The sequence below is a fragment of the Calonectris borealis genome, chromosome 1 (genome assembly GCF_964195595.1).
Source record: "Calonectris borealis chromosome 1, bCalBor7.hap1.2, whole genome shotgun sequence".
NCBI lineage: Eukaryota > Metazoa > Chordata > Aves > Procellariiformes > Procellariidae > Calonectris > Calonectris borealis.
The window spans coordinates 131,741,216-131,812,874 of NC_134312.1; the positions used below are offsets into that span (position 1 = coordinate 131,741,216).

Consider the following 71,659-nt stretch of genomic DNA (forward strand, 5'->3'; position numbering starts at 1 on the left):
CGGTGTATATGACATTCTCCATTCTGAAAAAGCTAAAGAAGGCATTTGATGGAGCTGGACGCATTAAACGTCTAATACAGTGGGTCTTGCTATCAAGTGCTGCTTGTAACACAAATATTTCATAGTGTTCAGTTACTGAACCCCTTAATTTTCTCCACTGAAGTCACAGGGAAATTTATAGAACTACCTCCGTGTAATGCGATCATCAAAAATCTGAGTACATCTGGAAAAACAACCGTAGTCTGGGTTAAGCTTTCCTTCCTCTTCAAAATTTCCTTGCTGAAGGTTCTCTGCCATCGTTTGGCATCCTCAGTGTGTGACACAACAGAAACAATGCCTGCTGTGTTAGCTGGTCTGTCTGGCATCCCTAAATTTCACGACAGAGGTGAATTGAAAGTTCTCCACACAAGCATTTAATTCTTTGTTCCAAGGAGCAGGAGAGTTCGTCCTGTTGGTCCGTGTACTGGACGCTACCATCCTCTTTGTCCTGAAGCAGGGGAGACTTCCAGTATGGTGGTAGTTCCCTTTGGGTAGGGACTATTAAAATGAGATTTGAGACTAAGGTCATAATTCTTTTCCTACCACTTGTGTGCAAACCAAGGGTAAGCATAGACATAATACACGATTGGACTCAATGATCTTAAAGGTCTTTTCCAGCCTAAATGATTCTATGATTCTATGAAAATGGTGAATGAGAAAAGCTCAGCCAAAACTATGGAAGATATGGGGGACATAAGTGGCAGAAATGGGATGCCCAGAGGAGTGCTTCTTCTGTTTCCCCGGTTAATCTTGCTTCTCTTCAGCCAGCTAATTTGGAAAGTAGGAGTCCAAGAGGGTCCCTAGTTTGGCACCAGCAATAATTCCCACTGGCCAACTTAATCCAGACGCCCGCATCTGATTCAGATGCTCAGGCTAGGAGGTTAGCCCCCTCCACTGCATCAGTGGAGAGAGAGATCCTGCAGAGCCTGTTGAAAGCAGGACCTTAATTCAGCTTGAAGGAATCTTTGCGTTGAGGTTAAAAGGAATCTGGTGGGACATTTGCCTCAGGTAGATGGTATGAATACTCAATTGTGGAGCAAAGCAACTGCAGCGAAAATGCACTCACCTAAAGCTGTGCTAACATAATTTTGAATAATGAATATGTGAGAGGAAACCAATTTGCTTTTAGATAGCCCACAAACAGGAAAAAATCATGAGGTAAATTATTCATTGTGAATTATTTGCATAGGCTGATAGGAACTCATTAAACACCGAAAGACTGATTTGCAAGAAAGAAATGGAGAAAGTCTTTAGTCTGGTATTTCTCTTCTCCTAAACTTCCAATAATTGTCTATCCAACAAATTGAATTTGTCTCTTTCTCCTGCTGTTATTCTGTACTTCCTGGACCATCCTTACTGAATGTTTTATGGCAGAGTTTTTCTGTGAGCCAAGGAGCTTGAATTTCACAGCTACATATTAAAGTGCATCAGAAAACAGTAGAAGACATCACATTTTCTCTACTTACTTGTGGCTGAATTGCTACAAATTTTTAAATTAAAAGTATTAGCTACAGATACATAAATCTCCCATTTTTTTAAACACATCCCAGCCTCTACAGGCCAAGGATCCAGCTTTTACATTAAGTAATATGAGAAGCAATTCTAGGTGCCTCTGTTTCTGAATACCCAATCTGAGCCAATTTAAAGGGACATAGCTTGGGGCAACCTAAATTGCTATACCATACTCGAGTTGGAAAATACTGGATTCCTGTAGAAAAAGGGCTGAATCAGTATCTAGGTTGTTTCAAGCAGCTTTTTTTGTAACCTGTTCTTTAAACCCTGCTAAAGATGATTCCACAGCCAGCTAGGCAGCATATTCCCAGTGCATGCCTATTCTTGGAATTAGGATATGCAAATTGAATTATATTTTCTGCAAATTAAGCTGATTTTGTCTTGTCCCACCTTCAGGGGACACGAGAAACATTTGATACCTGTCCTTCTTCTATATCCTTTTCATACAGAAAAGTGTTACTGTGGTTCTCCTCAAATTCATCTCTCCTAGACTAAGTAGGCTTTCCTGCAGAAGGTGTATTTTCCTGACTCCTCATTCTCATGCAGTTCTGTACTCTTCCAAGTGTCATGCCCACAGTGTTCAGCTGAAGACTCATCAGCTCCAAGAAGAACAGAAAAAAAAGGTCTTCCCGGTCTTCTGCATGTTATTCTTTTAATAAATTGGGTAAGGATTAGATGTGGTGGCTTTGTAGCATTGCCATAGTTTTTACTCATGGTGAAGCAGTGACCAAGTGCAACCTCAGACACTCTTCTGCAGAACTGCTGTTTAACCAGTTTTTCCACATCTTGTGTTTGCACCACTAATTTCTCTTTCCCCTGTGGATCTGCCTTTTCTGAATTTCTTCCCATTCTTCCAATGGGTCAAGTGCATTTTGACTTCTGTTCTCAACCTTTGAACTTCTGCAATCCTTCCTGACTTAGACAGACAATATTTTATTAATATACTCTCCTTTTCACTAGCCAGGCTGGTAGTAGTGAAAATGTTGATAGAGCTGGCCTTGGCAGCCCATGTGGGATCTCCCTTTCTCGTGCCTGCTAAGGGTAACTTGAGTGCGCAAAATATATGCATACAGACACATACAGTGCAAATATGTAGCAATAGAGTACAGAGATGGAGTTGAAATTTGACATGGTAATTCCTGTTGTGCCACAATAACTCTGGGGTTTGAACACAATTAAATTTCAGTCACTTTTTTTCCCAAATAGTGCCATTTGACACTGTAATTGCTTTGTATTCAAAGCACAGATCAAAACTGCTACCACAAAAATTTCTTCACCGCAAGGGTTGTCAAGCATTGGAAGAGGCTGCCCAGGGAAGTGGTTGAGTCACCATCCCTGGAGGTATTTAAAAGACGTGTAGATGTGGTGCTTAGGGACATGGTTTAGTAGTAGACTTGGCGGTGCTAGGTTAATGGTTGGACTTGATGATCTTAAAGGTCTTTTCCGACCTAAACAATTCTACGATTCTATGATTCCGTAACCATTGAAAAAAATAATGATATGGCCTCCCCACGTATGATTTAATTCTAGCATTCATTGTACTTACAGTAGACTCACAGTAAATTTTTTGTAAAAATTAGTAGCATGCTTGCCCCTTGCTCCCTGAGCCGTATTTTAGATATCAGTTGTTAGATCATCTTTCTCTGTTTCTGTGGTTTAGTGAGGAAAGCAGAAAGTTGTTCATTTTGCCAGAATTATAGATTGCTTTCCTTTGCCAGTGGAAGTTGTGTTGGCTTAAGCTGGAGGGGAATGGGCTGAGATCACCCTTTTGCATTGGAATATCTTATGTGCGTGTAGTGAGATAAATGAGGATGAGAATAAATGAGAGAGGAGGATGGCAGTGCGGGAGGGCAAGGTGCCAGGAAAATCTTTCTCTAAAGAAAGACAGAGCTGTCTGGAAATGTGCATTGTCACTCCCAGAGGAGAGGGGGACAGTCCTGCCGGAGGTCTGCGAAGCAGTGCCTTTGCACCTCATGGAGACTTGGTGGGACAATCCATGGATCCTTGGGCAAACTGGGAGGAGCCCGGCTTTCTGCAGAGCTGCGCGTCACCTCCCCGTTTTTAGGGCATGCCGGAGATTTACCTGTTCTCCAACCACACGTGGAAGACTTTCTTCCCCTTTCCTTTTCCCACGGGCTTTATGGCCGAGGAGAGAGCCCAGGCATTAGAAACCCTTCGGTGTTTCGTCCCTGGCACAATGGGTCGTAAACACGTTGCTGGAAAAATGCAATCCTTTAGGAAGTGACCTAGTTAAGGCTCCTACGTCTGCAGAAATTTGGTTTTCCCACCTAGGCAGCTCCTGGCTAACCCCTGGTAAGCTGTTCCTTTTCTCTCCCACGCTCTCTGGAAGGCTGTAGCTCTCTTTTTGCAGGTGTAATTCAATCAAACAGGCATTGCATATTCCTCGCTAGTCATTGCCTAGTCCCCCAGGCACTGACCGAGTCATTGCCTACCCATCGGCCTCGCCGGGAAGTTGCATAATGCTGCAGAGACACAATGGAGAAAGACGTATTTTTAAATGTGTGCTTTATTTTTTCTTTTAAACCTGTATAAATAAATACAAAATGACAAAGAGGTTCATGTTTACTAAACATTGCATTTGATTGTATGACATTACACAGTGTGTGTCACAATAGTTCACCTTGTAATTGTGTCCTTTTAGCTGTTGGTGCATAATTCTATAACTCATAGGATACAATTAGTCCTGAAGCTGCATCCAGCCACCCTTTTAGTGGAACCCCTGAGTGCTTACAATTGCAAGAGTGTATTAGGGGAGCGCTTGAGCCAATTGGCCGAAATTGGGGAATTTCATAAGAGAGGTCTGGCATAGCAAAAGAAGAAGCTAATGGGAGGGGTAGGATAGATTCTTGAGAAAAGAAAAAGTATTAAAGCTTTGGAGCATTTTTATTTCTGATTTTCTTCCCCTTAGCGGTTAACAGAAATATATCTGAAGTAATCAAAGTCAGCAGAGATCACAGGTTCATTTAGGAACATGATTTTTTTCACGCTCACTGAGAGCAGGCAAATGGACAAATCTTGCATGATCAGTTTTTACCTGAAGAGCTGGTCCATATTTTGATAAGGGTAGAAATATACTCAACCACTTGATGAAATGCTAATTCTCCAAACCGCTTACCATCCTCACCCAGTGAAGGTCAACTGCCAAGGTTTTATAGACATCCTCTGGTCATGATTTGCTTGCTTGCTTCTTTAAATTGCACTCCATGTGCTTTTTCACATTCAATTCTCTCTAATTCTCCTCAGAAGGCTTGAATAGAGCTACTTTACCTTCCCATTTAGAGCTTATAAAAGTATTTGCTGCAAACAGTTTTTGCATTCTGCTTGGCCTGTTTAATGCAAATTGTTGTTTTCAGGTAGATTAGAATTTTGTATAGACTTTTCCCATTATTCTGTGAAATACATATATTTCATATGTATTTTAGGAATGGGGGTAGCTGTAAAGGATGACCCTTCACTACTTGAGATATATGATTGGCGACCTAAGTATGGTTTATATTTGTTCACTGGCTGACTTAATGAATATCAATGGGAACTGTGTCTAAAGAAACAATTATGGATTTGAATGGTGTGTGGGCACCAGGGAACTGGTGACATTACGCATAAGCCATAACAAGAAGTTAAAAATTGTAGAGAGGCTTTGGACTTTGACGATCTTTTCCTGACCTTATTTTTCCTGGATCAGGGGATTTTTGGTAACATTCAGCCGATTCTGCATTCAAATCTGTGTTTCCGTATGAGTACCATGTTTGCTATTGTTTGCATTTGCTATTGCCTTCCTGTGAAGTGCTGCTCGCTTGCGGTTCATCTGCCCCATCTTCCCCGGCCGGTGGAGTTAGAGCTCAATACCTTCCTTCCCTTCGGCAGCGTTTTGAAATAAGCTTGGTGGGTATCATCTGCCTTACCGGGGAACTATTTACCACTTTACTGTTCCATAAAACGATTGTTCCCAAACACAGGTACCCCGCTGCTTTGATACTGGACATACTGCTGTTGCCTGGGTCTGTGACAAGGCTGAGGCATTACAGAAGTAAATCAGAAAAGAAATGTTGTTTCTCAGCTCACCTTCTGCCTCTCGCCTCCTGCATGGAAGTTTTTGTAAATGATTTTATATGCTTCGAATTTGTCAGACTCAGTGAGACTTTCCTATCCGAACAAAGGGAAAAATGTGAACTTTTTTTTAAAAAAGAAAAACCAGTATTTTCTGCTGAAGATCTCAAATCCAGCAACTCTACCCTCCTCCCCTCCCCTTTCCAATGTTTTATTTCCACTGGGCAACATGTTTTGAAGCCAGCTGTTATACTCTGCTTGGAGTATACTGAAAACCCATAGTCCTTCCTGGCTTAGGAGTGGAACATTGAGCACCTTTTGAAAATTTGGTAGTAGAAAATGAGGCTCACAAAATCACTGGTAATTGAGCCTCATAAAATCAGCTAGCAAAAATAATGGGACTTTTACTTGCTTTCCAATTCTCTCCTTCCCGCTGTGGCCACCTTCATTTCCAAATGTACTAACAGAGGATAGAGATGGCAGGTGCGGAAAACCTTCTGGGGTGGATACAACAGTTCATATTTAAAAAGATTTGTTTGATCTAAACAAAGTCTCTTTCACCAAACAGTTATCTCAATAAAACCGGCGATATGAATCTCAGATGGGCCATGTGGCACGAAGCCAAAGGCTGAGGGCTACCAAGCACTGGAGAAGCACAAGCATAAGTATGCCTGGATGGCATCCATAGCACATCTACGTCTTAGCACATCTACAGAGTACCACAGAGGCCAATTTTTCTTACAAGCTTTTAAAGAACATTAAAAATACGAATGCCCTCTTTTGTACGTCTCTCTGATGAAGGAATAATAAAGCTTTGCCCTGCAGTGGCTCGGGTATGGGTTGTTTCCCATTACACCTGTGCTGGTCCGTGCTCGCCTCTGTGTCCCAGGTCCTCGGTCACTCGGGCAGTGTCAGAGGGACCGTCTGCCTCAGAAAGTGGACTGACAAAATGAAACTCAGGCTTTGGCTTCAAGGGGAAGAGGAAAACAGTTGTCCCGAACATGATGGACCGTGCTTTAAATAAGTATTATCAGCTATAACTCCCGTGAAGTCTGTGGAGAGGTGCTGATGTACACAAAGAGTACATCATTAAAGTATTTTTCTCATATTTTTTTCCGTTTCTGCCTCACTCAGCCTCCACAGTTCAAAGCTCTGTTGGCTGCAGTTGTCAATAATTTAAAACTCTTACCTTATTTTCAGCCTGGTGCTGGAACAGACCACCTGAAGAGCTCTCCAGGGCTGTGAGTACATTTGGGAGTTTTTCTGTGTAGGTTTTTATGGAGTTCTCTACAATAAATTTAGGCATTTCTCATCTCAGTCGACTTTTTGTCTCCCTTGACTTTCCCGTTTCCAATATGTGTCTGTCATTTCTACCTATGAAACCTTCTCCGTAAACTTCTTATTTGCTTCTCACTTCAAACATTCTGTATTCTGAGATCTTGACTTTGAAGCACACGCTGAGCAAAAAAAGGAACTCACTGATGTTAGCAATCCTTTCCGTAAGTCTGAAGTCACGTATCTCAGCTCCAAATTTCCCCTTCCTAAGCCAAATTCTTTTAACCTTTTCCTGTAAATTAGATTCTTCAGGCTTGGTGTCACCACTGACTGCGAGGCAATAACTCTTCCTTTGATGGAGAGGTTTGGAGAGTGCCAAATGAATAGTTTAAATGGTGTTCTCTCTCTCTCTCTCTCTCCCCCCTCTCCCCATTTCTGCAACTTCCATATTATAAATCTGCTGTATAGCATCCACACAGACAGTGATATTAAATATAATATGATGTTCTGACACTGATCTTTGAATGTTTCTCCTTTCTAGATCTAATAATATATGTTATGTCATTTGTATATATCAGAGGTATGTCAGAGCAGCAAAATGTTGGCTTTCCTGTGATAGCTGCTGTAGCCACCCTTCCAGTAAGATCCAATGTATTGACAGAAAAGGCTCCCATCAGAAGGGCTAAGGAGCAGGAATAATCCTGAAACTGTAATGTGGCCACTGCCTCTGGGGCCAACACCAGGGGAGGCTCAGCAGAATCCCACCTCTCTTGCAGCCGGGGGTACGGCATACTGATGGGTAAGACTGTCAGTAGGCAAGTCTGGAACGGCTTGCAATAGCACGCTGAGAGGAGACGAAAGAGAGAAACTCAGTTGCAGATGTTCTTGACTCAGGAATCACCTGAAGAGAGCCGGTATTTCCCACTTCCCGCTATAGTGATGTGCCTGGGCACACTTTGTCCAGAAAGAAAATTGATCGCATCTTCAAAAGGAAAGAAAAAAAAATCCCTCCAATACATGAGTATTTTATCAGGAAGGTATGGCTATGGCTATCTCAGACACGTTAAAAGTCAGCTGCTCTTCTCTAAGAATTGTAGTAAAAAAGAGTGAGGGTCCATTTGTTATTTTTCAGTAAGTTATGAGCCAGAATCTATTTGACTGCTCTCTTTTTCTGTATGACATTATATATATATCATGGTAAAGTCTCCAGCTCTGGGCTCCAGATCAGATTGTGAATGATATCTACCTTTTATTCCAAAGCAATGAGGTACTGAATCTATATTTGAATTCATATAATTAGGCAGCTGTGAATTTTTATTTTCCATACATGGACAGACCCTGTCTTTTATTAGACAGCCTAAACATATGTTACAGCTGCAAACCTTACATACGCTCATATACTTTTGCTCACTCCTCATTCTAACTCAGACCTTCCTCCCCTTTTCTAACTCAGTTTTTATATCAGTTCTCTCCCATCCACCTGACAAAATAAATCCTGAGTATTTTCCTTTCTCAACAGCTCTCCATTTCTGCAGCTAGTTTCTTTGTTCTTAAACTCCATACCAACTTCTCTGTTGCTCCCACCCTGCTGATTCATTACTAATTTCAGGACAGCTAAACCATTCTTCCAGCTTTCAACTACGTTTCTGGGTTGGCTTTTCCTCCTCTTTATACGGAGCCAACTTGAGTTGGGCGTATAAAAATACATAATTGGTATGGGGGTGTATGCACTCTCTCTCTCTATATATATTAGTGGGGCATCTCATTTTTCTGAATATAGCTGACAAATATAAAATCATTTTTACTTCTAGCATCAGTGAACAGATTGCTTATTATCAAATTTAATCAGTATGTGAAGACATATTTTTTTGCAAATTTTGTTTTCTGGCATCAATTTGTTTGTATACATTTAAAATTTTGTTTCCAGCAAACTTCACCTGCGCAACTCAGTAATTTCTAGAAAGATAAGTGTCAGTCTTGCTCGAAAGTATGTCTGTCCACACAATAGATCATATTTAAGGGGGTTGAATGTGGCCGAAGACAATCAGAATAGAATATTCTGCATTCATTTATAACATACTCTATTGTATATAGTCCGGATACCCAGCTGCTAGGGTCTTTAACAGGATTCTAACATTTCCCACATCTATAAATTTTCAAGTGGACTTTTATTTCCGCTGATGGACTGTTAGATGTCTTATTCCCTGGTTCTTTCTAGCTAGGTGCTTGGCATATATTTCAGTTATTCTCTGCCAGTAAATGGAAATCAGCAAAACAAATCCAGTTCTCCTCAGTAAGTTCTATATTGCCATTAACCTTTACATGTTTAAGTGATGTTTACAGGATGAATGTAAATGTGAGCACACTTCACTGTTTTGAGTCCATAATCCTGCCCAGTTCTGTCTGCAAATTAGTTGTACAAATAAGGAAATGTGGTATTTTGGAATGACGATATTCTGATTTGTATGCCGCGGTGCAAGAATTGCACGTGGAATTGACGTGCCGTTTGTGAACATTGTTGGGCTCAACTGTATTCCTTGATAACCTAAAAATCAGCCTTAACATGCCTCTATTCTGAAGGTATATGTACAGATGAATTTTCAGAATAAAACATACTGATTACACATTTGGAAACCCTGATTTTTGTAAATTAGGCCTATGGAGAGTTGCATGAACAGCTCTTGCTAACGTAGACAAATGAGGCACACCAGCCTCGTACAGGAGTTTTGCTCTTTGAGTTCCTGTGCGATGCTTAGACATAGCCTCTCTTACATTAGATTAGCAATTAGAAAATGGATATAATTTGATTTTCTGTTTCAGCCAGAATTTCTGCCAACAGCACTTATGGATCCTGAATTTAAGGCAATGCAAGAAAGAACGACTGGAAGGGACAAGGCCAGGAGCCGTAACAGGTGACAGAAGTCACCTTTAAATTGCAGACCCAAACTTCCCATTAAACTAAAGTGGCTGAAAACCCTTGGCAGCCGAAAGCCCACCAGCTCTCAGCCTGCTGCTGTTTGCAGTGACTTGGGCTTGGGTCTGGCTCACCTGCTTTTTAGAGTAAATTGATTTCTATCTCATTGCTGCAGCCAGGTGTGACGGAGCAGCCGTAACTATCACCCTTGTCACTCGGTGCGGTGGTTTGCTTCTCCATTGAAGCAGTTGGTGCAGGTGGGCCTATAGGGGTGCTGCTCTCCTTCCCCAAAACATTGGGAAAAAGTGTAAATGGGTGGTCTACCTGGGTGTGGGAAGAGGAGGATGGACCACAGTCATTGGAAGATCCTGGGGCAGCGGCTGCGGTTCTGCTGGGGAGCAGGAGAGGTGGGTCTTTCAGTGATGATGGGGCTTCCTAACTTTGTGGATGCTAAGGAGTTGGTAAGAAAATTTTTAATAATAATAATTCTGTTCAATAGTAATACTTCAGGTCTACCGACCAGATCTCGGTAGGTCTAGCTCTTGTCTGAGCAGATAACACTAGCTTTTGGTCAAATAAGTTAGAGATTTTTACCTTAGCTGTTGCTTTGCCTGCTTGGGCTGGGGTTCTGCTGCTGGATTAGCTAGGAACCCCCCAAAAAAAGGACTTGGATCTCAATAATGTGGAAACGAATAGATGTGAAGCAAATGCATTTTCCCTGTCCTTGCCGCTGAGCAGTGTGCAGCCCGGGACAAGAGGGGCTACTGGAGAAGCAGTGTGCCCTTCGTCTTTGGGACGTCGCCGGCTCCGTGCTGCAGCAAGCGCCCCTGCAGGGCTCCACCACTCCTCTCTGATGGGAGTCAGAGAGGACGCACAGCCTGGTTATTTGGGTTAGGCCAGGTAAATCGGTTTGTTAGGTTGGTGATGGCATGGGACTTCTGTAGCATTTTGGGAGCACAGGAAGCAAAGAGAGAGACAGCCATTTTATTTTAGGCTTATGCTATACATTGAGATTCTTTATACAATTTTTTTTCCCTAAATTAATACAAAAATAGTAAAAATAGGTTAAAAAAAGCCCAAACGAAAACCCCTGACATCTTGCAAGCCATTTATTTGATGCACAGATTAAGACTTCTTGGAGCTTAAATAACCTAGAATTATTTATGCTGATTTTTTTTTCTTTTCCCAAATTAAAAAAAGGTGATAACTTGTAGAATGCCAACTACATCAGACCAATTCGTGCCTGAGAAGCGGCTGCCCCAGGCAGCCGCAGGTGATGCTGAGGTGCCCTTTCTCCAAGCAGGAAACTGTGTCAGGACCACGATGGGGCGAGTGGTGGCACCTTGGGGCATGCCGCTCTGTCCCAACTTATGTGCCAAGGGCAGGAACAGGTCTTTGAATTCCCTCCTGGGATGCTTTTGCCATGTTTTTCTCAAAAAAAAACCCCAAACCCCAGAAGTTCTCCCTTGTGCTTTCCTGGCAGTGGATAGGTTTCACAAGGGCTCCCTGGGGCTCCATCCCCCTCACAATTTGGAGTTAAATCTCCCCCCTGTTCTCTAATGAGATTGGGGAGGGGCTGAGGCAGGATAAGGTTTCCCCTGCCCCTGCCCTGGGTTGGGGTCCCTGGAGGTGCCCTGTGGCGGTAGTGTGGTGCCTGGCCGTGGGTGGAGGATGCTGCCTACCTTTGGGGAGGGAAAGGGGCTCTCTCCCCTCCACACCCCCTTCTTATCAGAGCTCTGTACAGTACCCTGGGAAGGCTTACTTATTTCAAAATATTTGTAAGTATCTATATGACAAGTAGTTTTAGTGATAAATGTAGGGATAAAACCATGGAAGAAATACTTTTCCCCTACGTAGCTAATTGTACAACTTGATTTGTATGGATCGGGGCTTTAACACCCACGAAGGCAGGGGAGGAAAAGGCTCTGGGTAATCCTTTCTGACCAGGGTCTTCCCAAAAGTGGCTTCCCACAGGGCTCGTGCCTTACCACATGAGCTCTGGTTCAGCAAAACCCAGCAGCGCTGTCACAACGTGAGGCACGTGAGGAGCAGGCTGCGGGCGCACGGGAGCTCGTGCATGCCCTCGGGAGACCCCGGGCTGGGCCGCGGGACGGTGACATGGGAAGCGTCCCCGCCGCAGTGCCTGGTCTGGCATCCCCAGCGCCCAGGCGGCAAAGCCACCCCTGCCCCTCCTGCGCTCCCGCCCCGCCGCCAGCTCCCCACCGTGCGGGAGTAGGTACCACAATGGGGGTCCACAGCGAACCCAAGGCTAACTCCCGTTAACTCTGCTTCCATTCCCCGCATCTCCCTGAACACGCTATCAGCTTCCAAAGTTAAGAGCAGAAACACCAGTTTGCTAAGTTTTGAATTAACCAGTTCTTCTCCCACAGAAGCCACTTGCTGAAGAGCTGTTTCTGGCTTTCTCCCTGTTTTTAAGAGAAGTCACGGTCTTCCTTCTGACTCTCCTGAACCCTGCCCAGCGATGCCGCAACTCTCTTTTGTTTTCTCTTTGAATAAAAATCAACAAGGTGTTGGCTGAGGTGGGATTTGGTGGCTCACAGGAGGACAGTCAGCCTAGAGAAAAGCATTTAAAAGTACACCTTTCGATTTACAGTACACGTTTTACCTGAATTCAGCGCTGGCTCAGAAAGCTTCTGAGAGCAGGTGCGAATCCTCACGTGGCTCAACGTAACCTCAGGCCAATTTGGTACTGTTTTCCCTCCAGGTTCATGCAGTTGACCACGATAAGTGTGTTTGCTTGTCTTTGGAAAAGAAGCTCTTTTTATTTGCCAGACAGGTTTTTCTGAGCCCTCATGGCTCTAATTTTAATCTAACTAGAACGTTTTCACTTAAACCTTTGGGCAGAAAATTCTGGCTTCATCAATTAATTTTTATAGCATAGTTATTCCAGCTATACCAACTTTTCTCTCTTCATTTTTCCCTCCAATTAGAGTACTTGTAAATTGAAAATGAACTTGTGCTGAGACAACATTAGGTTACGTTACAAGAAAACTGGACTGATCTTGATGGTCATATGCACTTAGGTTGGTTCTTTTTCCCCATGCTTACCCCATAGTAAAAATATACTGTACACCATACCTTACTGTATGGAAATTTTAATGTTTGTAGAAGATATATGTGCTCAGCGAGCCACAGTCCTATATAGTCTTGTTAGCCTTAGTTAAAATTTTTGCTGTTAGATTTTAGTCAGTGCCTGACAGTGTATAATACTCTGTTATACTCACTGAATTTATACAAAAATTGGGTCATCTATATTGCAAACAAAACCACAGTGATACCTGGGCTAAAAAGCCACTTAAGAGTATGACAAAAAACTGCTTAAGCCTAGGTAGTCTTCCAAAACGGAGGTTCACCAGTAAGGGTAAAATCTTACGCACAGTTAGCCACTGGGAGTGCTTTGGACTGAGAACAGAGCACAGCATCCGCACCTATTGATCCATCGGCGCAGTGAGGACCAATTGACTGTGGTGAAGATAATTGCTCCAGAGGAAAAAGTCAGAGAGGAGGAAGGCCAAAGTGGGTTAGCATAGTCTGAAACCTTGAGAACGTGCCGTTTCTGGTTCATGTTGAGGTATTCAAGCTACCTGTAGAGAAGGAGTATTTGGTGCATCTCTCAGACACATCAGGATTCAGGCAGAAACCTCACGGACCTGGGCTGAGTACACCTTGGACATTTTCATGGCTTTACCTCACCAAGCCTGGAATTGGGGAGCGGAGTGGCGGCTTGAGGTGAAACATGGTGAAAAATGTACGTAAGTTGGTTTTGGCTCTGTTTTGGGTTTCCTCTGTCTTGGGGATGCTTCAGAGATTGTCTCCTGCCTGGCCTTTCCTTCCCTGTGCGGAGAGGGGCCCGGCTCCTCTTCCCCCTCCCAGTCCTGGTCGGCCAGCAGGAGTTACTAGTTACTGGTGGGGTAACACTGCACTGGGAGGAACTGCTAGGGGAGGAATCTGCCCTTAAAAAGATTTGGAAGAATGGGCTGGACAAACACCTTTCAGAAATGATTTAAATGTCATTGGCTCTGCCTTGGGGTAAGGTGGTGGGCTGCAGGACTTCTCACCCTGTCTTCTGTGGACACCCAAGCACGTCCTGCGGCATTTTGCCATAGGAGTGCCTCCACATCCTTCTTCTGACAGGTTTGGAGATAGAGGAGTATTTTTATCACTGGTTTTATCACCTTCCTTGAAGATCTCTGAAGGCCTCACATGCTGAGATTTAATGAGATCTGTGAAACTACAAGCTTGTCTTTGGACATCTCTTTAAAGACACTCCTATCTATGCATTTCAATTAGATGTGAAGAGGTTTATGGTAGCCATCTCTGCATCTTGTGTTTTGCAAGTGATAGCATCAGGGACAGCAGAGGTGTAAAACCAGTGTTTGCCATGTATTCCTCTCTGCAGCGTACAAACAACCTCTTTCGCACATCTCCCATTTCCAGGTGTCCCACAAGCCAGTAGATTGCTGCTGCCAAAAGGGTTTGCAATTCCTCTGTAACTCTCAACTAATTTGCTAATGCCCTCGGAAGTTAAAAGCCACTGCAGCTGCCTGTTGAACAGCCTGGAGACAGGACGACTGTTATTTAAATGGCACAATGACCATCACAGAAAATCTACAGTGAAGTATATTTAAGGAATGATTTTTGGCTGGAAAACAGAGCCCCAAGCCTGAGTCTAAAGAAAACAGGGGAAACGGATCTTTCCCCCAGCCTCACATTCATTTGGCTGTCTTCAAGGTGTCCGCCTGATCTCTGCCAAGGCTGGAGTTGTTGTTACAGCTTCCCAGCTGCTACCGCAGCAAATGTTGTTTGTTCAAGCAAAGAGCCTGTGCATTCCTGGACACAGATTCCTTTCCTTCTGGTCAGAGAAGGGACTTATCCAGGGGAAAGCAGACGTTGCCAGCTGCACTGCCGACTCGTTTTGCTAGTCAGTATGTAACATTTTGCTTCAGGGCAAAATATCTGGTTATCTTATTTTCTGCTAGGGAGGAAGCTTTGGACGTATCTCTTTGCTTGAAAATTAATATTCACCGGGCGGCATCTGCCGGTTTTGCACAGGGCATTTGGGGGGTCACTGGGTTTGGATGCTAAAGAGAAGTTTCACGCAATGAAGCGTACCCTGGGTTTGTGACCACAGATGCGCTAATCACCGTATGGGCAACACAGGCAGCCTCCCGAGGCGCAGCGCTCCCAGTGGTCCAAGCCCCATGGCTCCTGCAATACCCCCTTGCCCTCCAGAAACTGTGACTGCGGCAAACACTGTGCCAACTGCTGAAAACTCTTCAAGTACTCTTACTTTCTGGACGAGCTGTAAAACGGAGTCCGGTTGCAATACATTCACCTTGCACCACAAAGCAACAGTCCATATGTTCATGAGACCACCCGACACGCCAGCCAGCTTCCTGCAACTGGGTTTTCACAGGCGATGTATAGTCGGAATAGTCTCAGCAAAACCTACAGAATTGGCTTAAGTATCCCCACCGGGCTTGAACCGCACGATAAAACCTTACAGTAATGAGCCTGTCGCTCTTAAGGGTGGAGGGGGTGGAGGAGGAAAGAGATGCTGCTTTATCTGTATTACTCCACATCACAGATGCTGACAGAATTATTGATTTAGAACTCACAGCTCCAAAAAGACTCAGTAATGTAATCTTTTCAAGGTTTTTTCCCCTTCCCTCAGATGTGGTGTTTTCAATAGGCCCCTTAGATACGGGCTCTTTGGGGACGTTGTTAAACCTGCCGCTGCTAAACCACAGTCCCACCCTTCGGTTTGTTCCATACAACCCTCACGGTCTACTGTCTCTTGGAAGAGCCCATAGCTGCAAGGCCTATTGCTTTACGGGTACTCTAGGAAGACTGAGGGATTAAGTTATACATTACGCAAAACTACCCACTAATCCTCTTAGTGTGCACTACCAGTGAATGGCCTGAAATAGGCTCTCACTAAAAGAGCCCTAACATTCACTTTCTTGATGACATTTTAGTATTTGAGGTTTGTGTCATGGATTTTGGTGCTGAAATATTCAGTACACCATCTTCTGTCTGCTGCTAGATCCACTTGCACGTGTTAGTAGAGTGCTAGCAAAATTACAGTTGGTAAAGCAGATTACGTGTTTAACTAGTAGCGAGACATGTATAAAATAGAATTATATATTTTCTAGAGTGACAGAGTCACTGGGATTTTTTTGTTCTTTTTTTTTGTTCTTTTTTGTTTTTATAAGAAAAAGAAACAGCTATAAAACCATGATTAAAAATGTTACAAGGGATGATTTACATTTTAAAATGATATTTTTAGAAAAAAAAGTTATTTATAACATAAAAGTGTTTGGAAAGCATTTGGTTGCTGTGCACTGCCTTCTTTCCCAGTACAGTTTGCTATCTGTTATACAGTCTTGCATAAATGTTTAGATTAGGGGAGAAAAGAAAAATTAGATGTGATGGCTAAGACCTATAAGAGCTGACTCACTGACTTGAGTTATTGCTGTGCAGAAAGTTTGTAAAGCCTTTACATCCAGCGAACATTTAGTGCTATTTCAGCCTTGACAGTTGACCTTTCAATCTGATTGGGTTTAGCCACAATAATTGCAGCATCTGCAGAACAGGCGACGCAGACGGCTGCTTAGGAACCCGACTTCTCTCATTAGATCTTACTTCATGTGTCTAAAATTCAACTCCTCTTTGCATGTGTGTGCAAATTCTCTCGTAATACCTGTTATAGGAGCCGAGCAAGGTAAAATTCCCCAGCTCTTTTTTAAAATTTAATTTTAATTTCTCCCACCATTTCGAATATTCCTGGATTTAGATTAGAGGGGGGAGGGAAAACCTCCAAACCCTTTCCTCTCCCCAGATATTTAGCCAGCCCTGGTTTCTTTTTTTTTTTCTCAGTAAGACCTAGTGTAAAAAAGCAACAAACAAACAAGTTAGACTGTTGTAATTTGGTCAACCACTCGGGTGCTATCCATATCCACCATTTCAACACACTCTATTTCCTCCCGGTTTTCAGGATTCTTCTTCTCTTTCCTCTTCTTCTTGGACGGTGGCAGGAAAGTCAGTATCACAGGTAAAATGGCAAAGCAGTGAAAGAAGGTGACTAATGCTATTAAAAACAAGCACCTGAACAGTGTACGGGTCAGATTTGAAGGCACAGCTGCAAGAGGAATCAGACCAACAATATAGCAGAGGTAGCTCTGCAAAATAGCTACCCCATGCACTTCCAGGGCATTTTTCACCCATTTAGTTCTTGTGAACTCTTTGCCCAGGACAAAGGTTGATAACAGTGGAGCACAATTGTCAATTGTATAATTAATTCCGTAAATTAAGCACAACACAGAAATACAATCTAGTTCCACTTTCCACAAGGTCATAAAACCTATAACTCCAAACTCAACCGAGGCAACAGTTAGAGTGAGCCAGACATTGATCAGAGAGTCTGCCACCAGGAATGCAGAGAAGAAGAGCAGAAATAAAGCACTAATGCAAGAGTTTTGTAAGGGGGCTCCCACTGAAGAGGCATAACGATCCATGTACACAAACGATGGATTGAAAACGATGAATTTCACCTTGGAGGTGAGAGAGAGCTTCCTCAGGGTCTCCAGGAGGTCATAAAGTTCTTCCCTCTTAGTTTCCATTGTCTTGGCCACCAAGAACATCCTGGAGGCCACGACATCGACTTCGTTGTTGTATTTCTTGGAAAAGATGATATCCTCTGAAAAATGGGCAAACTGAGGGGCCTTCAGGAAGGAGTTCCTCAACATATCAGTGAAGTTTTTCTTGGGCAATCCGGTAGAGATGTTGAGTTTCCTAAGGTAATTCAAGTAGCTTTCAAACCAAGATATCCTCACAAAGCCCTTGGTATACTCCAGCACGTCCTCCTGGACACTGGTGTTCCAGTACTCGATCGACTCGTAGATGTAGAACCCAATCACCGGGCTGTAGTTACTGAAATACTTCTGCTGGGCAGTCGTATACTCAATGGTCCGTGTCGCGGTCGCTACGATGTTGCTCAGGTCTGACCCTTCACTGACCTGCAGGTAGCCCATTAAGGCAAAGGAAATATAAACAAGGTAAAAGAGAACTACAAAAGGCTTGACGTAAGTGTTTGTTATCCAGTCACAATAATAGCGTTTAAGGAACCACACCAAAAGATGACTCTCGTAAGTGTTCGTTTCCTCTGAATCCGCTGTGTCCTCGCTGAATTTGGCTGTCAGAAGAAACCTATACCATGCAGGCTTCTCTTGCAATACCTCTGGCTTTGGTACCTTTCTGCAGAAGATACTATGCTGGTAGTTGTTTTCTATGTAGCCAGTAAACACCAGGCTGGAACCATAAAAGGAGAGTACATAGAGGTAGTTGAAGAAAATTGCAATACAGGAATTGCAGCAGAAAATCCTGGCTGCTTCAATGTTAGTGAAGGGACTGGCACCTATTCCAAAAGTGACCAGGTACATGGCAGTGGTGAGAGAAAACGAGAGCATGGAGTCTGCAAATACGGCTGCAGTCCTCTCTTTAACGTGTTGGTCTTCTCTAGTTTTCCTCCAGGAGGACAACATTTCAAAAGTCCCATATAACCCATGACCTACAATAGAAAACAAAGCGAGTATTTAAAGTACTCGAATCAACATGCGGGAAAATGTAACGTGGACATGCTAAAAGTCTCAAAGGAGACACAGCTTGCCGTTATCAATGCTTGAAGTAAACGTCCTGCAGGAGAGAGAAATTATTACGGTGGTCGAAGCCACAGAAGCACATTCGCTACCTGACTAGCAAACCTCACTGCCAGAGCTTGCGGAGAGTTCTGCGTCGCTGGCGCTGGGCTGATGGGTTAAAGAAAAAGGATTTTTTTCTGATTGGCTGTTTCGTTTCATTATTTCGGAGTGCCTGTGACGGAAGATGCTTTGAAATTAGTTTTTCCCGGTGATGGGATCTGACCTGTGGTGAAAACAAAGAAATATGACCTTGAAGTGCCTATGCTGGAAGCAGAGCATTGGTTGGTTGCTTTGTAGAACATCTGTAAAAAAATGAAACCTTCATATAAGCTGAACATTGTCAAGTAAATCAGTCACTGATTTCTCCACTTCCTATACAAATTTTTCCATCAGGAAAAAGAAATCCTAGAATCGGAGCAAACAAAAAAAGCACAAATAAATTTTAGAGATGCAGAATGGTAGAACTGATATGGAACTGCTTAAGGCATTGGTCTTCTTACTTTAATACATCTAAGGGCTTGTAAAACCAAATACAGCTCTATTTTTCTTGGCAGTTTCTACATTTGGTAATGTATTTAATTCATTTAGTAATGTATTTAATTAGCTCTTAAAATGGATATAGCATTCATGAAAGGCGATAAAGACCTGCACACCTAAAACCCTGTGTTTAACCCCCGAGTGCAGGTAAATTGGGAAAAGTGCATGGTTTTATCTTAATCCCTAGCTGGCCATCTTCCTCTTATGGTTTCTTTTTCGTGATTGATAACCAAGGCGCATTTGGAGGACACAGACCTCTGCTCTCTTGTAGTGGACCTGAGCTGGGAACGCAGCCATCAACCAGCTATCAGATGAGAGCGGCTGAGATAAAAGTAGGTTGGTGTTTTACACAGAGATGAACGTAAAAATATAGTCTTTGTATCACACCTAAAATGTCAGACTTTAATATTTTCTCATAATAATTCATATCATGTTCACCTTTACTTAATAGATCCTTTCCATCTAATCCCACCCTCTTTGCTGCCTTTTGATTACTCCTCCTCCTTATTCTTTTGCTGTTTTTTCCTGTCCCCTGTCTACCTCTCTGGTCTGCTCTTGCATTATCTCTAGAAATTCCCCAAAGCCAGTCCACAGTGTTTTGCTCTTACCCGTTCCCTCATAACATTAGATAAAACGATCAGTGCTGAATTAGTTGCTGATGACACTGAAGTGCAATCACTGGATTCTTGAAGCTGATGCTCCAGTCAGGCAGGTCAAGGTAATTCAGAGATCTTTGTTAGAATTTCAGGCTGGCTGCAGAGTACCAAAATTGCTGTATCGGCTCTGTTCCCTTCACCTGTAGATGATTATCACTTTTGCCACAAGGGCTATGAATATCGGTCAAGAAACCCCCAAACAAATGAGGTATTCTGAAGAACCAGAAAACCAGAAAGCTTATTAGGGGGCTTGGAATTAGGTGATCTTTAAGGTCCCTTCCAACCCAAACCATTCTGTGATTCTATGATTCTATGATCAATTTTATTCTTAAATGCCTCATGTAGGCTAAATATTTAATTAACTTGACCAAATAACCCTCTTGTGGTCAGTACCTTTTACTGTAGGGGCAGCTGTAGTTGATTCACTCCACCCTTCCTGCAAGGAATATCCTACCTATGTTTTAACAGATGGCAGAGCTGATCACTCTGTTAATGCTGAAAAGAATATGTATGGGGTATTTTATAAAGAATTCAAAATATAGAGCTCATAAGATGAGATAATAGGACAGCTGGTGTATCTCCTTATCACGGTCACCTGGTATTTAGAGTAACGAAGTCCGTGCTGTCATGTATATCAGATATCTTACCTACATTGTTATTTGGAGTCACGGCATGGACTACGACTGTCCAATTTGTAGCAATATTACGCTCCTGGTTTTGGTATGGCATTTGGCATTCATCTTAATTTTCCCAAACAATGTTTTACAGCTGCTTTCAGAGGCCAGGTCAAGACTGTCAATTTGATAACTAGCACCGTGCCCCCTCTTAAAGCTAATGGGGAATACTGGAACTCCCCAGACGTAAAATCAAGCAAAAAGCACAATCAGTGACTGGCACGCCGTTGCTAATTATGCTTCAAATAGTTATGTCCTAGGCTCAGTAGGGAAAGCTATCAAGCTTGCTTTCAGTGCGTTCTTTGTAAAGACAGACTGACCTTTATTTAAATGTAACTGATCATTTGCCAAAGCAGGGAGTGAGAGGTTTAATCCATTTATGGCTCCCATAAGTCCTGCAGACAGGCTCGTCTGAGAATTTCACATGGCATCATATGCATTAGTTTCAAATGAGCAAAACAGTATAAAATGAGGTCATTGAATATTACAAATTACTTCCATCGTGAGCTTTAGCTATAGCATGTTTTTGTAAAAACATTTTAGCGTTAATGGGCTCTTGCCTAAAAATACTCAAATAGCTGCATTAATTTGGAAAGCCTTTGACTTTGCAATGAATAAAAGAACTTAGAGCTAATTAAATATGATGCTGAGCATGACTTTTTAACAGGTATAAGATTTCGGATAATGTCTGATAACATGACTCCTGATACCACATATTTTCTTTAAGTAGGAAACATAAAAACACAATTTGCTCTTACATAATCTTCGAGACTACCCTCAAATGGAATCTGATTTAGAGAACTGCTCAAGTAAACCCACGAAGAGGCGTCACCGCATGTGCTCCACAAAGCCAACAGAAAAACATTTAGATACTCTTCTATTTTTGGATAGGTTCCTTTCGTTGTTTGCTACACAATCTGCGTGCTAGGAATTGGTATTTTCCTTCAACTGTACAATTTGTGATTCTTCTCTCCATTTGTATAATAGCTACAAAATTCTCATTTACCTTTAGGAAGACAAGCCTAAATGGCAAACTTACACAGTTTTTGCATTAGTGGCACTACTGACCTGATCGAGTATCCCCTCAGAAAAAGATTAAGCCCAAACTTGTGCACAAATTAGGCCTGGCAGTTCAAAGATTAGCCGTATTTAGCTAGAATGGGAATTACCTAACCTAATTTACTCCTATGAATACTGACTGCAAGCACAACTTGGGGTGACAATCTCCAACGTTGTCTAACTTGCTAATGCTTGTATAAGTCTAACCCACAGAGATTAGGGCAGATGATAGCTCCATAGAAGCGTTTTGTGAGAATTTCTTTCACTATTCTGTCATTTCAGAGTTTCCATTTTTTGCATCCCTTACTGATTGGCACCGATTACCTCTATTTCTCTTGCTGGTGCTATGTCTTCCCTATATAATATTAATGAGAAGAAGGCAAATTTTTCCTTGCAAATAAATTCTGTAATTGCTTTAATTGATTTCCCCTTTTTACTAGAGATTTAGCCACAAATCTGTAATGATTTAGAGCAATTTGTTCATTATTCACAGTCCTTCAGTAAATAATAAATATGAACTCAAACAGCTAATGGGCTACTGGAGTTCTTTTCCTGTTGACATTTTCTGTTATGAGTCACCGGTCGTGCCCTACAGTCAGGCTGTACAACCATGAGCTGGGAAGAAGGAGTACACAGAAAGATGGGATTTTTTTAAGGAAATGAGGTTCTGAATGGGCAAAGGAAAATCTTAGGGGAATGGGAGAAAGGTATTGGAGAAAATGGGGACCAAAATATTTTTTTCCTTATTCTCTTTTTCTACTACTTTGCATTGTAGGAGATACTCCTACCACATGTCTTGGATGACTGATGACAGAAATTCTGGCTTTTGTAGCCAAGGAAAATGAAGGCGGCAGTCACCGTTATTTCTGAAGAGCTTAAATTTTTTACGGGCTGAGGTGGGCTATCTTTAATTTTAGAAGCTAATAACAATACCAGCAATAAAAACAATAAATTATGCCTAGCTTAAATACAGCGCTTTTATGAGTAGCCTGAAAATGCTATAAAAAGTTTCATTTGCTTCCTTCAGGATCAAGCCTTGCAATTACACATGCTCTGCAAAATCAATGCAGGGCATACATGAGAGAAAAAAAGCACCTGCAGAAAGTTGTGAAAACTCAGGCAAAATTTTCTGTTGCTTAAAATTATCAAATTATTTACTTCATTTTAAGCACTACTTATGTGCAGGCACTTAAACTGTTCTTTTTAGTACCATTTTAAAATCTCAAAAAAGAAATGCATCCTTTCCCCTGCTAAGTGGTTGTTCAAGCAACAGGCCTTTACGAATGGGCATCGGCAGCCTAGGCTTAAAGTTGGCTCCGCTCCTGCCTGGCAAATGGCAGGACTGAAGCAGAGAGGGGTGAAGGGATTTAAAGCAGCCCCAGAGCCTGAGGGAGGGCAGCGAAGTGACCTCCCGGTCACCGCAGTCACAGAGCAGCTCTCTGTTCGCTTGGCTTAATTGCTTCCCTCAAACAAAGGCTGCTGCCTGCTTTTAGTGTTTAAGGGATAGGTTCAATTTTGCACCGAAATCATGTGAGGTTTTGATCTTATCGTGGTAAGATGAGGTTTGGGTATTCAAATAGATGACTTCTGTAAGGGAAAATAAGGGGAACAACTGAGAACAAGGTTTGGTTCCTCCTGCAGTTTTACCCACCTATGCAGGTAGAGAACAACAGCACGCTGTGGCTCTCATTTTTTTGTTCTTACTGTTTCGAAGGCTGTGTGTGCGTGCGTGTGTGTTTGATACTTGCGTACAATCTCTCTGAATAAAGTCTCACTTAGAGGTTGTGAAGTTCCAGCCTTCTGTGTGGAAGGTCGCGTTTCAGGGGTAATTAATTTTATTCATCCCACTTTAATGCAGTGGCACACAAAACGCTAATAATGATTGACCTCCACCCCAGCGAGGCTGAATGCTGCACCAGTACGTATGTTGCCCATTAACTGCCAGAATTAAGACTAATAAAGCAGCGGACTGTCTTCCTAAGGGGGCAGCTCCTCTAGCAGCAAAGCTGGGTTAAGAGGTGTTTCCCCCTTCTCAGGCTTCCCCTCCCCTACCAAAGTTTGCTGCTCCCTCATTGCTACTAATTCACCTGTTTCTAGTCTAAACTGGAGTAAAGGAATGGTCGGGATTAGAAACATCAGCAACCTTTCTTTTTTTGAGGGTTACTTTTTAATCCGAAATCTTTTCCTGGCACTGATGGCACAAAAGACTGGCTGAACTTGGGAATGAGTGCTGGTAGGAGCGTTGTATGGGAGCCTTGTAAACTGGGTAGGCAAAAACCTGAAGTGGAAGCATGCTCTGATGGAGTTACTGAGGTTAAGTCTGGATTCTGATTTAAGGTTTTTGCTTGTATTGTAATGGCTGCATCCTTGTAACACTATCCGTTCAGCTGGATGAATGCTGCCTCACGTAGGTTGATTTAAGCCTGAAATCATCCCACTGAATAGGAGCACTTGTCTGCAAGAGGAATTTAGCGTGCTGTGAAAAAGTGTGTGAATTTACAGAGGACTAGCTATGTTGCACCAGCTTTCTTTGTGGAAATCTGTGAAGGAGAGCTTGATTCACATTCAAAGTGGAGTGAAATATCACCCATGGGGACAAACACCGGATGAATTAACATGAAATAGCTAGGATGCTATGAATTCATATCCCAGCTTGCTGCCAATGCAGGCAAGGTCTCAAGAACTGCACGTGTGCAAAATTAGTACATGGGAGATCAGAATCATACCGCAGGGATTGCCTTTTCCAAAACGATACCTGTAATAACATATGATATAATGAAGGTGCAATGAATTTTCCTAGCTGACAGTATTAAAAATAACTGTACACTGCTCAACTCTGGGATTGCTTTCCACAGTAATGTCAACAAAGAGGCTGCGATAATTTCCCCTTGCTGACTTATTTTTTCCAGCTAGATCAGTGAGCTTATCAGCTCCCATCTTCTAAAAAGGCAAGTGAAACTGCTAATCTGGAGTCCCTCTGTCACAGGAGTCGCAATCAACCAGTTGTTGACTAAACACGCGACCTGCCTCATGCGGCCTCTCCCAGCAGGCACAATTTTAACTTGGAACATATAGCGGGTTCAAAGTGTTACTGAATATGCAGGCAGACCATGAGAATTTGCATCCAGTCAAAGCAAACATCTGGCTTCATACCTTGTTCTCACTAAAATAATAAAATACTACAGCTAACCGAGACCCTTCAGCATGCAGATAGAATTAGCACCAAGTCTAATTTACACGACAGTTTTCACTGAGTTTATAGCAAATTAGTGGCAGGGGTTGAGCTGAACACTTAAAATCACCGCTAGCATGCTCTTGCAACAAACTGTGGGTTACTTTAACCAATGTCCGCCTTTGTGGTCCATAAACGGCGCTGCGTGAGCGTCGGACCTCAAAGAGGATGCATACCGTTGGACTTCCCACCGCATGCAGACTTGCCCGTCCCAAACATTTCTGCTGAGCAAAGAAGATGCACTGCAACTCCTACCTGCTTTTCCTACTTGCCTCAGTATTTCTGGGAGTCCAGTTCAGAGTGTAGAGTAAAATCCTACAGGATACTAACACCCTGCAAGGTACTCATCTGATCAACTGTGTTTCCAGGCAGCAGTGTTCGTCTCAGGGGAATTGTGGCAAGGGGTCTGAGGGCTGTGGACAGTTGAGCAGTCTTCAATGCATCCACCTTTGCAAAGTGAGTGAAGCCCCAGCCACCCAAGCCCAGCCTGACTTCATTTCATACCTCCAAGCACAGGTTCAAAGGGCAAGTAAGCCTGAACGCTACGTGCAGGCGTGGTACCTGGATGAAGAAGAGCACATGAAGAGCGATATAGGATGGGATGTACTGGTATAAGCAGAGGCTGTACACACTGCAACGCTTTCTTCACCTCCTGTCACACAGACCCTACATGCCTGTATTGTAACAGGTATGACAACATACCTCAAAAATATGACGACAATGCTGTCAGGGAGGTTCAGTATTTGCAATTACTGTTTTAAAGACTACTAAATTTTATGCATGTATCACTAAGGTGTACTCTGCCTGTAGATGTTAACATCCGACTTGGGATCGTCCCAAAAGAGAAGCATGCCGAAATTAGCTATGTCAGTCTGTAAGGCATTTAGGCACGATACCAGCAGATCAATCTCTGGGATTGCTTTACATTTGAATATTAGCCATTCCCCCTCAATTGTCAGGCTGGTCTCTCCAGCCATGCTTACAACAGACCGGCCACCCCAGTCAGAAAGCCCCAGGCATGCCCATGTATTCCTCAACTTACTACTGGGATCAAAAACACGAGCGTCTTGGCACATTCTCACCAGATAAAAATCTGCCTCAGTCTCCGGAGAGAGAGTTGTGTTTTGTGCTGTATCTACTTGGCAACCAAATAAGAGAAACCGAAATGTTTAATAATACGCTCCCAGTATCTGCTGTGTTTCACAGCTGTGGGCGGCTGTGCCCACAGAAGCGCACCGCTGAAGAGCAAGTGTCCCCGTACAACACCCTGTATTGGTTGGTGCATGCAGAGGAGAAACCTTCAACTGCCGTTCAGCGCCTCATGCTACGAGACCACAATGTTATTTTCAGTCGTAGTTCCTGCAGAAAGCCTCTCTGGGCTGTTAAGCCTGCGCTCAAATTGCTTAATGCAGGGGCAATCAGCGCAAGGTTTATGCCTCATTTAGGTCTCGTGCAGCGCTGCCATGCACAGCCGAAAAGGGGGATAGCTTCCCCGTAAGACTCTCAGGGATCTGCTGCACCGCAGTCGTCTTGATCCCCGTCTTCTGGCAATGAACGTCTGCTGTAATATCCTACATTTTCTACGCTTCTAAACTTAACTTTTGGAGATGCAGCATAGGATTAGCTCTCTGTTCTCCTCTGAAACAGTCTGTTTTGGTCAGGCGCAGCCCTTTCTGACTTATACTAAAAAGTACCCATTTGCACAAAGGATGCACTGACAAAAAGAAATCGCCCTCATGCTCTCAGTCTCACCCTAAATGGTCAGGACACACTCAGCGATGCTTGGGGTACCTGATGCATCCCAATTATAAACTCCCCAGTACTATCTTTCATCACGGCAAACAAGCAACAATGAGCTGATGTTTTAGAAAATGGTACAGATCACAAGCTAATTTTAAGAGCGTGATCTACATATTACTATTGAAATGAAAATCATTCTACATTTAAATCCCTAGCTCTGAAGAAATACATACACATACACAAGACACATGTAGACATTCCTGTCATTTTTCTACCTATGTAAGTGGAAAAGAAACAAAGAGAAGGAGAAGTATTTTAAATAAGCAGAATTAAACAATGCCTCAGTATTCATGGCAGTAACATGGTTCGCCACTTTTTACTTCTGGAGTGTGTGTGTTTTAAAGCTATTCATTATAAAAAAACCATCTTCTCACTTAATATTGCATTTTCAAATTATTTTTTTTAAACCATACCAAATTCAATTCAAATTAATAGCCTCTTATTATAATGATTATATGGGTAGTTCAGCAGCTACGTGGGGTTAATCTTGAATAGTCCCATTTGTTTCAATAGAGTAAAAATTACTGATTTAGGCTTTGGGAAAATGTTGGGTTTTTTTGCTTGGATCACCCTTTTTTAGTATTGAACCAATGTAATACTTGAGATTTTGTTGTTATAGTGATAGCAAGAATGTCAGATAAGCACATTTTAAAAACAGAAATACACTGGAGAGAAAATTTGAGTGGCTCTCTTATTTTGAGAAAGACAGGTAAGCAAAGCAAGTTATAGTTCAAAATCTACTTCTATATATAAAGTGAATATTTAATTCCACTTAAGAATTGGTAAAGGCTTGTTTTGGCGTTCAAATAGCAGGCTGTCAACTCTGTTTAAACGTGTGACTTGCTTTCCTCTGTTTTCATGAAAGATCTGGCAAAAGTTAAAAGTCATATTTCGTTCAGCGCAACAGAAGGAGCTGAGCATTAGCGAAATCTGGTTTTAGCTGCTGGAATATTTATGTCTGCACGGCGCGCTTATCTACCGACTACGCAGACCTTGCGCAGATGCGAACCGCAAGCATTGGAGCCAAACCCGCGCCGTACGTGCAAGCCTGCGGTTCTGGGGCAGACAGCAGGGGAGCATCTAACTCCTGCTGGCCTTCAAAGGGTCTCCCCGCCCGGGAGTCCCCCGCTCCTCCCAGTAGCGCCTCTTGGTCGTCTTTAACTCAGAAACACCAGAAAATCCCCCAGGAAGCACAGCGCCCTGCCTAAGCTGTTATTTGAAGGGACAGGGAGAAAGGCTTAGTTTTGCGATGTGGAGGATGACGAGAGGAGGAGAGCACGGGGCTGCGGCTGCCCGCTGCCGCTGCTGGTGCGGGGTACGGACCCCGGGCTGCGCAGGGGGAGCCAGGACCACCCTCCGCACCAGGGGAGCCGCACGGGGTGGGAGAGTCCCATGCCAGGATAGTAAAGGAAGGACAGATGTAGCCGGCAAGATGAATGTCCCCCCTGACGCATGTATCTCAAGCCTCACTAGCCAAGGAGGTGGTTAGATGTTGAGTCAACATGTTAAGTACCACCGTGCTTGTCTCGCATATGACATGCTTAGATCCCTATCAGCATACAAAATTGCAAACTGATTTTCCCCACAAAGTGAGTTTTTGACAGATTCTATGTAAAAAAATTATTTAATGAAAGCTACCTGCAATCACCTGTGAAAGGTTAATGTTTACCACGTTACGGAACAGCCAAGTGACATACAGTATGTGACAGCTCCTGAAGACAGAGTAAGACACACTGAGAATATGTTCAAATATATATAATCATGTTTTAAATCTGTTTTAAATTTCTAAGCCCACAAGCTAAAATATCATTTGCTTCTAGAAGTGTTGTCCTAGTGGAATATGGGCCAGTGGAATACGGATTGGTTTACCACACTTCAAGTTCCCCTTTTCTGGTGAGAAAGCTGCAACGAAAACATCTCAGGCGTACCCTTAAAGTCTCCTTTTTAAGCAATGTTTGTCATTACTTGTAATATAAAGATCAGCCATATGTGAAACACAATGTTCAAAAAGTTGCAAAACTTCAGTTAAAGCACGTAAGATCTATTATTTTTACTGATTAAAAAAAAAAGAAAAAATGAAAAATAATTACAAGTTTGGAACTCAGCTTGCGCCTTCCACCAAGCACCCAGACTTAACTTACTCCAGTTTAACTTAATCCATCTCTGCCAGTGTCCTCTGCCGGAACGCAGAGGTCTCATGACCTGGCAATGGCAGCCCCCCTGCCTGCCACACGTGCCTATCGGCTATGGCCTATTTGGGGGAAGTCATTTATTGGAAGGCCAAAACGTGCACCATCTCTCTCACAGAAAGGCCTAAAATGAAAAGTCACGTCAGTTCCCACTGACCTTCCCCAGGTCTTCATTGACCGTCCGAGTCCAGTATGCAAAGTATACCACAAAGGTATATATGTATTTCCTACATGTATAAATAGAGATAGCAAAAGGTTTCTTTTCCCTAACCTCTGATCTTCCAATGTATCTTCATGTATGTGGAAGTTTCTCTTGAGGAACTTCACTACTTGAAGAAAATCAGGATGTCAGAGTCAAACTCTCAGTACCTTTGACTGTTTGGGACTTCTCTGACGAGGCCCTCCATTAAACCATCACACGCACTGACTCCTCTGCAGTTAAAAGAATGTAGACACTAAAAGTATAACATCTTTCTGCTACTCTTCGCATAAATGAATGCTCATTCTATGTACTGCATCACCTGTAACGCACTTTTCACATGAAACAAGTGTATATTGGAGCACCACCACTCAAGAGGAAATGCCTGATCTTACTCAACGATTGTACAGCACTTGGTTTCAATATTAAACTGTTCTCTGGACTGACTTCCTACAGATACAGCTCCTCTTTTCCAAAAAGCATTATATTTACTGAGTCATCGACACTCTTCTGAAGCAAGAAGCACGCATGCATGCAAAGATTTCGTTGGGGTTTGTGGAGGTGAGGGCGGAACATGGGCACACGTTGGCTGTGTTGCCATCATACGTGGCCGGCTGCAAGCTCTACTTGCCGCTTTTGCACTGCACGGGAGAGGGCTGGTACAAGTGTCTAAAATACTCTGCCACCATTTGTATTTTAAGCCTATTTCCTTCCCATGCGTTAGTGGCTTCTTGGCTTTTGGGTTCCTCAAGGGGCTTGGGGCATCATCCTTCAGGAGGAGAACTGGAGAGAGGGAGACCAGCAGGTGGAGGAGGTGGTTAATCACCTCGCCTTTGGTGGAAAACACTGACTTTGGTGAGAGGACTCATTGGTACACTGAGTGAGGAGAGGTGGGCTGGGGGCCTACTTCTGCTCTTCCCTGCGAGGAACAGAAATGCCAGGTGATGCTTGAGGGACTGCAGAAGATGCATGGCTGCTTACAGAGCTCAGGAAGAGATTGAGGGACTGAGGAGAGAAAAGGAGAGGAAAAAGGAATAACGAGGAACGTGACGTGCTTGGGATTCTGCTCAGGGTAGATAAAACCAGATAATTTTATTTATTTCTTAGAAGAGGAATGAAAGGAACAAAACACAAAATGTTTTAGGACTGTAACTGAGCTGTGCAGGGTTGAACTGGGAAAGCTGAGCAGATGGAGTGACAAAAAAACAAGTGTACTTCACGGCACTCTTGGAGTCCTTTGGCAGTGTGAAAAAAGCAAAGGATGAATGGTGGAAATCACTGGGAAATCTGAAGCAGCTGAGGTATGGTGGGGAAATCTGAGATACAACTGCAGGGTATGGTGGGGACCTGTCTGGGAGCCAAGAATACAGGGAAAAGGGTAGGAGCAATGGGCCTAGCTGTGGCTGAGGAGAGGGGAGGATGGGAGAGAAGAGAAATTTAAGAAACCAAAATGGCAGAGGGGACACACTGGCAAGAGTGGGGAAAACAGGAGAAAAGATGAAGGAAGCTTAGGGGGACCAAAAGATGCTGAGAGCTGTGGAGCCATCAAGAAGGAGATGCTGTGGCCTGGAGCAGGGAGACGGGTGAGACCTGCTGGAGGAGGCTGCTGGAGACTGCAAACGAGATGGATGAGATGGGAGAAAAGGGCAGGGGGGCAGCAAGCTGCGGCAGCCAGCCGAGGGAGGACGCGCTTCTTCCCGGCACAAAGAGACAGCAGAGGGGCAGCCGGACAGGGAGAGCGAGAAAGCTTAGCTCGGGGAATAAAAACAAGAGAGACTCAGTAAGCTTCACATTTTTATTAACTGACAGCAGGAAAATCGGTGGAAAAGTACTATACAAAGTCAAACATTTGTGTGTGTGTGTTACCTTTGCGTGTGGACTGAAGGGCACTGGGGAGACCTGCGCAGGGGCTGGTTCTCTCTCCGAATCTCTCTCTCTATAACCAATGTTGACATTTCAGTTTTATTGAATACAGCAAACACTTGGGTGCTTGATAGGGAGGATAATGAATGCTTTTAGGGCGTACAAATTTGGTGTATGTTGCAATTCCCTACCAGTGTGTTCTTCCAGAAGGAGCAGAAGGAGCGGGGCTGGGCACCTTACTGGCACCGAGGTGCAGCTCCAGCGAGCCACATGTGCTGGCACACGCTGGCTCCAGCACCCTCGTCCTCTCAGGGTTTACATGGTGGTTGTTAGCTGCCCTGCTTGGTTTAGCTACCTGTTGCCTTCATGGTCCCTAACATTCAGCAATCCTCTCACTTGCCCTCCTGTGCTTTTCACTCCCATCATCAAACACACTGACCTCCCCTCTTCTTCTGTTTCCTAATGTTTTCCTTCCAACCTTCTTTCCCAGCTGTCTCTGACCTCAGATCCCATCTTTGCTGCTCCAACTTTTTGCGTCCATAAAGCCCCTGTACAGATATCCCAGCTCACTCCTCCACCAGCACGGCTCTCCCCCAGGCAAGCCACGTGGAAGGCGTGCATCCAACACATTTGTGTTTCGGAGAAGCGAACGGCACTTCTCTGCATCTGTGAGGTGCTCCTATGAGCCATGGTACCTCCGGGTACCTCCCAAAGCATTCTGCACCTCTCCTGCTCCTGTGTCCCCTCCTGCCAGATGCACCCCTGTGCAGTCTCCTTCTCCCCTTGACTTTCCCCCCACCCGTGACTGCATCTCAGGGGGACCCTGCCTGGGTCCTGCCCAACACTTCCACCGGCTCCTTCGCAGTCATCCCTCCCTGGAGCTGCTCTCTTCATCGTTTTCCCCTTCTCTCTTCCCAGAAAGGGCGTACCGACAGGGCGGGGCATGGTGGGAGGATGGAGGGAGGTGGTAAGAACAGGTATTTGCATTCGTCCCTGTTTTGCCGAGTTTCACACAAGGCTGGCTATCGTCTCCATTTACAGCAAGCTGCAAGCTCAAGCCGCTCTCGTAACTGCTAACTGGTTCTCCCTTGCCAGCATCGCAGGCTAAATATAAGCCCGTGGAGCCAGCCCTGCGTCCCTGCCCGAAGCTGGCAGCGCCTGGCATTCCACTGCGATTTCACAGAGCCGATGCTTTTCACGAACTTGGCAGCTGAAGAGAGCCGCCTCTCCTCGAATAAGCTGTAGGAGTTTCTAGAGGAATAGGAAACAGATTGCTAGCTTTCTCTTCAGTGCAAAGGGCAATATTGCAATTTTCTTTTGAGTCCCTAAGTTAAATGCTGCGCTCCACCTCTGGGAAGTAAAAAAAAGTCAAGCCAAAAACTTGTTCAGCCAGTGCTGCTTGTTGTCCAATGGTTTGTTTGGTAACACTGTGTTTTTTTGGAGAAAACTGGTATTTTTAAAGGATTGGCAGTTATTAAACAGCATTTAATGCGTAAGGGAAACTTATGATGAATACTAGCATCTATGCCAGACCAAACATCTGTAGTTTTTAACGGAGCAGGCAATAGGAAACAAGAATTTTAATTCTGCTTTTCAGCTGACACTATAAATCAGCTATTTTAAATTCAACGAAATTGAAGAATTTAATTTTTTGGTTCTTAGGGTCAAAAATGAATAGCCTTAGTTCAGCAAAGTATTCCACATGAACTAGGCATGTGAGTAATCGTGTCCTTAAATTACTTGTTTACACAATGGTAAATGCGGATGATGATAGTTTTAAAAAACCACGGAGGCATATGCTAATTCAAAATATGCCCAGACGAATGGTGGGAGCCTGCCAAGTTTCACAGGTTTTAGGCTTCACTTTCATGTTAGAAGTACCTGTATAAATCCAGAGCTGAAGAAGAAAAGTCCCCGGTTTGGCTTGACAAGGTATCCCTAGAGAAGAGAGCGGCTGCAGGCAGCCTGCCCTCCCCTGCCAGCTGGCCCCCGCGCAGCCCCGCCGGGGGCTGGGGCCAGCCCCAGGCACGGCCTCCGGCCTTGCTCTCACAGCTGGACCCCCGGTGACCAAAGGGGACCCCTGCTCTTTTGGTACCTGCTGGGGAAGGAGGTCTCTGGCAACGTCTCTCCTGGCTTCAATTTTTGCCATTCAGTTAGCAACCGGTAGGGCTAAAAAGAAACTCGCCACCACATCAAAATCGTCGCGGCAGTGACATACTCGGGCTATGTACAGTCATCGATGACTGAGTTATTCTGACTTAATGAGTTACCTTTCGTGAGCTGGGTTACAGCCACCTGCCTTAATCAGAGAGTGAAATAAATCAGAAAAAACTACCATGAAGGTGATTAAAACCAAAGCATGGAGTGTTTAAACCAGGATGTCACATTTAACAGGTGGGGTAGGCAAAAGATGTTCCTGCCCACACTTACACAGTCTGAGCTTAAGAGTGCAACTTGGTAAGCCATAATAATTTAATAACTTAAAATTGTCCTATTGACGCAAAAGCTAAGGATTCAACACCCACAGAGGCTGGTACCCTTCACTATAGCTTGTTTGTTCTTGGAAATGGCTGAGGCTGAAGGGATGTTACAGAAAACAGGATGAATGAAATCTAGTATTAAAGAACACATTGAACAGAGTATTTTGCAGACATATTGCCTGAATTATTAGGATGGGCTTGTGACTGGACAAAGTATTTAAACTACTCAGAAAGTAATTCTTGAAAATATGAAAAAGCAGGTAATTGCAAAACATTGCTGACCAACTTTAATTAATGCATCTTGGAAGGGCAGTGATGGTATCAAGATGAACTTAACGAACAGGAGAAATGGTGCGAGATAAACAAGGTGTAATTCAGCAAGGACAAGAGTAACCTTCTATGTGTTGGTTGGATAACTGATTGTGCAAACAGGGTAGAAAGTGACACGAAGGATCTGTGAATTACCATGTGCCGCCAACCAAATGCCAACCATTTCATACTGCTGAGAAAAAAATGAATGTCATATGGGGATGTATGAACAGGAGTGCCATATGCAAGATGTGTGAAATCATCCTCCTACTCTACTTGCTGCTGAAAGCCTCAGCCTGAATCCTGCGCCCGGATTTAGGCACCGCACTCCACGGAAGATGTGGAGCGGCCAAAAGCAAGGAGATGGCTGGAAGTCTGGTAAGCATAGTCTGAGGAAACCTGGCATGAAAGGGAAGAGGACTGAGCAAGTGAGAGTGGTCCCAGATACGCAAAGAAAAAGAAAATAAATTGTTTTCCAGATGCAGTGGACAAATAAGGAGGACAGCTGAGTTACAAAAGGGGAATTCAGGTTAGACATGATGCAAACGCCATAGCGGTAGTGCAGTGAAACACAGGGGGAGGTGGCCCAGGGAGGAGAAAAGTGCAGGGTGAGAAGTATCTGTTAGGAAAGACGTAATCTTGTCCGGTGGCAGAGGGCAGGTGATGTCTGGAGAGTGTCCCCCCTCGGCTCTGCGGTGCTGATGGAAAGTTAAAAATCCTCAGCTGCTATAAACTGGGGAAACTTCGTTAATGATTTATACTAGTAAAGGGGCTTTGCCTGAAATGTGTCCAGTGTAATCATTTTTTCTATCTAATTTTTGCTTTTAGCCATGAGATTATGAGTAATAGCTATGGGGCTACACTGTTAGCCAGAAATCCTTTCGCTTTCTAAAGGTCAGTCCATCTATGATCTAATCTGATGGTCACTGAAATTAAGTGGAAGTAGTTCAGGGGGCTATAATGGAGGGTGGTTTGTGTCTCTAGCCTTCAGTTACCTTGAGTTAAACCATCCTTTATCAGCAAAACAACATATAGGCATGAAATAAATTTTGAAATGCATGCTCTTTCTGTTGTACTGCAGGAAAAAAAAGGAAACCCTGCCTTTCCTGCTATCTGCTGGTTTAAAACAGTTCTCATTAAAAACTCCAGAATGTCTTTAGTGCCTTCTGTTCACCTGTTGATATTCCTGTCCCTCGGGAGATTTTATGCAGCTGGGGAAGCAGGCAAGATTCACACAACTTGGCTGCTCTGTCTTGACTTGTTCACAGTGAGAGCGGAGCTGCATATTTGAAACTTACTCCTTTTAAGAGTGGAATACTTCAACTAAGCAAGACCAAAAAAAAAAACCCAGGGAAGAAAAAAGGAAAAGAAAAGCTGAGTTGGCTATACAGCTCTGCAGTTAAAAGAGCACTAAAATAGAAGTGTGAAACTTTTCATAGTTATCTGTAAGTCTTCAAGGATTTCATGTCTCAGCGTAGTCATTATTAGTGAATTAAAGATCTGAAAGGTTGTCCCAGCGAGCAGATGCTTTGGTCCCTAAACAGAGCTAATATTTCATATTTTTGAGTCACTTTCCCCAGGTACTTTCATTTCTTATGGCTAGATGTTAGACTGCTTTTCTACTACTCTTGCAACACATCTGGAAATCCCCTCCTATGTAATATTGTATGTAATATACACTACTTAGTTTGAGGAATTGAATTTTATAATACATGCACAGGCATAAAAACCCACAAAAGAAACCAAAGACTCAGGACAGAAAGCTAAACTTCTTTTGCCTCGGACCTTCTCGTGCTGCATTTCCTCTAGATTATGATACAGTTTAGTTTTCATGGATGTCATCTGAAAATGAGAGCCGATGTAATGTAGCTGAATTCTTTTTGTCACTGAATATATTCTGTACATTAACTGGTAGTGCGATGCACTGAAGCATAGTCTTTAATTAAAGTGCAACGATACCACAGCTACGGTACGGGCATGGCATAGGAACCTGTTGCTGCATATAAAAATAGCTGTGCTGGAACGTGTCGTATCACTATACGATGTGACTAAGTCAGTGGAGACACTCTTACACTTGAAACCTGCAGTATTACTGAGCACTGATTTTCAGCTGGGGAAGCTGTGATCAAATCAATGCATGTATTATTCTCCGCAAATGAATAATGGCGTGAACGAGGACATATTAAACACCTACAGCGCACAAAGCTTTTCACACTGGTTATGAACCAAACACAAACAAAGAGGCTGTGATCTCTCCAGAGCTCTCGTTTTGTCTCCCGTGAAGTCTTCCTGCCTGTTTGGATACAACGCGCGGCATCCCCACAAACGCCCTGGTGCCAACAGGAGCGGGCACCGATTCTGGGTCGGGAGCAAGCTGACCGCCTTTCTCTCCTCCTCTTTCCTACCCTCGAGGAAAACAAAACGAAACGAAACCACCCCGTACCCCACAGTGAGTGAAGGCGGTACAAAAACCGGGGAGACGAAGACGCCTCTGCCGGCACCAGAGCCAGGGAGCGGCCGACGCCGCTTCCCTCCGTAGCCCTCCGCTGCGGGATGCGCTGGCACTAACCAGACGGGTCCGTCCCTGACCGGGGAGGCAAAGCTCTCCACCCCAGGGCTCAGCCAACGCAAGGGCTTCAGGAGAAACGCAACCCAGAACCGACCACCGCCCTTATCCCAGGGACCGGCACCTGCCAAGCCAGGACAGCACCGCTCCGCTCGTGGAAGGAGCCAGCGCGCTCTGAACACCCGACGTGCGCAGCCGCTTTGATTTGCCGGCACAGCTGACGCCGTCACTGCGGCACGGGGACCTCTGCAAAGGCTTCCCTCCGACGCTGGCCACCAAAACCAGAACCAAACATCCACAGAAAAGCAGCAGCTGGGCTCCCCCTCTGCACGAGGCACGGCATTCGCACATCCTTGTTCCTCGCTACCGCGCCGGCACCGCATCCTACGGCAGGGCGCTATGCCAGACCGGAGCCCCAGGCATGATTTTAACATCCCGGCGCGGTACAAACAGTTTAGGAAAAGAGGCCGCGTGGATTTAGCACGGGGCAGCGTTGGAGGGAGGAGGCACCGGGAGCCATGCAGTGATGCTTCTCTGCTTGCTGGGAAATGCGTCAGGGAGGCACAAACACACAAAAGAGAGAGGAGATAGGAGATAGTTACCTAACATGACGAAGGGGATTCCCAGGAAGGTGGAATTGTATTTCCCACCAGTGAGATTGATGATCCCAGCGGCAGTCAGGGTAGCAAGGGTCACGGTCAGCAATCCCAGCAGGCCAAGCCAGGGTTTGCTGCGGACACAATCCTGCATGGAGCAGCAGAGAATGGCCAAGGTGACCACAAGGATCAAGCTTGTGATCAGGTAGCGTTCTGACACCCTGCTCGTCTTCTGGAAATCCTCCTTCAGCGAAGAAGAAGTGAAAGGATACATTTTGACTTTCCTGTTGGATTTCTGGAAAAGTTCAACAGTGTCACAAAAAATGGATTCCCACTTCTCTGCTACCATGTCATTCAAGGAGTTGATTGCCTGCAAGTAGTAGGTGAGCTGAATGGCTTCTGCAGACTTCACCCGGTCTTTGCTGTGCACAGTAACCCCACCAAGCTGATGCCCGTTATACACTTCCCTGCCATCCTTTAAGTGAGTAATCGGATAAGTGATTGCAAAATTAGTTCGATTAGAAGAACGAGCAGCCTTTAATTCCTCCAGTACATGCACTATGTCGTCCACTATGCATGTCTTGTCATTGTTCAGGATACATATATGGGCAAACGTGTAATTGAAACCAGGTCTTTGAACTTGGATCCTGGTCACAGCAGAGTGCAGCTACAAGGGAAAGAGAAATCACAGACGTTATTCATCAGTTCATCTCGCACAGCAGCAGCCAGAACAACAGCGGCTCCTCACCTCCGTCCCTCTCCTATTTGATCTAAGCAACAACAACAAAAGTTCTGGTGACTGCAGTATTAATAGCACGCTCATTGCAAAAAAAGGAAACATGCATTAAAATAGCGGTATTATTCTCCTACGTCCTTTGCTGGTAACTGGAGTGTGTTGTGACTTGCATCTGTGCCACGCGCATCTGCTGTTTGGCCTCTCTGAATAGGCGAACTCAAAAGGCCCGGACCTCCACTTTCAAGTGATCTGGGCGAACATAAAAGGGAGAGCCACAGCCCGACCGTTTCCGGGAACACCGTCGCGCTCGGGATTGCCAAATTCCTCTCTCGACAGATAAACTTCAGGTACAGAAGGCAGAAAAGCAACGCGGCCGGGGTTGCCACCCGCGCGGGACGTGCCGGCAGCCCGGCAGCTGCCAGTGGCAGGGGACTGCCAGGGGACAGCTGCACGTCCTAAGTGTAGAGATTGTTGCCATAGCAGGAATAAGATAGCTGGCATTAATGAATTTGCCCTCTTTTCCCCTCCCTCTTTCCCCCCTCAAATCCTCAGCAAGTCTGGGAGAAGTAACGGCAGGGAATGACACTGGTTTTCTCCTTCTCTCTCCAGGAGGTTGTGTTGATCAGGGAAGGCCCTAACTTCAGGGCCTGCAGGTTACCACCGCTCAGTGCTTGGCCCAGCAGCTCTTAGCGCAGCCTCCTTTGGAAGCTGTTTTGCACCCTTCTGAAATTTGCCATGCCTGAGCTCTGACCCAAACTGCATTCAGAAGGGCAGAAAAATTACCCTCTCTTCTTGAAAAAATATAGAGAACCCTTGCAACCTTTTCTGAATCCATTTTAGTCAACACAGAAGCAGCAAGCAATCTAAAAGATGGTAAGGGAATAGCCCCAACAGGCTGGGGTTACAGTATTTTTCAGAAGTAGAATACTGAGTTTGCTAACTCTGGGACCCGTAGCAAAGTGCAAGCTGGTTTTTTGCACATTTTCCTTGCAAAATGTGCAGGCCTCACCCACCACCATCACCAATTAACTCCTTCTGTGCCGCTTTAGTTGTGCAGAGAGTACCAAGACCCTCCGTAGGGATGCTGCCGAGGCCAAGGCGATGTTACCCTCCGCCAGAAGTCTGAGCAGACTTCCCCTGCGGCTGCGATGTCCTTCATCGCTGGGAGCCACGAAGTTCAGGAAGGAGCTCCATCTGCTCTTTTCCAGCTGGATCCCAAATGCCGGGGGGCCCTGCATGCCGCTGCGTACTGCTTCGTGCATGGCTCGGTGAGATCCGCGATCCCCCCGAGGCGTCGGCAGGGACGAGGCGGAGGGGCGTGCGCCCTGCCTGCTGCCGGGCCCCCGCCGCCCCGCGGCCGCGGCAGCCTGCACCGGTCGCTCGGGCGGCCGCGTCTGCAGCCGCGGGGGGAACAAATCGCTGGATCTGCTCTGAGGAGCTGCATGGATTTATCCGCCGGTCCCTTCTACACCGAGGGAAATGGTGGTAGGAGCACTGCAAAGCTGTGGCGACACAACCAGGGCCGATAAGAAAGAAGGAGAAGCCCTCCTTCACCTGCAAAGCAGGGAGACCACAGCTCTTCCAGGGAGCTGAAGAGCCAAATTAAGAATGACTATAATTTCTTTTCCTCAAAGGGGGAATAGTTCTTTTCTGCCTTCAGATTTTGAGCAAGACAATGAAAACTGGCTACGGGGAGATGATTCCTTTTTTTCCTACTTGCATATGCTGTTTTCCACTGCAGTCCAAAGAGGGCAGGAGGCTCTTATGACCAGTAAAGAGGCTGGGGCTAGGTGATATTTAATGGAATTACTTCCTTTTGAAGACAAACACTGATTAAAAAAATAGAGGATACGGTACACAAGAGCAGTAGAGCTTATATACTCATCTGGTGGCAATGGACAAAATGTCTAATAATCATGGCTAAAATCCCGTGTCTGTTGAAATTAAATAGTCGTAGTGACTTTTGTGTGGTATTTCAGATCTATTTGCAGAAAAAAAAAACCCTTTATACGATACTATGAATCCGATTCTTTTGTGATTACATTGCATAATCTGTGATGGGTATAAATTTAGTTACGCTGCTTCCATTCCTCAGGATGATAGGACATCATGTAGGGAAATACTACAAAATTCCTATATTCTCAACTTGTTCCTCCAGCAGCTTGGGGGTGTATTTTTCCACATCTGAGTAGTTTTTATTTTCGACAGAACAACAGTTCAATATTGACATTAGAAAGATAGGTTTGAGAAATGAACTGAACTAACAAATCTTTTTACAGTACTGTGAGAACACAGTACCTGGCCATGATGAGAAGCAAAATTCTCCATCGTGGCGGAAGAACAAATAACTGTCTGTGCAGCAGAGTAGGGGCTTTTGCACAACCTTCTTCTACACCAAAACAAATTAAAAGATTTGCAGGAACATGACAAAGAAATGAGCCTATATGGGGAATTCTTCCCGCTTTTCCAGTTTGTTTCTGCAAAGCTCTGCTTTGCAAGAGCGGTTTTGGGGTACGAATTCAAACGTATGTCATTACAGTTTGGGGAAGATGCCTGATTTACCGAATCAAAGACAGATATCTGATTTTAAATTTTTTACAATGGCAGCTACTGTATGGTTTTCATTGACAACAGTTGTAAAATCAGATGTCATATAAAGAAGCACAGCTGAGGACAACTAGGAGGAGCAGAAGGAATTTCCTGCCTGTATTAGATTCACAATACAACTCCCTCAGAGAGGATCCATTGAGTGACACAATGCAGAAGAAACTAAACTGTTCTGCAACTTTTATCAGACAATGTGTGTTGCTATTTACCTACTCTGCCTCACTGCTGCATTTGCTTCCTTCTACATCTGAAGCACTTTCTTTTAATATTTAGGTTATAAAATAACCTCATCTGTCACAGCTGTTACTTCACCTTTAGCGAAAGGCTAGAAGCTAAATGTCATACCTAAAATACTCATTTCTTCTTGGAAATGATCATTTCAGACTCAGGAGCCCATTCTGTGGCGGTGGCCCAGTGCTTCCTGCGAGGCCGTGCTGGGCTGGACCAGGCGCCGTGTTGGGGGGACCTGCCCATCGCACCTCCCGGCGATGGGGCTTCGGGGAGGAGAGGGGAGCAGGCAGCCAGCTCTGCGTCCTGGCACATCCCGGCAGCCGAGCAGCCCACAGAGCTGGCTGCAAGCTCATGCAGTTTAGAGCAGCTCCGAGACTTCGCCAGTGGCCACAACATTTGGTCTCGAATTGGAGGCAAACAGCCAAAGTGGAGGAGAGCCTGCCATTCCCTCCATCCCAGCAAAGTATGCCGAGCACTGCCCCAGCGCGCCCAAGGATTCGGCTCCAGGAAGCCTGACTCAGACTTTAACCCTCAAGACAAACACATCACTTTACCTCCACTTTGCTTTTTCAGACCAGATCCTAGGAAAAAACCCCTCTGTCGCCTCAGTGCAGGGCAGGGGTGCGCTGCAGTGTGGCTGCAGGCTGTTTCTCTCCCTTTGCTTGCCCGTGGCAGCCCGTGTGCCGCGGAGCTGCCGCCTCTTCCCCGCTGAGAGCTGCAGTCCCCCGGCACTCTTCTCTCTGCTGCCACGGTGGGGATTCAACTGCGGCCACCCAGATTCTTCCACTCGCATCCAGAGCCCACACCCACAGCCCCGGGTGACTGGCTTCCACAGAAAACAGAAGGTCTAAGAGGTTACAAGGGCACGTCCTATGAGTCCAAGGGATTACACGGTCTGCAATTTGGCTTGCCTATGGTCCCCAGGAGGTCCCCCAGGAAACTTCAGTTGGTTAACAGGAGATGGTAAAGGCTGTTGTGTGATGGGGACAACATTAGCAATATGCAAATGCATAATGTATATTGCACTCCTCAGTGCAGCAGATTTTAATAGCAACTAACCATATTCTGAATAAACCCGGCACCTAGTACTGGGACAAACGACTGACCACCAGACTCTCATTTATCCGGCTGTTTTCTTATCCTTACCAATCCTACTAGGAGAAAGAGAGATTCAAAGGAATAACAAAAGCTGAATGAATGGTTTTTTTTGAAGGGAGACATGTACTGCTTGCTCATTGCTCACAGCTTTTTCAGCTAGGTAACAGTGCAAGGAACCAAAAAGCAGTTTACTGCTGAGATGCCAGAGCACTGCAGCATGAGAACTGCACAGCATTGCCTAAGCTCCCTTGCCAGGGTGGGCACACTGTCCCTGAAAGCGCTCAGGCATGAAACAGTAACTTCTACCTCCCCCTTTCATCATTGTTTAAACAGTGACCATCACTTGCAATTCCCCTCTCCCTTCTGAAAATGGTGTTTATGTGTGTCCCGTACCATGCCAGAGATTTCTAAAACAGAGTTTTCTCTTCCTCCAGCCTTTAGCCATTCACATTTGGTAACATCTTGGTCTTGGTCTTTGTTTACTCTAAGTTCCATGCTCACTCGGTTATTTATTTCAGACAGAAAGGAAAGATGGCTTCAACCGGGAGACAAATCCCTTTCTGCAAATACCTCCGGTTGAGGGCTGTACTGGTCTCACACCTCCACACCGAGCCACATTTCAGCCTGTGGCACAGATGACAGATGAGAGGTGGCAAAATCGTACTGCCCTGCCGGCTGGTTTTGCCCATGGGCCCAGGAGGGGATGCCAGAAGGCAAAACGTAAAACCCTTCACTTATCCTGAACCAAACCATTTGCTCCAGGGCCTCAGAGAGCCGTGGCTGCAAAGATTTCTTCAAGCTGTTTTTGGCTGCCGGTCCTCCTATCTCTGCCATCAGCACAGGAAGACAGGCGCTGGGAACCAGAGCCCCCCAGTAGGCTCAGTTTGGCTGTCCTGGGATGGCCAAGCCCCGCACCGGCCTCTGCAAGACGGCTCTTCCCTGTACAGAGCTTGGCACAACTTTCAGCAGTGGCAGCAAAGCTGAACCTGAAAGCAAAGGCGTTGTACTTGGAGATATATATTCAGGACAGAACGGAAAGCTTGATTTTATTCTTAAGTCCATGCAAAAGATGCAGAGAGCTACAAGAAGGGGTGAGGAAAACCTCTAGTCCCTTTGCTTTGTTGAGAAGTCCTTTCTTTAATTCAAAAGCGAGCAGGTATTACCAGAATTTTGTCAATTTAATCAGGCAACAAAAAAAGTCTGCAGCCTCCCTGTGAAGCAAACAGATCCCATCCCAGCAGGGAGGGGTTAGAAACTGCTGATTCATTTGCAAAATGGTCCAGTCCCAGAAAGCCTTTAAGCCCATGTTACATAATCCGCTACCCCGATCAAAGCTATGGGCAGAGGGGACGAGGCACGAGGACCCTGCCATGGCCACTGGTGTCCCACACGGGTCTCGCCTCGCTGGCGGCAGAGCTTTGCTCCCGGGTAAACTCCACGGTGAGAGTAACAGCAACATGCAACAGGACGCTTCAGGCTTGCCAAGCTCCTATTCCCAGCTCATGGAAAGACATCCCGACTCCTGTGCGAGCTGGATCAGAGTTGCAGCCACCATTTTTAATATTAAGGATGTGTACAACTACCTCCTGCTTATCGTATGTACCGCAAAAATGTGATTGGTTTTGCTGCTGAGCGGTGGCGTGCAGAGTTTTATAGGGGACATTGCTCATCGTAAGGACTTGACTATGCTTGTTACTTGACGTACAGCCGATGAATGGCCAACTAGACAAAACTAGCTAGATACACGATGTCCTCCTGTACCGCGAATGATCTGGCACATAGAGAGACACGTTTTACTCACAGGAGTAAGATCTTTGCAATGCCATATTACTTTTTTTGTTGTTGTTGCTATTATTTGACTCTATTTAGTCTTTCAGTCTACATCTGATGGTTCAAATTAAAAATGAACTTCACTCTAGTCAGTGTTGCCAACTCTTACAATTTTTTTACTGTCATTTTCACAAAGTCTAGTTTTTCTCTGAGCCCTAAAGCCTGAAGTTTTGTGATTTTTTAAAAAAAATCTCAGCTTTCATTAAAAAAACCCAGAAATGTCTGATCTCATGGTTATGGAAGAAAGCCTGAGAAAGCTCAAAAATAAAGTGAAGAACGAACTCATTATCTATTACTGCTTAAAATCTCATCACTGTTTTGGGTTCAAGACTGAAAAACTAGAAAGCAGGGTGAAGACAATGATTTTAAATATAGGCTTCATTTTCATGTGAAGCTGGTTTACTCTTTTGGTAATTTCTACAGGTAACTTATGCCAAGGAAAACGAAGAGGAGAAAAAGCCTTTAATGGATAGCTATAAATTTCTCCACTTTTTCTATGATCTCAGTAATCTCTGGCATTTCGTATCTTTGCAGAGTGCTTTTTTATTCACTTCAAGAGATGGCCTCAGTCAAAACTGAAAGGGTTTGTAAAGTAAAAGGGTTATGAGAGGGAAAAGACTTGCACAGCTCCCAGCTTAATCCACAAAAGAAAACACCGTGGGCTCTGCAGACACGGGCAGAATTAAACTATTAAGAGTGTATTTTCATCAGAAGAAGGTGCAGAGAGGGAAGGCAAGGGAGCCCCCCAACGGGGCTGTGTCCTGCTGTCCGTGTGAGACCATGGGTCCAGGGCAGAGGTTCAAAGGTGCTGGTGGGCAGCAGCCTCCTGCCCAAGCCAGCCTGGCCGAGGGATGGAGAGCGTGCACGCAGCGGATGGAGGAAGCCAACAGACCCTAACGGCTCAGGACAAACATTAGAAGTTGCAGCTGGAGAGCACGCAGCGAGGATCGCTATGGGTAGCTCGGCTCTTTTTCTAGCAGTCCTACAATTAGGTTTCCTGAAGAGACGCTAAGATACTAATTCTGCAAGCTATGTATTTTTGCAACTAATTTTTTCAGCTGTCCAAAAGATGGTGAATTATATTTTCTCCAAACAATTTTCATGTAAATAAAATCTAAAAATTGTTCAAACTACAAGTCATCAACTGAGGCACAACTACTAGTGCTCGAAGTGGCAGATGTGCGTGCATTTACATTTCCATCTGCCTTCTTGGTAGCTACAGAAAATTGCTAGATATGATTTTTCTTTTCTAATCTGAAGTGGAGAAGCTTTTCTAATCAATACCGTCTTAATTCTGACAATCACCCTGGTGATTCTGCCTGAATTTGTCCCACCTAGAGAAGCCCACTGCGGTTTTCAGGCCGACTGCTGCCGGAGGATGGGATGCCTGGGCAGCAGAAACCCCCCTGCACAGCCTGGTGTGCGGCTCCGAGATAGATTTTTCATGATGGGGAAAAAAGACGAAAACTTCGCTCCTGCAGCTGATCTTGCATCAGCTCCACCACCGGTGGCCTTCTCCACACACCCCACACCTCTGCATAAACACCCCTCCATCCTTACACTGCTTCTCGGGGGGCTGGAGACACGGTGCAGGCTCTTGCCAAGGGCTCCTCCAGCAGAAGTGTGACCAACGGTCCCTTCCTTGCTTCAGGGAAACCTCAGTAGCTGCAAGTTCACAGCTCATCGTGTTAATTAACGACTTGGCTCCTCGTTCTCCCTTCCAACAGGAGAGAGGGGGTTCTCCTGCTGTAAACCCCAACTTAAAGGCAGGGCCCAGTCACAGCTTTTGGGAAGCCCAAACGTGGTCGCTGGGGAGCCCCGACAGCTCTCTGCAAGCCTTGGGTACTGCCTGGGGCGCCGGTGGCCTGGCCTCCGTGGCTGTGATGCGCGGAGGTCCCTGGCCTCCAACGCCTGCCCTATCCGCTTGCTGCGCTTTCCCGGAGAGTCACCGTTATGGGTGATGTCCCCCATCACACATGTCCAGCCACGTATTGAGAAAATCTGTCCCCCATGTGCTCTGTTAGACGGGAGGCAAGGTCTGACCTTCCAAGGCAGGAAAGGCGATGCAACGTTGGGCGCCGGGCGTTCCTAGCACGGGCGGCCCGGCTGGCAGCAGCTCGGGGCGCGGGGTGGTGGGGGAGCATCGCACCGCGGCGTGAGGCAGGAGGGAGAGCGGAGGGGCCCCGGCCCGGCCGGCGCTGCTGGAGCAGGGCAGGGGGTGGCGGGGACCAGCGGGATGTGGTCATCCTCCCAGGGACGGGCAACCTCAGGACTTCTGCTCCAGCCACTGGCCCGTGCCTGCGGGAGAGATCAAACCCTCTCGCCCGCAAGAACCACGCCGAGGAGCTGCTGCTGCTGACACCGGGAGCTCAGGGGGGTTTCTGCACAGGCTTCCCCGCTGTCCTTGCAGCATGTTATTTATCTTCCCTCTTCCCTGGCTGTGCCCAGATCTTACCTGCGTATCTTAATTCTCATCTGTTTTCGCATAAGATACATTTTAGCCCTGCAGCATTGTGCTGCTATGACAACAGGCTTGCACTTCTGCTGCTTTCACACCCTTGTTTTTCTTGTATTAGGACTCTTCCCCTCATCTTACAGCCTTGCTCTAAATACATGACTTCATCCTTTGGGTTTTTTTTGGTTTTTTTTTCAGCAGAATTCACTATTTGTTCTGTTGACTGTTCCCCTAGAAGTGTTTTTAGTGCCGGAGCTACCTAGAGAAGGTGGAGACCTGCTATATCCATTGCTAGATCCACAGTTGACTGCCTGTGCCCAGGCATTCAGAAGTAGTCGAAGTTTTAAAATAAAAGGTACCTTGCGTTAGCCAGGATCGCAACAGACCCAGCTTTCGGCTCTGCTGAACAACCACAACCCACTTCCACCAACTTTGAAAATAATGGCTTAAGCATGCCATGTTTGTACAGCAAAGCAATGGGAAATACCACAGACACGGGAACATAAATATGGTTATTTCCTCCACAAGTTTCCTCACATGTAGAAAATAAGTGAGGAAATCCAGGAAGACCGTAGACAGAGCGTGCAGGCACACACAGTAACAGGGACATAATAATTAAAGAGCAGAGAGAGAAAAAAAACCCCAGCAAGTATGAGGTCTGCAAAATTTTGAAGTTAAACTGTTTTGTTCTGCAGTAATCAGAAGTTATGCAGTTCTTAAATAAATGTGTCCTTAAACAGAAATACCTAATTTTACTATTTGCTTGCATGTTCAAATAGATATTTAATCAGTTATCCAGATCTATCGATGGGCAGTTTATATGAGAGGGGCGATGTATAAGTACTGTCTGAAAATATGTAGTTAGGAGAGGTTTCTTTAACAAAAATAACCCCTCATCTACAGATTTTCACAGAGGCAAACTACAAATACAATCCCCTTCAGTAAGGCATGTTACATTTCAATCCCTTTTTATCTTTGTGTCTTGTCATCTTAAGTGGAGTTTTTGCCAAAAAAATATTAGTATTGTTATAAACACAATAACGTAGAGTGGAAGAGAGGATATTCTTCTGCAAAAAAAGGAAACCTTTCATTTAAAAAAAAAGTATTTAGTATAACACAGTTAACTCACTGTAAGTATGAGGCATGAACAGGCTGAAAAGGATGGGTGTCTCCAATTCTGGCTAAATCAGAATTATTTTCTGAGGTTCAAAAATCTGGCTAGGTCTGTACTTCCAGTGAGTCTGTATGCCTTCAACCTACAAGGTTCTAGCTGCAAGTGGAAATACCACCATGAAATGGTAGGGGGCTGCTCTAGCACTATTTTTAGGTGGGATTCTAGGCTTAGATGATTTCGACAGACTTTACATAATCATCTGCACTTCTGCACGATGGTCCACACCAAATATCCCAATTATTTTTGTTTCTCCAAGCACTTCTTGGAAATACAGGGGTAAAAGCACACCTTCTTCAGTTAGGTGTTTTTACTTCCTACCTCTCTCTCTCTTGAAAGAGAGAAATCTTGAGGAAGAAAGGTCCTGCACACCGACAGCACAGGATGCCAGTGCCTGTGCTCAGCTATAGAGCAGGTACAGCAGCTAGTAAAATTTCATTATTGCCCTCCCACTGTCTCAGGATGCGTCTCTTGCAGATCCGAGACTCTACCAAGGCTTTTTGTTGGGTCATCTATTCAAGGCCAGAGATTCAGGATACGTTTAGGTTTCTCCCCTTCTTCTGCAAATGACTATGCTAGCTGGAAACGCAACATTGGGATGGCAGGCCTAGAATGGTTTAAGCATTTATGGGGAGTTGTGAGAAGTATGGATGGAGATTTATACAAAAATTAAAAAAAAAGGGTACTCGGCATCACCTCCAAGTCAAAACTATTATATGAGGCAGCCACACGCCTCCCTGCTAGTGAGCAGGAGAGACCTTGTGTGGAGCAGCCTGTACATTCAGCAAGACCTGCCACTGTCATGTCAGCAGCCAGCATCGCGCCGGCAGATGCGTGCTGTCAGCGGGGAGTCCTACGGCAGCTCCTGCTCTGGGAGCACCGCTTGAGGTCTGGGCCCAAGACAATCGTGAGGCTGAGCCCTTCCCTAAGTCTCTTCCCAGCCAGCCAACAGGGTATCGTGCAGTACTGGTAACGGCGAGCTTCTCGGGCTGATAATGTGCCCACGAGGAACTGCACTAAGCCAACCAGAGTATTTTAGAGATGCCACCAAAGAAGTTATTACATTAACTAATTAATTGATTAGGATGTCAGACTGATTAACTTTTGACAGTACCAGCTATGTTTCAATTTCAACTGCTCAGACCCCAAAACTTCGTATCCCTTTCCTAAGGGGACAATAATGACTTCTTCCTCTGCCGAAACCAGAAGAAATCTCCTTCTCTCGCCATGTGACTAGGATAGCTGTAGCTGTGCAAGGCTCATTCCCTTCCCTCCTTGGCTGATAAGGCGGGATAGGCAGGTAAGGAAACCGAGAAGCGGTGCTGCAAGAGCAGGCGGCGCCTGCCTGGGGCAACCATCCTCCTGGGTCTCCCGTCCTTCTGCTAGTGGGTGGAGATGCAGCAACAACTATGCGGGAGGAGCCAGTGTCCAGCCTGACGCCTCTTCTAAAGCAAAAACTCTCCCTCGGGGAGGTCATCCTTCTCCTGAAAAGGAGAGATAAGCAAATGTTGCTGTATAGGCTCTCTGCCCTGACTGTGCCTACACAGCAGCATTTTCAGGAATGTAGGTGGGATTACTCCATGGTTTCACCCAGGATACTTATTTACAAGCACCGCACTTCTAGTTGGTTGGCTCTGGACTGGGGCTGCCTTTGCTCCCTTCTCCCCTTCATGCGACTGCATATATATAGGAAAACCCTGATGGCCACTGCCCCCTTTCTCCTTCCCTTGGTCAGCCCTGTTGACACAAAATGATGTAGCCCTGCATCACCACGGATATAACGATATTGGGAGCTAGGAGCCCTCCCTCCTGTTTTGCTGTGCTTTGACCCACGGGGCCGTCCACAGGGTTGGATAGGCAGCTGCCTGAGCCTGGCTCTGCCCAGAAGCAGAAAAAGAATTAGGACAAAGGACATAATCTATTCTGCACCAGACATACTGGAATTAATTAAATAAGTAAAGAGTTGGAAATAATGCATCAAATATGCCTGACAATGTCAGAGTAAGAGTAAGAGTAAACAGTCAAATGGCAATGGTGTTCATTATCTCACTAAATGAAAAATAATCATTTTGTTAGCAAATTCTGTCTATTAAAAATGAGGCAGTGTTAAATACTGACAGAACTTTCTAAGTTATAGCTCTTTCGTTGATGTGATAAATCTTACGCAGAAGTTTGCTTGTGGAAAGATTCTGAGTACCATTTATTTGTGTGTCACTATGCTATTGATAAAACTACAGATCTCTAGAGAAAGCAGTACAGAGAAAAAATTCATTATCATTATTACCCTATGACTGAGTAAATGTGCACATACTGGATGCGAATGCAACTCATGGTACAAGAAAATGAAGGAATGAAAATCATCTCTCTGGAGTCTTCTCGTTCGCCAGTAACATTCCTGTTACTGTACTTAGTGAATCGATGCTCATTAAATCTGTTTGCTGATTACCGTTGGGTAATATGTCAACAGCAAAAAAAAGGAAAACATAAAATACTGAGTGGCTCCGTACTATAGTTCTGTATGTGCCTACAGTGGAAATAAAATATAAATAAATCCACTGTAACAGTTATTTCCTTGTTTAGTAAAGAGTGAGGTGTCCCCAAAGTCTCTTACAATAGGTATTTGCATCTATTTTCTCATTTTAGTAGAGACACTCCCTGAAGCGATTAAAAAGAATTAACATTGGCTTTTGTATGGGCTGACAGTTTGACATTCAAGGGAAAAGAAAAAAAAAAAAAGCAATGCTGAGTCTCCGGGATTTCCATAAGGCAACAGCGAAAACGTGCAGGATTGAGCTAGCCACACCTCTGCTTATTTGTAAATGTTCCTTTCCTTTTTCTTGGGTGAACTTGACCCTCTTAACACACGGTTTTTGCATGTGTCCTCCCTGTTTTTCCTTCCAAGATTGTTCAAAACTACTGGGGTGTAAACTAGAGTACCAGCTTTAACAAATGCAGATTTCCGACATGTTATGACATATAGTACGGTGAGATGTCCTGTTAGATTGTGACTCGCACGCTCTGTGCCTCTCAAGTGACAGGGAAAGATGCTGCCCGCTATAACTTGAACCGGCAGCACAGGCTGCACCATGCCTGCATGGTGAGCTGGATTTTTCTTCATCTATGAAACCAGCATTTTCTGTGGCGGTGGGTTGGGAGTGGAGGGGGAAAAAAATACTACCCGCTAAAAATAATCAGCTGAGTTATATCGTTTGCCTTCATGAGCAGTGAGAAGGAGGTTTTGTGCTACCCCTTTCCAGGCAGAAGTGCAGTCCAGACACAGCAGCAGCCCCCAAAAGCATTCTCGGCAGCTTGGCACCTAACTGTTTTTGAAGTTTGAGTTTATCAAAGCCCGAGTCGCCTTAACTCGGGAGCACGACTGCAAGGCGAGTACAGAGGCACCGAAAAATTACTTAAGCAAGCAGCCTGCCCTTCCCGCTCACCCAAAGCAAACAAAACGAAAACAGGGAAAAAAGAAAAAGATAAAAAAAAGGGGGGAAGACAGCGGAGCCCGCCGGCGCTGGCAGGGAGCGCGGTGCCGGCTCCCCGCGGCGGGCAGGCATCCCAACTGTTGCAGGGAGGTGACCGGGTAGCCGCGGTGGCAGCGCCCGTGGCGGACGGGCAGAGGCCGGCACGCACGGGTGGGTCCGTGCGTGCGGGCAGGTGCGGGGACCGGGCTCGGGGCTGGCGGGGAGCGGGGCGGGATGCGGGGCGCCGGGCCAGGCAGGGTGGCGGCGCCCGGGGCCGGGGACCCGCCGCGGTTACCTTGAGGATGAGATCGGTGTGGTGCTGGTCCAGCATGTTGGCCTTGCGGAAGGAGGTGATGATCACCCTGCCGTACCTCCCCGGCGTCTGCAGGTCGGAGTAGAGCCGGTGCTTGGAGCGGTTCACCGGGAAGAGGCTGTCCACCAGGTTCCTCTCGATCTTGGCCAGGCTGTGCGTGGGGGCCAGGAGGTGCTCCACGCTCTCCTCCACCTGGTAGCGGCTGAAGCTGGCGCCCAGGAGGATGGAGATGAGCACGGGCGCCGAGGCGAAGAACACCGGGTGGCTGGCGACGAAGTGGCCGAGCCGGGAGAAGGACGTCCCCAGCCCCCTGTGCAAGACCTGCCGCAACATCCTAGTGCGGAGGGCGCGCAGGAGGGCGAGCGCCGCGCCGGGGCCCCCGCAGCTCCCCCACGGCCCCCGCAAGACCATGGGGCAGCCCCGCCGGGCGCCGCCTCCCCGCCGGCCGCGGCTGCGGGGGGCCGGGGGCCGCCGCCGCGCGTGTGCGTGTGTGTGCGGTGTGTGTGTGCGCCTGCCCGCCCGTGTGCGTGCGCGGGGCGGCTCGGGCGATCGTCCTCCTGCAACGCCGCCGTGCCCGAGAGGAGTTTCCCAGCGCCTCGGTGCCTGACTTGCCAACCCGCCACCCCTCGCCGCGGCCGCGGAGCGGCGGCGCGGACCGCCGGGGGGGGGGGGGAAGGGAGGGCAGGGGGGCAGCCCCGCCGCCGCGGCCCCGCCGCCCCTCGCCGCGGGAAGGGGAAGGGGCAGGGGCAAGCGCCGCTCGCCGCTCCCCGCCCCCGCCGCGGAGTTTGCGCGGGAGCGGGGCTGCCCGCAGACTGCTGACTAATCCCCCGGCCGCGGCAGGCGGGGCGGGCGCGGAAAGCCCTCCGCGGCGCCCCCGCCGCCGCCGCCCTCCGCCCAGGGGCGCGGGGCCACGCCGGGCGGCGCCTAGCACGGGGCGGCGGGGCGCAGCGCGGCGCCTCCCGCCGGGGCCGCCCCGCGGGCCGCGCTCGGGACGCCGCGGCGCGCCCCGCCCCGCCCGGCTGCCGGCCGGCTCCGCCCGCCGCCGCCGCCGCCGCCGCCGCCGGCACCGCCGCGCCGCCACATCCCCGCCCCGCCCGGGCCGCCGCCCCCGGGACGGCCGGGTGGCGCAGGCTGCCCGCGCCCCCGACGGGCGGGTGGGCGGCGAGGGCGCGGAGCGGCCACCCTCCCGTGCAGGGGGAGTTGCGTGTGTTTCGTGGGGGGCTTTGGCTCGGGGACCCGTCGCCAGAAACGTCTGGGCGCTTCCCCGGCGGCGGGGACGGGCCGCGTGCCGGAGTGGCCGACGGCGCGCCCCGCGCTCCCGCCACGCAGCCGACCGCGGCGGCGCCGCCAGCGCGGCACGGCACGGCCCGGCCCCCGGCCCCGCGCGGCCCGAGTGGGCATGTGCGAGCGCGCCGCACATGCCCATTAGGAAAGCCGGGCGCCGGCAGCGGGGCTGCCCCTGCCCGCCTCGCGGTCCCCCGCCGCCCGGCATCGTCCGCGGAGCCGCCCCGGGCTGCCCCGGCAGCGCCCCGCGCGAGGAGCCCCCGCCGCCCGCCGGCCCCGCCGCTGCTGCCGGGACTGCGCCGTGCCGTGCCGTGCCGTGCCGTGCCATGCTGCGGGAGCACGGTGCCGCTCCTCTAACCGCAAACCGGCAGCCCCGGCGGCGTGTGGCTGAGCCCGCTGCTCACCTGTGCGTAGGTATACCCCGTCCCCGCGGGGTGCGGTCCGTAGGAACAGCCTGGTTTTAAACACAAATTGCAATTAAATAACAGAAACGAGCAGAAATGCTCGTGTTGGTCGTGTCAACCCTGGCTATTGGCACATTCGGGCACACGGATTCCTACCGCTGCCCGCTGGCCCTAGCTGTTACTTCCTAAACCAAAGGTGTGGGTGTGAGGAGCCCAGTTGCTACCCAGGCCAGTGGCTTTACAAATTGGCGAAAAGGAAGTTTCCATTTGACAGCTGTTACACCTGTTAATGCATGAAACAGCAGCAGCTCCCTGTTTTGGTTATTGATGGACTGACAGTCATCCTTCCTTTTACATTTCAGTAGTGTCTGACCTAAGCTAATGTTTTGTCACGGACGCTTCATGCACAAAACCTCCTTGACATCATCCCCGTCTCCTCGCTCACAGCTAGGTCGCACAGCTTGAATGCTAAACTTTTCCCAGGTTTCACCGCTTCTCGTGGCGAGCGAGTGAATGGCTTGATTGAGTGGTGCTGAGGTACGGCCAGTAAGGTCCCCACGTCCCCTGGTTCTTCTGGGGTTTGTGCCCAACCCCAGGAAACGCTCCAGGCAGCACTCTGCCTGCAGGGCCAGTGCGGCTGCACCTTGAGTGCCCGATCCGGGGACACTGGGGTTTTTAATACGAACGTGCCCCTGCTCGGTTCCACTCCCACGGAGGTGGGTCCCCGCTGCTTGTATCAGTCCTATGTCAGTTTAAGAAAAAAATTTAATTTGAATATAATTTGAAGAAAACCTCAAAGGTGGAAACAGAAGCAGAAGGGCAGACGTGGGAGAGGATTGGGCACAAGTTTGCGTGAAGTTCGGTATCAGGTCAGGCCTCAGAGCCCAGGTCTCTTGTCTCCCAGTCCAGCGCTCCCCCCTCGCTGCCCATTTCCAGCTGTACACAGGCCACAGCATAGGCTTAGCCACACTGTTGTATCTCAGGGGGAAACATCAGGATGTGCCTAGTGCTTTATGTCACTAGCAACAAGTAAAGAGCTTTTGTCATTGCTGCTGACAGTATCATCTGTGCTGATTTTTTTTGGTTTTTGGTCTCCATTAAACATACTTTATCATTATTAAAAATGAAGGGGATTATTAATTATTTCAGTAACCATCCAGTGGCTGCTTCGCAGTTCTCCAGGGTACCTCAGGAAAACTAGTTTGAGGACCTGACATCCAGCCCAGTTCTCAGCACATTAACATTGGGTAAGCTATAGGTGACCCCAGGAAGAATATATCCATTTTGTGGGGGCAGAGAGGAAAACCGGTGTATCGGCAGTTCTGCTGGATGTTGCTCTGTCTTCCCAGAGCAGTGTCTGTTTTATTGCCTATTGTAACCAGCATCAGACTGCACTGTTAACAGCGGTGGAAATGGTATCTTTGCAAAGGTAGTCATGGGTTTTCACCCCACAAAATTCTGCCTCCTCTTGGCCCAGGGAATTGCCCTGCCTTTGACTGTGGGGCTGCCCATAGGGGAGGGACATACAGGCGTGGGATATGAGGCAGTTTGACATGCGCTGCTGGAAACACAGCTCAGCTGTGTGTGCTGTAACCGCACTGAGTAAGAATGTTACAACGCTGTGAGCATCCTGTGGATGTTACCAAACCAGAGGGGAAACCTTCTGTGTACTCCTGACTCTGCAGATAGTGCAGTCACATTGTTACTGACCGTCACTGCTCTGACACTCCAAAAATTGCCATCAAACTATTTTCTGTGGTAGTATGGTTGTCAGGAGTGGAGCAGCTGGAGGCCTCCCACAGTACTCTATGAGGAGCAAAGCATGGCTGAGCTCTTGCCTCTGTGGTAGGGGAAAGCTCCAGTAACTGGAGCTCTTGCCGGTAACACGTGCACATTAACCTGCTCAGCATTAACCAGCTCTGCCTATCTTTTGGAGGAAATGGAAGGGTGGGATTTCTATCACGTGTACAGCTCTGAATGGCACTTTACAAAATAGATAATGATGTCTCATTGCTCTAGAGAGTTTCCAAACTAAATTAAGAAGAGAACGATGGGAAGAGATGACCATACGATGAGGTGCAGATGCTGGGAAGAGGGATAATGAGGGGGACGACAACATGATTATGTCCTTTCAAAGCAAACGCCTCAGGGCAGCTTCTTGTGGGGACAGAGTGTAAAAGGGAGATGGGGAAGAGTGACTCATAAAGACGGCATCTGCACAGGGTTCAAGTCTGCTCTCAAGAGCAGGCCTGTCTGCTGTGAAATATTTCTTGACTCTCAGACCTGTGCAAAGAGACTGCCTTGACCCATGCTCAGGAGCTCTCAAGGCCAAACAGGTCCGGTGGCTTAGCATGAGGCCATGCTGTCGTTCCTGGGGTCTGCAAGGCCTGGATGGGTCAAGCACCCCACAGCCCAGGCCACAGGACTTTAGCTCTTTGCAAGCACAAGCAGGATGCTTTGAACATCGAGAATGAGCATCTCTCTATGCATCTACTCAAATCTTGTTACGACGGCAAGTTTTAAAACTAATGTGAGAGGAAGAAGTGGACAAGGTTTTATTTAAAATAACCTCTTCCTCCTACCTCCCCAAAAGGGGTCTAATGAAAGAAAAAGCTGAGAGAAGTGTTGGAGGAGGGGATTCCTGATGAGTAACTTCAGATGAGTGAAAAGGGCCTAGGGGAAAGGAAAGGTGGCAGGAGCAGCTGGGATGGCTGTGGGAGGTATGCAGAGAATCAGGATTTTGCGTTGTTTAGTTAAGCATGAGGAACCAGAGAAGATATTTTAGGAGTGTGTGCAGGGGATTTAGTGCTGCGAATGGGGAATGATTTTTGCAACAGAGCACTGAGCAATGTGTGATGCAGGTTCCAGCTGGAGCTTGGAGAGAATGAGGTTACCCACAGTGAGGAGATGGGTAACAAAGACCTTTTTTTTTTAAAGGGAACTAAAAAGAAAATTTTCAAGGAGAGTTTAATAATTATGGCTAGATTCTTAAGGGATGCAAAACCTTTCTCACTGAATTTCTCTGTGTTACGCTCATTTATACCTGCTGAAAGTCTGGCTGGTGACGTGCAAAGACATTGTGCTTTGTGCCAAGGGATCAAAATGACATGCAGCCAGCCCAGGATGGCTGGGGAGAGCAGTAGCTCTCATTGCATCACCCGATCGAGCTCTGCTCTGTATTTCTTGGCCTTAGGTCTGGGACCTGGGCCAATGCCAATTAAATTGGTGAGGGCAGAGACAAGGTTAACGATAAAGTTAATCTCCCATTGCTGATTGGTGAGGGAACCTCACAACTTGTATCTTCTGTCTGTTTGCAGTTAACAGAAAAGCGAAGCAGAAGCCCGGGTCCCATCACAGTAGGAAGATTATCCAAAAGTATCACTCTTTTCACCAATACATGCAGCACTACTCCCACAAGAATGGCAATTTGCTTATACTGAAAAGGGCTTTCTAGAAGCAACCATGGGAAATTGTAAGCTGGTCTCAGTGCAGTTTATATTTAATCCATGAAACTGTTCACTTTTCTCTTTTCGTCTCCTCAGTCCCACCTTCTCTTGGCTGGCAACAAAGAGTGGGGCATCATGGGCATGAACAGCATGATCAGAGTTTGAGAACCCTAAAACTAAGGTGATTTTTTTAACTCTGCAACCAGAGAAAGCAGAAATGAAAGAGAGGACCAAAGCAGAATTTTTAGCATGTGTGATCTCTCTCAGAACAAGTCCTTTGGGGCATGAAGATGGGGCTATCTGAACAACAGCTACCCAACGTACAAATCATGAAGCAATACCCTGCCAAGGGATGGCCACATGTTCTGCAATCTGCATCCACAGATTTCATTGCCAGAATTCAAGATGGCTGATTTCTTACCTCCTGAAACAGGCTACTGACAAAATCAATTGTGTTGAAATTTTTCCTTCAGCATGTGTAAGGCCCTAGTGTTCACCAAAAGGAATGGGAGAGAGAGGTAAAGATGAAGAAAAGCTATGGCTGTGCACGCACTTTGGCGTTGCGTTCCCAGTGCCCTGATGTTCTGCCACCCATGACAGGACATACGTACCCTAATTGGACTTGCTAATGCAGATCTTGGAGGAAGTCACAGGCACTGGAATATCTTTTTGCATCAGCTAAAAGGCAAGAAATCCTCCCTCCTGCTCCTGCATGACAACATCTCCTTTTTGCAGCCTGTCCTGTAAAATGCAAATACCTAAATGCTCCTTGCTGGCCTGTTCCTCCTACTGGATACAGAGACATATAAAAAGAATGTAAATCACCAAGAAATACTTTGACAGCTGGCACCTGATTCTTTCCTGAGTGCCCTGCTGGTCACTGTTCGGCAGCTCTTTGCTGATTCATGAGGACTGCTAAGAGAAAGCATGTGTGACTTATCTTTTATAGAGTGTAATAAAAAGAGGGAAGTGCCTGGTGTGGCTGGAGCTGCAGTTCTGTGGTCTGTCTCTGAGATGCTCCATTAGCCTGCTGCTGGCAGTGATGACACAAAAATTGGAGATCCCCGATTGTACCATTAACATGAACAGATTGAAAAAACAAACTGGAATGTAACAGGGAGCCTGTGCTTTTTTTCTCTGCTTGTATGAAAACTCAGTGGAGGGAAAGGATGCTTCTGTTCCCTTGCACATTGGCATAGGCTGCACAAAACCACAGCTCTGCTTTTATTAGGGTTCTTCCATCTTATGTTAGATCTAGATTTACTTCTTAAGCTGAAGCCTTTGAACCATCACTCTGTGGCTATATTTTTGGCTAGGTCATCTGATATCTGTGATTGACCACATTATTAATCATGGCCTCTCACCTGTTTATTTTAAAACAGTGACTGCTGATACTTCTGTCAGCCTTAGGGAAGGGTCTTTCTTTCGCCATAAACAATAATGGCCTGAAAAAAGTCCTTCCTTGCGGAAAGATGGATTAAGTTCTTATTTTGAAATGCAGCCTAAATGGTCCTGATGTACTGAAATGTTACAGCTAATATAAGCAGACGAGTCAATTTACAGCTTTCATACTACATTTTAAGAAACAAAACAAGCAGACAAGACAGCACAATAAATCTGCCTGGTGTCCCAGTCTGGTTGTTAATTGAACGCAATTTTATCAGATAACTGGATGATGCAGCTTCCTAAAAAAATAGGAAATGCACGGATTTTGTCAAGATCATGAGTTTGTCCAAAAAAGTACAGGACAGACTTAAACAATATATTCTTTGGGAAAAAAGTCTGTGAGCCAATGAAGAAGCATAGTGTGGATGTGCTATCCTGTCTACACAATACAAAGTTCATATTAGAATAACCCTGATGATACTAGAAAACCAATTATATTATTCAGGATTCAAGGGAGCAAAAGAAAAAAGAGGTATCATTTGTGGAGAAATTATTTCAGAAAAATAGGAATTTATAATTTAACTATCACAGTTAAGTGTACAAAATGTATGGCTTCTTTGCTTTAAGAGTAAAGCACTGCTTTAAGAGACAAACAAGTTTTAGTATAAAACAAAACATTAACTGGGAGTTTAGTAAATATGTCTGGAGGGACTGGGATTTTGGCAGAGTGTAACTCCTAGAATAGTGTGAATGTTTTTTCTTCTGTTTATGTGTCTTCATGCAAAACTGGGCAAAACAAGTAAGTTGCAAGTGAAAGCAGAAGAAAGCACATGAAGCTATTGAAATAGGTTAGCATCTGATTTCAAATTTAGGAATAAATGCATGCATATGCACACATATATACACATATACATGTGAATGCACACACACATGTACACCATGGCACATATATAAATGCTTATATACATGGCACATATGTAAATGCTTATGTATATATATTTACATACACAGGCTTAAATGAAAGAAAGGGACATTTAAGTTCCATACTAGCAAAACTTTCTAACAGTAACATCTTTCTAATATTAATGTTGAGCACTAGGGTCACCTGGGAAGGGTGTAGGCTTTCCAGTATCGGAGGATGTTAAAAGCAAGCTGGATAAATGTGTAAGGTGTGATGTAAGTATTGCTAATCCCACCTTGGGGTAGAAAAATGGAGTAGGTGTCCTTGAGGTCTCTGTCAGCCAGCACTATTTCCGGTGGCTCTAGGATATAGCCAAGGAATAGGTTAGGTGTTACACATCCACATCTGATGAAGTGTAAGAACAATAGCCTGTGATTTGCAGATGCAGAGACACTTATTACTGAGCACAGAGGACAGCTCCTCCCTAGCTCACCTACAAGAACAGAAAACATGGGCTTGGTGGTAGTTCCTGGCACAGCAGCCAAAGTGTATAGACAGGGCTGATCAGCCTATTTCTCCCCCTCCCTACCGCTTCACATTCTGACTTATGTCCCCTTTATAGCCTTTGGCTAGGCTTTGTGTCTCTAAAGCTGTTAGTAAAGACAATTATCTAAATATAAATTACAGATGTACAGCTTTGGGACAGCACACTCTGACTCAGAATTGTCTTCATACTGCTCTTTCACGTTCTTCCACCTGCATCTAGATTGCATATTGAGTCATATTCACAGTGTAGTTGGCTATAAAGTAAGAGACCTTCAGTAAAGGACATTTTAAAAAAAAATCTTCGTTTTTCTCCAGTCTTTCAGAATGTGTGTATGAACTGGTATCAGATTGACTAGACTTTAGACAATATCACAGAGGTTTTGCATCATTTACAGGATGCAGCATAGATGATGGACCAAGGACTGAAAGCTGCAGGAATCAGGTGCTACCACTGCTGTATGGTCACAGTCAATTCACTGTTAATCTCCCCTTGCCTCAGTTTTCCCATCTTTAAAACTGGGATGAGAAAGGTTGTCTGCTTCTCACAGGGAGTGGAATGAGCATAGTCAGCAATTTAACAGCACTTAGGAAATACAGTATGGTATACCAATGTGGAGTTGTAGAGTATTCAGACCAGAGAACCCTTATTTGTGAGATCATTTTTAACGTTATGCTTTATCAATTGTTATTAAATGTCAAAATGAGCCAAATAATACAATGAAAAGTAAAGGGGAAGTCAGTTTTAATTGCTCTTTAACCAGCCCATTTTCAGCTTCCCACAAAAATATGGATCCCATATGGCCATTGTCACAGCCCTGCCCCAGTGCTTTCTTAACACACACCAGGCATACACGTACGTGCTTGACAGGAGTTTGGATGTACCTCTGTGCTGTTTCTCTGCTGTACCTTGAGCTGCTGTTGTCCTTTCTGTCCGTCGCAAACATGTCTTTCCTCTGCATTGCTGTAAGTACCCATGAATGTAGTCTCCTGGCTACAATCAGGAGAAAATAGTAGAAGAGGACCGATTAGCACCTTTAAACAGCAAAACGAACAAACAAACCAGAACAGCCACATTATTTTAAAGCAGGGGATTGGCCATTCATACATTCCTTATGTTACATGTGATCACTAAACACGTACCACAGCCATATTTGAATAGCCTTTAAAAATGTCCTGTTTCTTGCTTACCCCATGTTGCCATGTAAAGAATATGCAGGACGGTAGCTGAAGATTCCCTTGAGGACTGTGTTTAGGGTAAGACAACAGTCTGCCTGGTTTTATTTTTAAGTACTAAAAATCTCCCATGACAAAGCACGGAATGTACAGTGCTGGAAGAAACCCACTGCAGTAAGTCACAGGTGAACATTTTATGAGCAGGTGAAATGCATGTAGCATTTGATAGAGAGCACTCATTCTTAAGGTGTACATTTTCAGTGCAAAAGCATTAGATATTTAAACAGGTGTGTATTTATAGTAAGAAAACATCAGATTTCTTTTTCTCTTACATGCTTTTCGTAGGAGTGGCTTGATTTTCTGATTGTTCCTGATGTTCCTGAGATAAAAACAGAAGCAGGGAATTATCCGACTGTACGACATACATTTGATCTTTATAGGGTTTCTGGATTTGCTTTCTATGAAAGCTGCATTCCAAACAGTGCTTTCTGCTCATGAATATAGAATTATATTATTACTGTAAATGTAACATGTTATTTTACATTTTAATGGAGGAGCTGGTGTTCTACCCGGGTAAGTGCCCATCAGCATTAAATGACACACAATTAAAGCAGAGTGTCAAAACCTAATTTTCTAAGGCAAATGTTTAAAATCGCATATGTGCCTATTTTTGGATCAAAACCCCTTATCAAGCCGTACACTGGCTTTCCTAGCAAATAGAAACATGCAGACCATGGCAGTATGAATCATCAGCTTGCCTCTGATCAGAATTCAGGGTATATTCTGGTTTGTGTATAATACTAATTGAGTTTGGCTTTGCACCTGAAAGCACACACTTTATTTTGACTGCATGGGAATATCGTATGAGGAAAGACTGTTTTATATTTCAATGAAATTTACTGTACATTTGAGGAAATCATTAAGAGTATTTTTTTTCCTCAAGGCTGCTGCAGGCTTACATTTCGGTTCATGGGAGATGAATGTTATTCCTAAGACTAAAAACAGCATTTAATTATTCTGTAATATTTATGTCACAGTAGTACTTAGAGCCTCCTTTTGCTGTTCCTGTAAAATTCTTCCCAAATTCACTAAATCATAATAATCTCAAAAGTCACTATTTGCACACGCTTAGCAGATTGTTCCTAAGAGATGGCTGCTTAAACCACAGTGTATTTAGCATGCTCAGTTTGGGGCTTTGCAATTGCTTTTTTTGGAAGCCAGGGGCTGCTCTGGTCCCTGGCAATTCTGCTAAGTTCACGGAGATTGTTTTCCTGTTTTTTTTTTTAATGCCTCCTCCTCTGATATCATGGAAGATGAATTAGTCTGACTGGAATGGAGAGGAACAGAGGTGCGTGGAGATACAGAAATCTTAGGAAGCTGATGGGGAATAATGGTGCAGGGGGGCACTGGGACCAGCAGGTGGAATATAACAGTAAGAGAGTGAATCCCAGGCATGGGGAACACATTACTTAGAGGAGTGGAAAATCAACAGGGAAATGTGTCTGTAACAACCACCATACATCGCCCTCTTTGTATTCCTGGGTCTCTTCTGTTGCCAGAGAAGAGTAGAAACAATCACAGTAAAGGAAGTGTTTCATCTTCCCTTGGAAGGTTTCCTTCTCGGCTTGTGAGGTAAAAGTCTGTATATTAAGAGTTCAGATCTGCCAATGGGTCCTCTGAAATAACACTGCATGCAGGAATTCATGTGGGGGAGGGGAAGCCATTTGCTTTAAAATCACGCACCACCACCCCCCCCTCCCCGTTCCAGAATTTATATATATTTAAAGAGCATTCAGGTTGCAAAGTCAAGCACTGAAATGTTCAGAAACACCTAATCTGAGATGCCAATACAACCTTAATTTGGCCTCAGTGTGCACACACATTTTACTTACATGGTAACACATTAGCTTTTTTTTAGGATTAAGCCCTTCCTTTTTAGGTGTCCAGGATCAATTAGGGAAGAAGTCAGAGTTGCATAGGGAATGAGTGTTCCCTGCAGGCCAGACCCTGCATCATTTGCTGTAGGTGCTGGAAGAGAGCTGTGACTGGAAAGATGGGGAAAGAGGAAAAGAAGAGGAAAGATTCATGAGCTATGTAGCTGTATACCCTCTTGCAAAACACATTGTGTCCTTGCTTCTCACTGCTATGTCTGTCTGCCTGGGGACTCTGATACTTGAGAGCTGGGAAGCAGGATTTTGTCTGGGTAAAAGTATGGGAGGAAAGGGCTTCAGTGGGGAAGAGCTGCAGTAAGGTGGCTGAACTCAGCCTTAGCTTCCGAAATTTGTTATCTGTCTTCTTGCCAGGGCCAGGAGATCCTCTGAGTGAAAGAGAAAATCAAGATAAGTGACACTAATCCCTGGTCACTGAACTGTAGCCAGAGGTCCAGGTGGCTTGGAATGGCCTGGACAGAGGTGAAACTGGCTGCAGCTTGAGAGAAGAAGAAAGGGAGTGGGATATGAGGAATGGCCAGGCTTTGGCACAATCAAGCTCACAGATGTGAGAAAAAAGGTAATGAGAAAGGGAAACCTTCAGTAAGGTGGAGTTCAGGGTCGAAAGAGATTGTTAAGCTCCACTGTCTCTTGGTAAAGCTTCATAATTTCTTCCCATTTGCCATTGCTGAGGCTCTGCTGCTTTGAGCAGTCATTGGGGATGCCACCAGCCTGCCAATGCATCAGCCGCCACAGGCTGTAAACACAGCGGATTACCTGGAAAAAAAAAGTCGATTAGTTCTTGTAAAGAAAGCAGTGCCTTCCATTTACACTGACTGCGAAGCTGTAGATTCCCCTCGCCTCCAGTTCTTGGAAAGAGCCTGCGAAGGAGCTCACTGGCGCACTGGTGACGTTCTTGGCCAAATCCTGGCCCTGTAGCGAGGCAACACTCCCGCTTCTGCCGGGCTGGTGCAGAAGGCATTGTTGCACCCTATTTCCAATCAAACCCCGAGTTTTCTGCTTTTCCTTGCTCTCCTTTACTCTGCCCTCCGTTTCCCTCTCCTCCTCCCCACACCTCCTCCCCTCAGACCCTGCTGTGGGCTCCCACCGCCTCTGCCGCCCGGGGCCGCCGCGGGCCGTGCCCGCCTTCGCCACAGGCAACGGGAGCCCCGCGCGTTTCCCTTCCGGGGGAGATAAAAAGGCAAGAAAGGGCTGGCGGGGAGGGAAGCCGCCAGCGGCTCCCGCCCCGCCGAGGAGGCCGCGGAGAGCGGCCGGGCGGCGGCGGCCACGGGGCGGCGGTGTTGCGCAGCGCTCCCGCGGGCTTAGCGGGGCCGGGCGGGGGCCGGGGCTGCGACCCGGGCCGGTGGCGGTGTTGTCTGGCGCAGGGGCCGGCCCTGAGGGCCCTGCCTGCCCGCCTTGCCCCGCCGGTGGACGGCACCGCGGAGGGGCCGGCGCCTGGAGGCCTCACGGGGCCCAGGCGCCATTTCGTGGCCGCGGGGGCGGATGGCGTGTCCTGTGGTGGCGTGGGCCAAGCTGGGTGGCTCGGGCCAGCCGTGAGCGCCTTCCGCCGTGCTCCCACTCCCGGCCCCCACTTTGCATTCACGGGCATTGACGTTCTCCCCGGTGAAGGCAGCGCAGAGGAGACCTGGCTGCCGGGCCGTGCCTTCCCGCCCGCTAACGGCCGCCGGAGACCGGCAGGGGACCCGGCGTGGCCTCAGCGGCAGGCTGCGGCGCCAGCGCAGCTATAGGACTTCTTGTGCCATTTTGGGAAAACAAGTCAAATGTCTGAATCAGACGCTTCAGCTCCTTAGCTGAAAAAGCAGCTGGTGTTGCTGGTGTGAGGCTGCATTAAGCGTGTGAGTGTTACCCAGCCAGCATATCAAATACGAAGCAATACAATATTTCTACCCAAAAGAAATGGTCCGGCTCTAGTCTTCGTTTTTTTTTTTCACCTTCCAGATACAGGTGGATACTGCTGTAGAGAAGAAAGGCAAATCCAATGCCACGGAAAAGCAAGACAGAAGGTGTAAGCAGCTAGGGACAGCCCTGGTACGGCACTGACGTGTGGGAAGTCAAACCATTTCTAAGGAGCAGCAGCAGCAGCGGCAGCAGACGAGTGTCTCTGAGCAAGTGTCAGAGTGTCTTGGCAACAGTACAAGATGTCTGCAACTTTCCTTCACTTATGCAGAAAACACGTCATGTAGGCAGTGCAGTGGTGCGTGAACACAGCAGTGTAGGCTTGGTTTTGAAACACTTGCATCGAGAGCAAAGGCTTGCTTGGTTGGTGTAGGGAGACTGAAAATGTTGTGACACAGGCTGTGGCATTTCTCTCTCTGGCCATTAATTGGTTGTTACAAATCTGCAGTGCAGTCATGGTCCCCCCCACCCCCTTCCCTCTCCTTCAAACTATTTATTCTACTAGTAATATTAGTTTTAAGTGGTGTAGAACATGAATTAGTTTCTTTGGTAACCAAGTCGGTTACACACCCACACAAAGTTAGAATCTGCTAGGTGCAGACATTTTCCCTTTTAGAAAACATGTGGGTTTTGAAAACCACAGCAGTAGGGCAGCAGTGTATGTTCTCAGGGAATCATTCCAGAAAAAGTTCCATATACCATATGCAGATTTATATCTAAGTTCTGATCTTTTGTTTATATACACATATGGAATTTGAATATATTACCTATATATTGATTTCTCCAGTGACTTCAGGATTATATATAGTTCTTTCTCATCCCAGTATTTCATCCTTCCCACTCTCCCCCTTACTCCTCCCCATTTGTACAGAATAGGTGGCTACAAAAGAGCACACAGTAGGAATACAGCACAGGTGAATAAGCTTGCAAATACATACTGCATTCCTTCTTACTTTATTTGGTGTAAGTAAAAATTTGTACTGTTCCTTAATCTGCCCCCTGAAATTATAGAGGTGAACTGCAGTGGCTTTTGTAGATAGCTTCTTTTTAGGGATTTAAATATAAAAGTGGCCTTTGTGTTCTTGGTAGTTTTTTGAATGCAAATAGCTACATGCAGGATTAAAATTAATTTGTGAATATGAATTGTAACAATTAATATGACTAATAATCCCTGTCATATTGTCTCGATCACAATCAGTAGTTTAGTCTATAGCAGCAGCAGAAGCTTGGAGACTTTTATTGCACTTTCTCTAGTGACGCTTCAAATCCCCACAAAATTAAAACTTGTAAATTTTTAAACATACTTCCCTTGTTCCTGTATGTGAGGCAGGGCAGCACTAGTACCTGAGAACTGAAAGGTAGCCATAAACAGGGGCTGAGCCTGACAAGGCCATTTCATTGTTCTTGTCTGAATGAAGTGTGAAAAAGGAAACAAACAATAAATAGGGAAGAGTGAATTAGGAGGTTTTACTTTCTTGCCTTTCCTGTTCTGAATCATCAGTCATAAAACTGAATAGTAGGTATGTTTTTAGTTAAATATGTTTTTTATGCTAATGTGATGCCTTTTAACTGCAGTTCTTCCAGAGTGGGAAAAGCCTGAGACAAATACAGAGAGCACCTGAAAGTACTCCTATGCAGTACTTGTTATTTCGTAACACCCTTTCCTGCGCTAGAACAAAGTACCTAACATGCTGTGCGATTCTGCACTAGAAAGCTGGAAAGGTTGTTTCTTAGTTTACAGAAGCCTGATGAAGATTGAGCTGGGTGATGTCGAGTAAGCACTTTTATAGTACTGCATAGTTAAAATTTAATCCATTATAAATAAAAGGTAATGAAAACATTAGCTGGAAGAAAAGCCTGACTTGAAGAAAACAGACACGTATTGCTATCCTCCTCTGGGTCACTTATGTCATCCTATGGCCACATCACTTTCTTAAGCCTGCAGGGAACATTTCCCTCTGGGCTTCTGCACATTCTGCTGTCTCCTGCTGGTGCCAGACACAGTCCTTTCTGCAGCATCTTTCTCAAGCGCTTCCTGTCTCTCATTGCCATAGAGACAGCGTGTGCCTGTTAGAGACACTGCAGAGATGTGCTCGCTCGACCCCAGGCATGGCTGGAGAAGGCAGACCATGAGCAGACCTGTAGCCTTAAGGCGCTGCGGAGAGGATTTTGTGGCCAGGTCCTGATCTGCAGAGCTCTTTCAGTACAGAAGGGCAACAGGCTCCAGAAATCCTCAGCAGGTGAAATGAGCTCATGGGGTGCAGCCAAAAGGAACTCATTCCCAATGCCCTGAGTTATCTGAACCATGGTCTAACGCTATTTCCGTTAAAGAAGATGCACAGCATTATTTCATATGCTCAGTAATAACCAAAATGCTGCGTAGAGCAGGAAGGCTGGGCTTATAATACAAGAGCTAAGCAAGGACTCAAGTCAGCCTTGAGTCCCCCCTCTGGCCCAGTGTTTCTATGTGGTCCTGACCAAATTGTCTTCCTCAGTTTCTTCTCTTCAGAAGATGGATATTATTTTTTTTTCCCCTTTGTAGTGTAAGTGGGAGCCTATGGCCATCATCCAACCTAATCTCCATGCACATACACCCTGTCCAGTCACTTCCACATTTGCTCCAGAACAGGTCTATTGCAGCCCCTGAGCAATTCAGCAAGCTTGAGCACCTTTGGTGCCTTGCCACGGGCATCCGTTTTGGAGAGGCAGGCTCCAGACAAGGTGCCTCAAAGCAAGGTCCATCACCAGGTATCCTAAGTCGTGCTTGTAGTAAGTAATGTTGGCACTTTGGGTCTAAACTGCAGTTGGAGTAACAGGAGTGTGGGTGCAAAATACATAATGACAGTGTTTTCTGGGTGTAAGCCTATGCTTAGTCCCAAACTTGAGGTAGCACCACTATTTTAATAGGAGTGTATATGGTTACTGTTATGGTGAGCAGCAGCTATAGGGCAGAACATTGTTTCTGCTGAGCTGGTGCATGACGTCTCCCATGCTTGCAGGTAAGAGTAGTGGGAAAGAAATGGGGAGCAGAGTGAATCATGCCTCCTCTTCCCCCAGCTGGTCACTGCACTGGGGGAACTGGGGCAGCACACTGCATCAGGGACAGACCCAAAACATGCAGCACGTCTATGTGCAGGTGCCTGGTGCAAAGACCCTTGGTCCTGTGCTGGCCCAGCAGTGTCCCCGGATGGTAAGCAAGGTTAACAAACATGCACTCAGGCTAATAAAGCTTGACTCTCAGTGGGGCTAATTAGCTTCTATTTAGCAGTTCTGCAGCTAAGTCACTGGTCACAGTCCCATGCAGAGCTGCTCTGCTTTCCTTGTCTGCTTGGGAGAGTCTTCTACTCGTGCAGCGGTGGTAAAGCCACAAGGACAAGGGTTGCAGCTGCCAGTAAAGAGTCGAGGTACAAAGGTGGTATCCATCATTACTGTTGTTTCTGCAACGATAGCTAAGAATAGCAAAGGCCATCATTTACAGATACAATTTCATATTGATATTCTAACACTTTCAGCCCCGGTTAGTCCCATTTTCCTGCTCTTTCTTCTTTTCTGTATCTCTTCACGAAACACGTCTTAGTCCACAGCAGCCCTTAAAAATGTGTAAGAATATGTTAGCATGTGGGCTGCAGTAAGCACTGCTGTTATCGACTGTGAAGAGAAACCAGCTTGTAAGAAAACTCAGTGTTAGCTGTACAAAGAAGCTCAAGAGAACCTGTGCCTACAAGGTGAATGAGTATGCAAACTGCCAAGGGATGCCTGGGGAAGGAATAAGTTGCCCAAAAAAGAAGGTGATGGGGGACAGTCCCCCAGTTTTTATGCCCCCAGCTTTCCGTTGTTCAGAATTAGCAACTGAAACTCATCATACGGCTCTCATTTAGAAAAGCTCCAGTGTGAGCATTTATTACTTTTGGGTTTGTGTGTACATGCTTACGTTTGCTTATTTACTCAAGCCACAGCTGTTGTCCCCACCTTGAATGGAAGGGGTGGAGGACGTGGCTCAGCTACCCGCAGTGTGTGGAAATCCTGTGCACCTGGTCCCTGGGTCAGGCCTGGGTTTCCTTGTATGTGGAGCCTCTCGGTGTTTAGGTTGCCAAACAACACCAGCTCTGAAGTAAAAGTGCCTAATGTCGCAAAGGCCTTACAAGAGCTTTACATTGCTTTCATCAAAACTTGGATTAAGCTCATAATGATGGCCTTCATGTGCTGCAAATACATTAACACATTTCTCTGAGACAGAGCCTGCTTCCATTATGCTGGTTCCTGTGGCACACAGGAATTATTGCCTACCAGAGAAGTGTTAAGTGAAATGTTGCCAGGGGATTATCACCTCCCTTTCCTGCATGGTTTTGCTAAACTGAGCAGGAGAAGAGGAGCTCCCACCACGCTGCTAGGAAGCCTTGAGGTGGAACCCTGGTTTGTGCTTTGTGTTTGAGGTTTTTTTTGATAAGGAGGGAAGAAACATTGTTTTGCTGTATGTTTTTCTGGTATGAAGACCTGGCCTTCCACAGCTCATTTCCAACACTTATAGCTGCCTTTGTGGAAAACATGGCATAGCCCAGGAAGATTCACCTAATGTGAGGCGCTCCTTCTTGCCATTTCCCCGCATGCTCCAAACATGCCTCCGATGGGTTTTTACTGTCTGTATGTTTCTTACAAGAACCAACTCTAAGTTTAGTCATTTGTACCTTTTGAGTTCATTGTATTCCTCATTTGCTGCCAGCACAAGCAAAGGTTTTTTGACCTTAGTGTCTTTTTTTTACCCTGGTCACTCTCATCTTCCCTAAGATTAATGTGCTGTGCTGTGAACTTTGGTTATTATTCACTGTGATTATTGCCTAATTGTGATTTATGCAAACCGGTGTCACCTCAGACAAGGTGTAGGTACTCCCTGGCTTGTGTATACATGCAGTTGATGGCAAGATGAAAATTCCTTGACATGTTGATATTTTATGAAGTTAGATGGGTACGTCCTGGAATGTATTTCAGTTGTGTAATGCTGTAGTAGCAGCCGATCATAAGACATTTTCTATAGCAAATATAATGCCTGGGACAAAGATACACGGATTTAGGCAGTGATAGATTAAAAACTAATTGTGGTGCAATGCCGATGCCAGTTTAAAAGGTTAAACATTGAAAACAGCATTTAAGGTTTTCAAGCTTCTGTCACAGCAGTCCTATCTTGGCCAAGCAGAAGGGCTCGCCTCCTCTTTAGTTTGCATTTTTCCATGTGCTCCCAAACGCACAAAGTGCCTGACGTACAGACGCAAAGGCGCAACCCCTGCCTGGGGAGGGCCCGGCAGGGCACGGGGTGAGCAGTCACGGCCCGGGGCTGGGGAGGGGACTGCAAGCCGCTGCGCCGCTCATGCCTGCCAAATATGGTCCCTCTTCTTGCCCTGGGAAAGTATTACCTAATCTTTGTGAGAGAAATAAAAATCATAAACAGGCAAATAGAAGCGAGGGAGGAGAGCAAGGGAGGTGGGGAAAGCAAGGATAACACCATTTCTCACTGTAGCGTGAACGTATCTCGGGGTCCATTTAATTGCAGCCTTTCCTCCTCCCTGTCTTTACCCTCCCGCCCCTTCTCCAGACAACTTGCGTGGGAATTGGAGTGAGGTGAGGGAGATGCTTTGGGAGTGAACTGAATATAAAGAAGCGTGTGGAGCAAAACAGAAGAGTTTGGGAAGAGGCACCAGGTGTAGGGACACAAACAGGCAGATGTCCTGGGGCAGGTCGGCAGCTGAAGGAGACTTTCAAGTAGAGCACATACAGTCCTCAATCCAGACCTTTCCAGAATTGTGGCCGGGCATACTTTACTGTGAAAATTTAAGGATATTTAAGTTGGTGGTATTGACAAAGCAGTGACAGTGGTGGCTGCAGAAAAAGTTTGTATCACAGAGGTTGCGAGGAGACGATGTGTGGGACCCACGTTGCTGAGGATGCAGCTGGGGAGTTTGAACTGGGCACCCACAAGGTGGAGGAAATCGCCTGCTTGTCGAGTTGCAGAACCAACACCTAGAAAACTTTGGCTTCTTGTAAGGCCTCCTGTGAGAGACTTTATTTCCTGTGACTCAGCTTCCATAAGTGCTAAACAGAAAAACAGTGTATTTGTCAATGTCATGGGAGTCAGTGCATCAGTGCTGGAAAATTGCTGTGAGGTCTTTGGATGGACGGTACCATGAAAAGCACTTTAGTCAAAGGATCATCGTAAAAACACTTAGGCTGGTATTTTACCATTTATGTTTTAAAACAAGTATTCTTAATACCGTGTTCTGCAGAATGAGCTAGTGTTGCTGTTAATTTAAAAGTGACTTGCAATGTCTTTTCTGGTTTTGTGATTTAAAAAATGCCTGCTTTGTTTTCCTTGCTGGCTCCTTTTTAAAGAAAGGAATAATATGCCTTTCTTTTTTTGATTTCATGTTCTGGAGTTGTAAGATTAGAGCTGGATGAAAATTGGAGGGTTTTTTCTTAACATTAACTTTTATCCAACCAAGAAAAAACGTTGAATAATCAAAATTTAAAAAAATAAATTCTGATGGGGAAGTAATGAAATGGGCGTATAAACCAGTTTCTGAATTACAGTTTTTCTAAATTTTGTAGTCTATAGAAAATGTTACTGTCATTATTTTGCCCCAGTTGGAGCCAAATGTAGGTCTTGCAAGGAGTGGGAGAAGTCTCTTCTGTAACAGGGGAGATGAGTTTGTTCAGGAAAGCTGTAGCTCATAGTAGGGAAATGTACCATTCCAGTGAAATCCAGCTGAACTGCTTCAAAACAAGCATTTTGTGTCAAAATAAAATATTTAGGGAATGGTTAGGGAAAAGAAAAAATAACATCAGATAGCCCCTTTCCCATCAGTATTTTATTATGTGAGATTTGCACTATCTGCTGAAAAATCTTTCCAACATAAAGTTTCTAGTTCAATTCTGCATAGGATGAATCCAATATACAGTGGGTGTAGTGACTGTCTCTGAACCCTTCCCATACTTCAATGTATTTGTTAGTCGCTACTGGGAAGAAGCGTGTTCTAAAATGTTGCCTATCTGATAACAGGGAAGGATAATGTTATGAAAAGCATTTGCTAAATTAGTAACTTTGTATTTCAGTGAGAAGTATTTTAACGTTACCTTCCTCTTTCTATAATTTGTTCAAATTAAGTTGTATTTAATACATGCTGCATGATACAATGGTCAAGCTAGGCATATACAAGAAGGTGTGAGAGTTCAGATACATATGTATGTGATATATTTCTATTTTAAGCGAATTCTGTTAAATTTAAGACCCAGAATTTAGCCACCTGATGTGATACAACACACTAAAAAATATCTGATGCTAATTCTACCTACATGTCGTTCCTGAAAAAAACAGAAGGAAAAAGTGATATGACATATAGAGTACACCTATAATGATTTCATTTGCTGCAGAGTCATCCATCAGCAAAATGATAACTAGCCAACCCTTTTGTCAACAGAGCACTATTAAATTTATCATTTAAGCTGGTAGGTAAACAAGAGAGTTAATGAACCAGAGAGAAGTTGGTCATGATGGACAAGAAATATAGGGATTCTGCATTGCCTTCTCCCTTGTTCATCCTTTCATACCTGTGCTATTTTGATTTGGCACCAATTTTACTCCTGTTTTACACTTGTCTTGCACTGCAGTAAATAATTACACAAAGATGAAGACAATTGCAAATCAGGCTTGACATATTTCACGGAGCAAATTGCAGCAACCATAGTTAGGACTCCTTAGGTGCCTGCTCTGGTTTTGCAAATCACTTGCTATGTGACCTTGGACAATTAACCTTTCTGTGTTTCTGTTTTTCTAACTGTACTACCTCTGGGGTGTTATTAGGCTTAATTTATCAATCACTCAATATCCTCTTATAAAATGTTTTGAAATCTCTGCTGAAAGAGACCAGGTAAGTTCAGAATAGTATTTAAAAGGATAATTCACCTATTAAACTTGGTTTGTAGTGACTTCGATTTACTAAGTTTTATCAACAGAATTTGATCCAAAATATTTAGCAAGTAGAGATGAGAAAACCAGGAGAGGGTTATCAAGATCATGGATATTTAAAAAC

The 71,659-nt window shown here is 45.7% G+C and overlaps 1 protein-coding gene across 2 annotated transcripts; it reads right to left on the reverse strand.

The window, feature by feature from the left end:
• Positions 1 to 15,699: 15,699 nt before the first annotated feature.
• On the reverse strand, positions 15,700 to 50,944 carry PTCHD1 (patched domain containing 1). 2 transcript variants are annotated; one of them, XM_075134179.1, is made up of 4 exons: positions 50,579 to 50,929; positions 37,329 to 37,355; positions 36,695 to 37,163; positions 15,700 to 18,398 (listed from the first exon to the last, which is right to left on the reverse strand). In XM_075134179.1, the coding sequence occupies exons 1-4, from the start codon at positions 50,927 to 50,929 to the stop codon at positions 16,744 to 16,746; spliced, it is 2,502 nt and encodes an 833-aa protein (XP_074990280.1). In that variant the 3' UTR covers positions 15,700 to 16,743. The 2 variants fall into 2 exon arrangements, with proteins under 2 accessions (XP_074990280.1, XP_074990194.1); XM_075134093.1 differs by having other exon boundaries at positions 36,695 to 37,355; positions 50,579 to 50,944.
• Positions 50,945 to 71,659: the final 20,715 nt, after the last annotated feature.

What these genes read in the sequence shown, in the direction of transcription:
- PTCHD1 (XM_075134093.1), bottom strand. Translation starts at nt 50,929, where the DNA reads ATGTTGCGGCAGGTCTTGCACAGGGGGCTGGGGACGTCCTTCTCCCGG. An exon ending in ACACCGATCTCATCCTCAAG is followed by an intron (nt 37,356 to 50,578) that starts GTAACCGCGGCG and finishes TTTCCCTTGTAG; the next exon opens with CTGCACTCTGCTGTGACCAG. An exon ending in AATCCCCTTCGTCATGTTAG is followed by an intron (nt 18,399 to 36,694) that starts GTAACTATCTCC and finishes TTTCTATTGTAG; the next exon opens with GTCATGGGTTATATGGGACT.